This window comes from Rutilus rutilus (genome assembly GCF_951802725.1).
Source record: "Rutilus rutilus genome assembly, chromosome: 18".
Classification (NCBI taxonomy): Eukaryota; Metazoa; Chordata; class Actinopteri; order Cypriniformes; family Leuciscidae; genus Rutilus; species Rutilus rutilus.
This window is the reverse complement of record NC_140231.1, coordinates 28,795,361-28,861,080: the sequence shown is the minus strand read 5'-3', so window position 1 is coordinate 28,861,080 and position 65,720 is coordinate 28,795,361. Positions and strand designations below refer to the sequence as shown.

Sequence of the window (65,720 nt, the reverse complement as noted above, 5' to 3'; positions counted from 1 at the left end):
TACGCAGCACGTTTGAGTTTCTGTAAGAACCAATGAGGTTCATTCTCGCGTTACGCAGCACGTTTGAGTTTCTGTAAGAACCAATGAGGTTCATTCTCGCGTTACGCAACACGTTTGAGTTTCTGTAAGAACCAATGAGGTTCATTCTCGTGTTACGCAGCACGTTTGAGTTTCTGTAAGAACCAATGAGGTTCATTCTCGCGTTACGCAGCACGTTCGAGTTTCTGTAAGAACCAATGAGGTTCATTCTCGCGTTACGCAGCACGTTCGAGTTTCTGTAAGAACCAATGAGGTTCATTCTCGCGTTACGCAGCACGTTCGAGTTTCTGTAAGAACCAATGAGGTTCATTCTCGCGTTACGCAGCACGTTCGAGTTTCTGTAAGAACCAATGAGGTTCATTCTCACGTTACGCAGCACGTTCGAGTTTCTGTAAGAACCAATGAGGTTCATTCTCGCGTTACGCAGCAAGTTTGAGTTTCTGTAAGAACCAATGAGGTTCATTCTCGCGTTACGCAGCACGTTTGAGTTTCTGTAAGAACCAATGAGGTTCATTCTCGCGTTACGCAGCACGTTTGAGTTTCTGTAAGAACCAATGAGGTTCATTCTCGCGTTACGCAGCACGTTTGAGTTTCTGTAAGAACCAATGAGGTTCATTCTCGCGTTACGCAGCACGTTTGAGTTTCTGTAAGAACCAATGAGGTTCATTCTCGCGTTACGCAACACGTTTGAGTTTCTGTAAGAACCAATGAGGTTCATTCTCACGTTACGCAGCACGTTTGAGTTTCTGTAAGAACCAATGAGGTTCATTCTCGCGTTACGCAGCACGTTTGAGTTTCTGTAAGAACCAATGAGGTTCATTCTCACGTTACGCAGCACGTTTGAGTTTCTGTAAGAACCAATGAGGTTCATTCTCATGTTACGCAGCACGTTTGAGTTTCTGTAAGAACCAATGAGGTTCATTCTCATGTTACGCAGCACGTTTGAGTTTCTGTAAGAACCAATGAGGTTAATTCTCGTGTTACGCAGCACGTTTGAGTTTCTGTAAGAACCAATGAGGTTAATTCTCGTGTTACGCAGCACGTTTGAGTTTCTGTAAGAACCAATGAGGTTCATTCTCGTGTTATGCAGCATGTTTGAGCTTTCTCTAGAGATTTGTTCTCGTGCGTCAAGCAGGTTTGGTTGAGCTTCTGTTTATGTTCGTTGATCAATGTTTATATATGAATAAATGCCTAAATTCAATCTGTTCATTGTATAAAGCGTTCAAGTCTCTTCGGAAAATTTGGACTAAACCGCTCAATTCATGTAGATTAGCTTTATGATCTCTTTATGAACATTTTGAAGAGTTAAAGTGGTAGTTGCATAGCTGTCAAAGGAGGGAAAGAAATCGCTCAGATTCCATTAAAATTATCTTCATTTGTGTTCCGAAGACTGAACGAAAGTCTTACGGGTTTGGAACAACATGAGGGATAACTGATGACAGAAAATTAAATTTTTTGGGTGTACTATCCCTTTAACCACTGGTCTTGCACATCCCCCATGATTGTCGTTTTTTTTTAAACTTTTTATCTGTGTTTGTAAATCTAATCGCAATGGGTTGTGGGCAATATTAGCTGTTAAAGTGAATGGATCTGCAATTCAAATTCTATACAGAATTTATATTACATAATATATATACAGAGCACATTAATATATATATATATATATATATATATATATATATATATATATATATATATATATGTATATATGAACCACAACTCCCCACAGTATTTCTAATGCCACTAAAGAATCCTGTGGCAGCTGTGATGTGTCCGTCAGAGAGAGCGGCTCTGTCTCTCTATAGCCCCTTTCACACAGCGCATTGAACCCGGGAAATTGCCGGCAAATTGCCGGAACGCCTTCTGTGTGAACGCAAACATGACCCGGGTTTAATGCCGGGATCGATGCCGGGTTGGGGACCTAGTAACATTGCCGTGTTCAGTCCCGGAACGCGCGCTGTGTGAACAAAAGCCGTAATAATGCCGTGTCGTAGTGATGACGCTGAAGCCGGGATCGTTCGCCAGCTGTGAAACGGTACGAAATGCGCAATTTTATGATCGAATCAGAGAAATAAATGCACAAGCGTGGTTTCGCAGCTCATAAGCAAACTGAAGACGCTGCTGATACATTACAAGTCACATCGATGTCACGTGTCTTTCCGGGACATACACGGGTTGTGTGTGAACGCGCTCTCTGATTCCGGAAAATCACTGGCAGTGTGAATGAACCAAAATCAAATGAACCCGGGTCAAATCCCGGGTCACTTTATCCGTGTATTTTCCGGAATCTCTGTGTGAAAGGGGCTTATAGCGCCTTTCACACAGCGCATTGAACCCGGGAAATTGCCGGCAAATTGCCGGAACGCCTTCTGTGTGAACGCAAACATGACCCGGGTTTAATGCCGGGATCGATGCCGGGTTGGGGACCTAGTAACATTGCCGTGTTCAGTCCCGGGACGCGCGCTGTGTGAACAAAAGCCGTAATAATGCCGTGTCGTAGTGATGACGCTGAAGCTGGGATCGGTCGCCAGCTGTGAAACGGTACGTAATGCGCAAGTTTATGATCGAATCAGAGAAAAAAATGCACAAGTGTGGTTTCTCGAGAGAGAGAGAAATCGCAGCTCATAAGCAAACTTAAGACACTGCTGAGACATTAACGTCACATCAGGGCCGTGCAGAGACCTCAAAGGGCACTTTGGGCACCAAGGGGCAAAGGGGCAGGTGCTCGAGCACCCAACGCCCCCCCCCCCCCTCTGCACGTGCCTGCGTCACATCGATGTCACGTGTCTTTACGGGATTTTTACGGGTTGTGTGTGAACGCACTCTCTGATTCCGGAAAATCACTGGCAGTGTGAATGAACCAAAATCAAACGAACCCGGGTCAAATCCCGTGTCTTTTTATCCATGTATTTTCCGGAATCTCTGTGTGAAAGGTTCATTAAGATCTCACGCAGAGTTTTGCTATTCAATTTACAGCCATAGTCTCATAACCCACTGGAAAAAAATCACCTCTCATACTGACTAGCAAGAAGGGAAAGTTACACAAACATCTCCGGGGAACAAATTAGTAGCTTGAGTCAAAGTATATCAACTGTAAGAGTTAAAAAAACAGGAGAGACCTCACAAAACACATGTACAGATTGTGATCAATAACACCAGTATGGCTAAAGGAGGGGAAAAGAGAAAGGGGACATGATGGAAGAGAGAATGAGAGCGTTTTATTTCACGCTGTTCCCGTCGTGTCGTCGTGTAGCTCATGGGAGACGTTGACAACAGAAATTTTGCAGCAGCAGCAAGTGTTCTCTCATTCTTCGCTCGGTTTATTTTTAAACTCTTGTTTGTCTCCCTCTTTTCTGTCTCTTTCTGCTGCTAATTTACCTACTTTCTCAGATTCATACGCACAACGCTCCAGTTGTAATAAACAGCGTAGCCTACACAAGTGCGTGACTTTGTTAATATGGTCACATTGCTTCCTTGATGGCTTTTTTGATCATTATGAGATTTTAAAGTTTTTAATGTTGCATGCTTGCAATATAGACACTTTCATTGTTTTTAACATGGACATTCTAGTTTTGCAGTTATGCATGGCATGCTTGCAGTGTAAGCAGATTTATTGATTATCACAAGAGTATTTATAGTTTTTGTTTAGTTTTCTTGCATTTCACTTACACACATTGTTTGTAAAGGAAGTGCTCTAATTTTGTTTGCTCACTTGCAAAGTGGACAGTTTTGTTCATTATAATGGGAAAATTAGTGTTGATGGATTTCATGCTTGCAGTGTAGACAGCTTTAACAGTTAGGAGAATATTTAAAGACCCCCTGTGGTGAAAATCAAGTTTTTAATATTGTTTTTATGTCTATGTGGTGTTTTTAATATGCTTTAAGACAAACCATGTGTAAAGTCATAAGTCAACACCATTGCTGAGAATTTTCTCCTTAAAGGGGTCATGAACTGCAATGTTTTATTGTTTCATAATGTTTCCTGGGGTGCACTTATAATGTTAGTATGATTTCTACTTCAAAACTTGTCATAATTTAGAAATAAAAGGCATTTTTCCTAGCCTGATTTTAGCCCTCTGATTTGATCGCTCTGTTTGAAGGGGCGTGTCTGAGTGAGACTTCATTGTAAACGCCTACTGCTGTGATTGGCTAACAGCTTTGCATATGAAATAGCTAGTATTACATGTGGAACTCTCTTGAAAACTGTTAGCATGTTTTTACTTTTACAGTTCTCAATGTTAACTACTCGTGAAAATTGATAATTACAGACATCCCAAGTCTCCCGGAAGTTCCGGGAGTCTCCCGCATGTTGATAGTGGCTCCCTGATGCCCGCAAATTAGTTACAATCTCCCGGAATCTAGAGCGAGCGAGCAAGAGCGCGCATGCGTAGCGCGCGCACGGCAGAGAGAGGGAGCGAGAGACCTTGCGTGTGTGTGCGCCTCACGAAGCGCATGTAAGGACCCAATCAATTGTCAGTGCGGGCGGGCTTTTATCTATACTCCCGAACCGAATTAATCAGAATTAATTTTTGAAAATAAATAACCACATTCCCAGCATTATGATTCTTTGGAAGGTAATGTTACTTTTAGTCCAGTGAGTGACCCTGTGCTCTTCCTCATCTCACTAACGCCAGTGGGCGGGGCCAGAGTTGATTTTCTTCTGCAGAGGCGGAAGAATTTCACTACCTTATTACGTCATAAAGAGACATATTCCAGAATGAGTCGTTCGCTGGGCCTGGTAACAATAAAAGCTGATTTTGGACTAACAAGAAAGTTTTCAGCTCTGAAACTTTCAGGATATTATTATAATATGATGAGCTATTATATATCAAAACCTCACGGAAAATTTGATTTGTCAGTTCATGACCCCTTTAAAACTGCAGAAGAGGACCGAGACCCATCTTTTCAGCGTCTCGGTCCGCTTGTTTGGTGCGCACCAGGGTTCGGATGGCAGCGTTCACACTTTATTCAAATGAACCGCACTAACAGAGTAATCGCACCAGGGTTTGAACCAAACCTGCCAAGTGTGAACACCTAAGGGCCCTTTCAAACCTACCTTGTTTGGGATTTTAGGACTTTTCAGTTTGATCCGAATCAAAATCACAGGAGTAAAACCTTCCTCGGACCACGGTCCGGACCAAACAGACGAAATTTGGTCAGACAAAAAGAGGTAGTCTCAGTCCGGATCAAACTGAACAAAGGTTTGTTTCGTTTCTAGTGTGAAAGCATTTTCCGTATGGTTCGGACTTTCAGACCATTTACAGGAAGTTCCGGTGGTTCCCGCGTAGCCTAAACAACTGAGAAAAGAAGACAGAAGATAGCAGGAAAAATCAGCATTGCTTGCAGTCTTCTCCTCCTTTCTTGCCGGCGTCGATAAAATGTTCGCACAACGAGGACGTTCATTTGGCGAATTTGAACTAGCCTTGAGCATAGTTGGTGCTGCAGGTAGTAATGCCTTAATAATAACAGTATAGTGGCAACGATATGCATCTGTTCATTCATTCTTGTCAAAGTTACCCGCCGAATTGACAACACGTTGACGTCAGATGCACGTCCGTTTACAAACCAATCAATGTCAAGATGCAGCCCACATAGATGATGATGACAGGACGCAAGTATGTCATGTAAAGTTCTTTAGTGTGCTCGCATAATTGCAATGTGAAACCAAACCAAAACTAACCAAATGTATAAAATGTATCAAAACATGAACTTTGGTTCGGACTTTCAAGTGTGAAAGCGCCCTAAGTCTTCTAAACTGTAAGGCATTCAAAGCTTTGTTCATTTTTTAACAGGAGCCATTTTGTTTCCTTGCAGTACAGACTCCATGCCAGACGTTTTTACGGTCTTTCTTTTTCTCAGAAGACATATCTATGGGTTTAGAGCTCATTTGTGAAGAGATGTTGAAAGGGGTCGAGACTCAGAGATCCCCTGTGAATTTGAATAAAGGGAGAAACAGACAAATAAGGCTGAAGGAGAGATGTTTATATACAGTTGTGATAATGTTCGTTGGCAGGAAGAAGACAAGGAATCGGCTGACTCAGTAGACTCTTTACTGACTTCAGTCTAAGCGCAAAGTAAAGGGCGAGGGTTTAAACGCACCAAAAATAAACATAAAACTCGAGTCGTCGGTTTTGTCATGCAGTTCCTCTCTGCGTCCCAGCGTGTGCATCTCTCTCTCCCTGTCACTGCTTCCCGCTGGCTTATATCCTGTCCCTCCACCCAATTAATGAAACAAGAGACAGGTGTTATCACTTGAACTTGACCCACTTACGCCCTCCCGCTCTCTCTCCCGTCACAGACTTCGCTAAACCACGCCCCCCTTGCCAAAACAGTACTTTAGGGATCCAATAATGATTATCCAACAGTTAGTTCAACAGATAAATCCGTTCTGATTGCCAAAGTGATGTTCCGTCGTAACATGTGTTATTGTGTAAAATACAACCATATTCCTCCCAAACTTTCGCCAGGAACGCTCATAAGATGGACCATTACTAATAGTACAATTTGTCACTCTCATTGTTCATCATTTCCATTCTTTTATATTTTGTGCATTCGCCTTTAGAGCGAAATATTATGTCCTTTGTCCTCTAAGGATCTTTTATATCGGCTATTTAAAAGGGGACACACACACACACAAAGAACGCATTTATATAAACCACCTGCAATTTGTCTTAGTCTCTTTCTCTTAGGTTTTTTTTTCTTCCCTGTATAAGGTGGCATGCGGTTCTCTTGTTCTCTTTTATTCTCTCTATTCTCTTTTTCCCCTGACAGGCTGGAGAAGCCAATTAAAGACTGCAGGGCACAGCAGAGCAGGCGTTTAGTTCTGCTCTCTCTCTCTCTCACACACACACACACACACACACACACACACAGCACAGGATGGAGTGAGTGTGATGGTATGAGATTGTGTGTGTGTGGCAGAGAGACGAAAGGTCTGTATAATTGCTCTGACATTCATTGCTAAGAAGGTGTTTTCTCTCCACCTCTTTTGTTGACAATGACTTTTTCATCCTCATTTAATCATTAGGATGTTTATATATAGATGCAAAATGTTCTGAACAGTTGCTGTAGAATGATAAATCGAATGGTATAATACATCTAAGGTGGTTTTAAGTGTATTTAAAGGTGAAGTGTATAATTGCAGTACGACTAGCCCCAGCAAAACGGTTTAATGATAACTTCAGACAGAGTATAACCTGTATTTATTATAATGCTTTAAAGACCTCCTGTGTGGTGTTTTTAATATGCTTTAAGACAAGCCATGTGAAAATTCTTTAGTCAACACCATTGATGAGTATTTTCTTTTTAAACCGGCAGTGTATTAAAGACAGTCTCAAAAACACAGTGTGCAGCAGCCTGTTTCCTGCCGTCACAAACATGTAACCAAATTTACCAAAATTGGGTACATATAGCAATATAGTGGGTGAATTATGTATATTACGATGTTATGATGAACAATTCTCTGATTTTTAGAAGGCAGCTGTCTGACTCTGAGATGGTGAACGGGAACATGGTTTGTGTAACATTACAAACACATTAATAGCTGTTTGTGTAGTCAAGCAAAAGGCTAATCATTTGAATTATCGTTATGTGTCTGACATTGTAAGAGCGATACATAAAACACATTACCATTTTAATACATCGACTTGTAGACGAGCCTGTATAATTCACTCTTCCTCTTCTTCTGAATCAGTTTCTGGTTCAAACATACAGTATATGGCTGAATTAAACCAATACTTCTACTTGACATAGTGTTTACTACAGTTGAGCGAGTGGATCAGGAAGTCCGAGCTGGTGTGAGTGAGTGGAGGCGGGGCTAATTTACATATGCATGGGTCCACGTATATTAAATAAAGCAAGGGTGTTGTAGAGCTACATTCAAGCTATTTTAAAATTAAAACTGTTTATAAGGAATAAACTATAATTTATTGTTGCTTTTATTTATAGATCGTTCTGTGTATTGTCTCAGATACATACATATTTTAAATATAAAATATATCATATTAAAATATTAAATTATTAAAATCTATAATCAAAAATATGAATATTTTAAAAAACATATACCATTAATAATCAAACCATTTCAGTATTTATTGTGTGAAATATAATTTTTTTTATATAAATTTGTATTCAAATTATGACTGTCCCACAGTGTAGCTACAGAAAAATTGAAATATTTCTTGTCAACAGAATTTTTTGTACATCATTTTCAATTAAGCTGTAATTTTGTCAAATTACGCAAAAAGTGTGACTATTATTTAACCTTTTTAGTATTATTTATATTCATAACATGCTAAATGAGCTTTTGCAAGACAAAGGAGTCAGCAATTTTATTCTGAAAATGTTTAAATGTTTCATTTCCACCACATACATAATATGAAATGCGGTGATTCAAGAGAGTTTATATTCTGAAAGTCCGCAGGGACAAAAGTAGCCATGTTTTAAAAAATAAAACCTGTATATAATGCATGAAAATGCCACAAGCGCTGAGTTGTTCCAATATTTTATTCGTGTCTATCGTTCTGTTCACTGGTCTCATTCCAGCTCTCTGCTGGACGCTCCTGGAGCCGCTCTGAGCCAGAAACCCTCCAGCCTGACATCCCAGAATACCCTGGGGGAGATTCTGGAACGCATGTTAAAACACTGGAACACACTGTGAAACGGCCATAAGATACACCACAAGAAATGCTGAATTCTTATCAAATGAACATTATCATGACTATTTATAAATGTATCATTTTGTTTATGTAATGTTTGTTTTATTCGCTCTTTGTATGTTTTGTGATAACATGCAGTATTTTATAAGTGCAATCTGTGTTAAACACTTCATTTTTTTAATCAACAACTTTTAAATTCTGGCGTAGCTATGAAAAAGATAATTAAATATTAACCATTAATATCAAAGCCTAACACATCCAAATAAAATTCCCTCTGAATATTCTCTTGTTATGTAACCTGTATAGTGCAAATAATACTGCACAAAAATAAATTATATCAAGGAATTCCAGAAATAAAAACAGAATTCAGCATAAACCTCATTTATGTTAATTGGTCGAAGTGGAGCTTTAGATATTTCGCTTCCTACAGCTCTCCAGGTATCACACACACACACACACACACACACTTTTAACTGGGTCAGCTTGTGATGTCTGCTGGGAGAGTTAAACGAATCCGCTGTTGTTTTCTTTTCACTTTAAAGTGAAAATGGGGCGAAATGACTGAGTGTGAGTGTGAGTGTGTGTGTTTCAGGTATTCCCTACATTATGGGGACCAGAAATCTTTAACATTTTTGGTCCCCATTAGGAAAAATCATACAGAATAATTATTTTTGAAAACGTAAAGATGTTTTCTGTAATAGGTTTAGGGTTAGGGGATATAATATACAGTTTTTACTGTTTAAAATCATTGTCTATGGAAACTCCCCATAAAACATGGAAACCGGAAATGTGCTTGTGTGTGTTTTGTGATACTAGTTGGCTTAACTGCTGTATTGCAGGACTTCAAGAGCAAGAGATGGAATGATATAACAATATATCTGATCCATATTGTTATATGAATATATTATATATCAATATCATATGCATATGCATATACATGATTTCATGCAGCACCCATTGGCATGCAAGAGATTGCATGTCATTAGGGTGTGGTTGTACTTGGACCTTCTAGCTCAACCCATTATGCCCAAATTACATTCTTGGACTTCACGCTTTACCCATGGTTCTGCAGCAAGCAGCCTCATACCCGCGAGGCTGCTTGCTGCAGAACCATGGGTAAAGCGTGAAGTCCAAGAATGTAATTTGGGCATAATGGGTTGAGCTAGAAGGTCCAAGTACAACCACACCCTAACTCTACACATGACTCTATTTCTTCACCCATTAAATCCACAGACGTGGAGCTGGACTAGATCAAGCTCATCCCATGACGTCCAGAGAGGTGGAGCTGGACTAGGTCAAGCTCAACCCATGACGTCCAGAGAGGTGGAGCTGGACTAGGTCAAGCTCAACCCATGACGTCCAGAGAGGTGGAGCTCAACCCATGACGTCCAGAGAGGTGGAGCTGGACTAGGTCAAGCTCAACCCATGACGTCCAGAGAGGTGGAGCTGGACTAGGTCAAGCTCAACCCATGACGTCCAGAGAGGTGGAGCTGGACTAGGTCAAGCTCAACCCATGACGTCCAGAGAGGTGGAGCTCAACCCATGACGTCCAGAGAGGTGGAGCTGGACTAGGTCAAGCTCAACCCATGACGTCCAGAGAGGTGGAGCTGGATGTCATTTGGCTCAGTCTGCAGCCAGTGAGCACCACTTGCTTTTGCATACCTGACTTCCATTTGCACTTATGCTTCCTCATCATTTCATCTGTTCCATCTAGTTATGAGCTGTATGGACACACTGATATGCACAAACTGGTCAATTTAAAAGCCATGCAAGTATTTTAATTAAAATATTTTAGAAAGAGCACCTACTTATTTCTCTCTCTCTCTCTCTCTCTCTCTCTCTCTCTGAATGCTCATTAAGGTGAAGAGGCACTTCCTGGGGGACAGGAAGTCAGCAGCAGGTGGCATGAAATAACAGTGAGTTGTCAAGCCATAGTATGATGAGAACACACACACACACACACACACACACACACACAGCTGCCACATCTAAGACAGCGTCTGTGTCTGTCGGTCTCTCCAGCTCGCTATTTCTCTGTCTAGAAGAAGCCACAGATAAAGAGAGAGAGACTTATGTATAATTCATGCTCCTGGAGACTCATTTGCTATGGAGACAGAAAGGCACATGAACTTGTGAGTGAGTGTGTGGAGGGACGAGCACGTGTGTGTGTGTGTGTGTGTGTGTGTGTGTGTGTGTGTGTGTGTGTGTGTGTGATGAACAGCCCTGCAGCGCTGGTGTCAGAGCTCACAGGAGCATTAGCACATTCTTTAGACACCAACATTTGGTAATGATTATAACTTAAGTTTTCTGAAAATAATACCTGCTTTGGTTATAAATCAAACATTACAACTGCTTTGAGCCATTTCTCAGCCTCTAGTGGCATCAAACGGAATTCCAAAAATAATGAGTGGTTTCAAATGCGTTTCCTGGACGTGCTTCAAGGCTGCGATTAGATTTGTTTTTAATTTGTTTTATTGTAGCAGTTTGAGTTGATCATTTCAGCATACTGTACTATTGGCTAGCATCACACGCATCACACGCATGACCAGCGTCGGCCAATAGTGTGCCTACGTTCTGACTACAACCCAGAAGCGCTGCACTGTTACACTAAGTGAACTCACTCAGAGGCCCAGACAGAAGAAAATGAATAGTTGAATAAAGTCGTTATTTTTGTTTTGTTTTTGACAACAAAAAGTATTCTCGTCGCTTGATAAACTTAAGGTTGAGCCACTGTAGTCACTTGGACTATTTTAATGATGTCTTTACTAACTTTCCAGGGCTGGCAGATATCGATTACATTGAAGCCTGTGGAGGAGTGAGACAGCTCTTTGATTTAATCAAAAATATCTTAATTTGTGTTCCGAAGATGAAAGAAAGTCTTACGGGGTTGGAACAACATGAGGGTGAGTAATTACTGACAGAATTTTTATTTTTGGATGAACTAACCCTTTAAAATTCAGAAAATATTATTATTAATAATGAAATAAATATTGCAATATAAATATATATTATTTTGTTATCTTTTTATTTCTGTTATTTTTATCCTTTTTTTTATCTGTAGAATATCTGTTTGAATGGGCATCATGCCTCTGTCAGTCAGGCACAGGCAGCGGCTGAATTTATAAAGAGATGTGTGTTCACATTGTTTATGATAAACTGCGTGACTGTCAAAGCAGCTAAAGTTCAAAACACAACCTGACACTCAATGTCATTGTGTCCCCTCAGCATCAGAGGAAAAGAAAGACGTGAAAAGAAATTGGAAGAAAGAGACTTTTTGCTCTCAAAACATCACTTCAAAGCCATTCACATGATGCTGTATTCTGTTATTTTGCTCCAGTGTTTCCCTCTTGAGCTTTTTCAGTTTCGCCCGTTCTGTTGACACATAAATGCACACACACTGACACACACAGAGACATTTTCAATATGATATGTCCTAAGGGATTTCTACTGTTTTTATATAAAGCTAATTATAACAGACAGGGGCAATTTTAGGATTTCAATATATGGGGGGCTCAGCCGCCAATGAGGGTATGATTTAAAAAAACTAAATTATATATTGCTTGTATACTAGGGTAGGCGTGAACAATACTTAGGTTCTACACTCTCCAGTCAATCCCTGCATATTGATTTAATTTCTAATCATTTAAAAATAATCAGCTAATATTCATTAAGAATACAGCCAAACCTTATATTACAGTAATTGTCTAGATTGGCAGTATGTGGGTTTATGTTTTAAACACTATTATTATTATTTTTAACTCTACATTTTGTGCATACAATTTTACTTTAAAGAAGATCTACATTTCTCATTTTCATTCATGGAGATAACATGGAGAATGTGCCATGCTCTAATGAAGAATTGCTGTCAGCTGGTGGAAAACAAACACCTTTAAAGGGGTCATAATGGTACATGCACTTTTACGCGTCGGTGAGGAAATTTCGGCCTGACTGTCGACGTGGTCTGACTGTCGCACTGCGGCGGGCCCCAAAGACAGACAGTTTGGATTTAACTCTTCGTATGGCCCTGATTAATGTCAGATCACTGGCCAACAAAACTTTTGTGCTAAATGATTTTTTCACATCTTATAAATTGGACTTCATGCTGCTGACTGAGACTTGGCTTCATGTTGGTGAGTCCGCTTCCTTTTCTGAACTTCTCCCTCCAAACTGTACATTTTTTAGCTCTCCTCGGACCACTGGTAAAGGTGGAGGACTTGCCACTGTGTTTAAATCCACCTTCCAGTGTCGGCTGTCTGCATCTGTCAACTATTCGAGCTTTGAGCTGCAGCTATTCGAACTAAACGCCTCTTCTCCGACGTTGTGTGCAGTTGTGTATCGTCCACCGAAATTTAACAAAGATTTTATGCAAGACTTTGCTGATTTTATAGCAGGTCTAAGGTTAAACTATGATCATTTTATAATTTGAGGTGATTTTAACTTACATGTATGCTGTGAAAACAAACCTATGGTTAAAGACTTCTTAAATCTTCTAAACACTTTTAATCTCACTCAGTCGGTGTCTGGCCCAACACATGAAAAGGGACACACATTAGATCTTGTGCTGTCTCATGGCTTGTGTGTTCATGTAAATGAAATATGTAACGTATGTATTTAACATTGTATTCGCCGTGTAATTAACAGTCAAACCCCGGCACAGTTCTCTGCTGCTTTCAAAGACTCTGTGCTCTATAACTCGGATGGAGGTGATGTTACTGATGCTGATGGACTTATAACTCTTTTTAATTCAACTTGCACAAACATCTTGGACTCTGTAGCTCCTTTGAGGATGAAACGCACTAAAGCGCTTTCAGAGCCTTGACTAAATTACACCACCCGAGCCATCAGACGTGCATGTCGGCAAGCTGAGAGAAGGTGGAAGAAAGATAAACTCAGTGTCATATGAAATTCTACAGCAATATTTATCTGACTATCAGAGAGCTGTAAAATGTGCAAAATCTGATTTTATTTCTAAACTGGTCGCAAACAACTGTCACAGGCCACAGGTTCTTTTTAACATGATTACAAATCCTCGCAACTCTGTTCCTATTACACCTACATTGGATCTCTGTAACTCTTTTCTAGAATTTTTTGTTGAGAAAATTTTTGCTCTTCGATCTTCTGTAACCACATCTTGCGACCATGATCCCTCTGTTCCTCCTATATGCCTTGCGGTACTAGACCAGTTTGAGCCCATATCAATCTTCTCCCTAGCTGAGGTGGCCCACAAATTGTCCCTCAGACAGCATTCCCTCTCGTTTGATTAGAGAAGTCTTTGATACCGTTGGACCATGTATTTTATCATTGATAAATACTTGTCTTGTTTCTGGTCATGTTCCGTCCGCCTTTAAACATGCTGTTGTACAACCCCTGCTAAAAAAGGAAAATCTCAACCCCTCTGTTCTCTCCAACTTCAGGCCCATCTCTAAACTGTCTTTCTTATCTAAAGTCTTGGAGAAAGTAGTTTCTATGCAGCTGCAAACTTTTTTAATCAATAACAATGTTTATGAAAAGTTCCAGTCCGGCTTTAAATCCCGTCATAGCACTGACACTGCACTTTTAAGAGTTTTTAATGATCTGATTTTAACTGTTGACTAAGGAGTCTCTGCTGTTCTAGTACTTTTAGACCTCTCTGCAGCCTTAGACACTGTGGACCACTCAATCCTCTTGTCACGGTTGGAAAATTGTGTGGGAATCAAAGGTACTGCACTAAGGTGGTTTCAATCCTATCTAACTGACAGGAGCTTCTCTGTCCACCTCGGTGATTATTCCTCTGAAACGGCCCCATTTGCCTGCGGTGTCCCTCAAGGTTCAGTCTTAGGCCCCATCCTATTTTCTTTGTATATGCTGCCCCTGGCTTCCATCTTTGAGAGGTACGATGTCTCTTTCCACTGTTTTGCAGATGATATTCAAATTTATTTGCCCCTAAACATAAAAAAAAGGACCCACTGCAGCCCCTCTTTGATTGTATGAAGGACATTAAAACATGGATGAATCTAAATTTGCTCAACTTAAATGGAGACAAGACAGAGATCATAGTGTTTGGACACCCTGAACTGCTTGATGTAGACTATCTCGGCCCTTTAACTTCAAACAGCCGCTCAACTGTGAGGAGTCTTGGTGTTGTGTTGGATGGTGCATTTAAGCTTGATAAACAGATATCCGCCACTGTTAGATCGTGTTTTTTCCAGTTGAGAACTATAGCCAAGGTAAAGGCTTATCTCCCTCCTAAAGATTTGGAGAGAGTGATAAATGCCTTTATAACTTCTCGCCTTGACTATTGTAACTCCTTATATGTGGGCTTAGATAAGTCATTGATTCAGCGTCTGCAGTTAGTCCAGAATGCTGCTGCCCGCCTCCTGACAGGAAAGAGGAAGAGGGACCACATTACACCTGTGTTGCGTTACCTCCACTGGCTTCCTGTTCATTACAGGATTGATTTAAAAAATTTATTTTTAACTTTTAAATGCTTAAATGGATTGGCTCCGTTATACTTAACGGAGCTTCTTCATGTTCATATTCCAGTTAGAGCGCTGAGATCTGCCAATCTCTTCCTCCTGGATGTACCTAGAAGCAGACTAAAAACCAGAGGTGATCAAGCCTTTAGTGTAGCTGCCCCTAACCTGTGGAATAACCTGCCAGTCCATATTAGAACCTGCCAAACTCTTGAATGTTTTAAATCATTGTTAAAAACTCATCTTTTTTCTTTGGCATTTCCTTCGAGTTAAGTCTGTTGTTTTATTGTTGTACTTTTCTTGTGTGAGTAGTGACCTGTTGTTGTATTTAACCTGTGAAGCACCTTGGTTGTTTTAAGTGTGCTATATATAAATAAAATTGATTGATTGATTGATTGACAAGTTGATTGTACTGAAATGTGTGTTGGCAGTGCCTGTACACAACCATCATAAAATGATAAAAATCCATCCAGTGTTTTTTTTTTTTTAATCTTCTTATATGTTTTCCCCCATCTCAAATCAAGCCGTTCGATTTTGTGACGTCACAAAATCGACGCCCCTCCCACGATTGTTGATTGACAGCAGCATTTCAACACACACCCGCCCTCGCTCGTGAGCGAGCTGTCAATCATAGTCTGCGCAGACCGGCGCGGTCATTGTTGATACGCTGGAGCACTGTCTATGAGCAGAATGGCGTCTAAGCGATTGTGGTGTTCTGTTCTTGGGTGTAATAAGGCACACAGCAGTCATTTTGATGTTCCTAAATCCGAACCGCTGAAGACGCAGTGGCTGAGTTTTGTTTTCGAAGGGAATATTCCCCACGATCAACGTCAATGCTTTCATGTATGCGCAAATCATTTCACACACCAGACTGCTTTACAAACGAGGTCAATATAAAGCTGGTTTTGCTAAGAAGCTGCTCCTGAAAAAAGGATCGGTACCAACTATTCGTGTTCCTGCTGCACCTCCAGAAGAAGTGAGTGTAACGTTTTATTAACCTTTACATTAATATTTATATTAATCTTTGCAAATCGCTTGCTGCACGCTTCACGATGAATGCGGCTGTTTACACTCAGGGTACATTACGGCATGTTTTCTATGTACGACGTTCTCAATATAATTTATAATCCCACGTTTATAATGAACAACGCGTTATGGTTATTGTGTTATTGTGTTACAAACGGTGTACGCACAGAACAGAGGGGCGGGGTGAGCAAAGCTCATTATCATTTAAAGACACATGCACTAAACGGCGTGCTGAAAACAGAGCTGTTTTTGACCAGGTAAAATGAGTTTTCTTACAATACTAATGAGAATTTTTAATTAAAGTATGTTACAAACTTTTAATTTAGACCCTAAAGAATCATATTAGCTTGTACAAAAATGGCATTATATGACCCCTTTAACATAAAAATGACATGAAATTAACACTATAACCAGTAGATGGCTGCAGAGGACCACACATTTGCCATTTCCACTCTCTTTTATAGTTCTTTTCACATGTTTTGCTTTTGGATTTATTATAAAATGAATATTATGACATATTTTAGCAATTTTATTGTATTGAAGTATGAAGTTTAGCAAGAGTAGTAAAAGCCACGAAGTCTTATGCCATTTAGATGAAAGGAACAAAAGTGAATGGGAAACCGTCTTTTATTGCTCCCACATCATATTATGTAAATTGCATTTATGACAAAGAACTACACAGATGCAGATATAGCAATTTACCAATAAATGCACACACCTTGTCCTCTACTTCTGACACTGCGCCGCTACGGATTGGAGAACGCGCTGAATAATGGAGACTAATATATGGGGATGAGCCGAAGCCTGCCGCCGGTTTCATATTTTAAAGGGGACTGAGGCGATCACGAATTAGTGTACAATACATAATACAAAGTTAACAGCAAAATCTTAGGGGGGCTGCCTGGAATATTTAATAATATGACTAATTTGAGCACTTTTGTTCTCTAGTCTATCTGTACGCAGCATGCATTGCAGGTGGAGTGTTTACTCGAGACAGTTTTACTGTGACCTTTTGCTTTGTTTTCAACACCCTGTTGCAACGTTTCATTACAAAGATAAACAGAATCACATCCGAGCAGACTAATGCACAGTGCAAACAGCTCCTCTGTGAAATTACTCCACACACACTTTTCTCTCTGTCTCTCCACAAAACGATTTATTTCTCTTGCTGTTTCCAAATTACATGTGTTTTGTACCTCATAGTTTTCTACTCTGTTTTCTATTTCATATTGGAAATTGGAAAACCTTTTTTCATCAGGTTACTGGTTACATGCAGTTCTACCACACATTGCAATTTGTCTCAGTAAAGACAGATCTGAATGTCACTATGTCTTCCTTCAGGTCCTTTAAACTAAGTGTTATCCCAGCTGATTCTTTCTGCCCCTGTCTCTCTGCGGTCATAATTTGACTGTTGTAAAAGAAATATTCTGGGTTATTGTCTTAAGACTGTATCTGTATAGCTTTTCTTTAGATTCACACAGACAATAATAGGTATATTCTGTTGACAAATACAGGAAACAATAGACTGCAATACCCGGGTTCCAGAAGAAAATAATTTCATAGGGAAATAGATTTTTAACGATAACATAAACTTTTAAAGACAGCCCTACTGTAAGTCTATCGCTTTGCACTCTCAAAATACTTAAATATTTGATTTTATATGCATATTTTGCAATAAAATATATTGATTTATACATATAATCAACATTTTTTATACAAGTAGTTTGACATTTCTTCATCATTTTTAATTCGATTATGGTGTTCGCTAAGCTTCATGGGATTGTAGTTCTTTCTCTCACTAAGCAGTTGCACACAGTCTTGCACCTTTGTATTTTTGTATGATTTTCAAATACTTTTTTGCTTCAAATTCAAAGTTTGTAATGCCATAATCGTAGTATAATCATCTCACCTCAGCTGGTTGGTTTGATAATGCTTTAACAAAGTTTTAAAATCCCTAAAAGAAAAAATACTTCTGTAACCAATGCCGCTGAACCAATGCACCCAAAAACTGGAATTTAAGTTAATATAAAGCTATTTTGCTTTATTGTTTATTTAATTTTTTGGCTAGTTATTTTGATAATGTCTGTTCTGCTCTTTTACTTACTGTACAATGAAAGTGGATGGGGACTGACCAAAAAAAGCACCAAAAGTAGTCCATATGACTATATTTCAAGTCTTATGAAGACATCAATGACATCAAACGTAATTGGTTTCTTCTGTGTCTTGTAATCGTTCATCAGTAATGTCTAACATGATGAACATATGCAAATACAAAACAATTTTAAGAGCTATGAGGAGGGGGAACATTATTAGTAAACAACGATGTACATTTTAATTTGTTCATCATTGTATGGCTTCAGAAGGCTTATAATGTACAAGTCATATGGAGTACATTTACGGTGCTTTAAGAAAAATAAAAAAATAAAAATAAAGCCCCAGTCCCCATCCACTTTCATTGGAATAAGAACAGCAATGATATTCAGCAAAATAACTTTTTTGTGTTCAAGTCATATAAATCGACATTATGACGAGTAAACAATGACAAAATTATGAATTTTGGGAAAACTATTCCTTTTTTTTTTTTTTTTTTAAATACCACTGTTAACATTTAAAATGCCAAACACACATCTGCAAGTCATCCATCCACAGTATAACATTTTGCCTGTGAAATGAAAGGGGTATTGGGCCACATGCACTCTCTCTGAACGCCCAGGTGGAGGGGTGAATGAATAGATGCTGAACTCAACGAGTGGTTTGGGGTTTCCTGTCTGACTCTTTCTCTTCCGCCCTGTATCTTTACCACAGTTTCAATCCACTCCATCAAGCGGCCCCAGAGCGCCACAGTCCGATGCCTTGAGAATCTCTCCCGCCGGCCTGCAGACAGTTCACATGACATAAATGCCACAAGAAGCTAATTGGAGATAAACAAAACCGGGGTAAAGGGCAGAATGTTGTGTGTGAATTACCAAAGGTGTTAATATATTCAGAGCGAGACTTTGAAGAGTTCTGCGTTTGCTCGAGGCACATGAAAACATCAAACTCGTGACCTTTGCAACAGGAAGTGAGCATGTTGGCTGTTCACTCGGGTTTAGGGGCAGTAGAAATCAGAGATGGGAAGTAACAAAGTACAAATACTTCGTTACTCCAGTAGATTTTTCAGATATTTTTACCTTATTTTACTATTTATTTTTGTGCCGACTTTTTACTTTTACGTTTTACTCCTTACATTTTTAACAGGAATATCTGTACTTTCCACTCCTTACTTTTTACAAAATTGGTTGTAACTTTAGTTTCAAATAATTTTAGTGGAGTTACCGTTATTATTTTTCACATCATCAATACTGAATTCAATCTAATTGGATGGGAATAGGTTGCACTTGACGCACCACTACAAGATGACTCGACAGATTCGGCGGCATTCATTCGTGGCAAATCATTGCGGCTTGATGGCGGTAACGTTAGCGCATAGTAATATGGACGGCGACATTATTGAAAATTAAGAAAACGGAGATCCCAGAGATTCGGCAGACAAGCAGCAAGACATTCCCAATCATCCTTGGCCTTATCTGAGAGAGATGTTTGAGATAGTAGGCATCAAAAATGACTGCCTTACTTCGCTAGCATTTAGTTAAGTAACCCAAGTCTGTCTGAAGTTTAAAATCATTGGTTACCCGTAAGCCAATCACATAACGTTTGGTTATGGCGTTTGTTATGCGCAGGCTCAGCCGCATCTAACTTCCACTGTAAACACATGTATGATGCGAAAACAAAACCATCGAGCGAAAAACACCGAACTGAACATGGCTGTGAACGACTTTTGCAGATTATGTGAAGTAAATCTACGCATCCACGGTACAATCAGCGTCTACGTCACAGCTCTCAGCCCGCCCTCTGTTCGTTGATTGGCCGGCTGTTTTGAGGCCGGAGGAAAACGGGGAGAAAGGTTGCTATCTCAGACTGAGTACAGAAGCGAACTGAAATTGAGCAGAAGTACGAAGTCTGACGTAGTCAGGCTAGCGCTGGAGAGCACTATTCGTTTGAATGCAAAATACAATTTCACCACTAGATGGGAGAAATTCCTACACAATGTCCCTTTAAGTTTCTCAGCTTGCACTCTAGTAACATTTGTGTGGTCCAGGTAGCTTTGCATAAAAAATGGTTGTCATTCGCAAGGCTACTTTTACTTTTATACTTTAAAGCAACACCAAGGAACTTTTCCTCTGCGGTCGTCCTACAGGTTGGAAGCGGAATTGTCCATTATCACTGTCGTAAATAATTTAGCCTACCGCAGCCTACTGTCGCACGCATGCTCGCTGTTTATCCAGCACCGGCTTTGGAATGAACGATGTCCACAGACAAGGTAGAGTATGTTGCATGATTTCATGAAAGTATGATGTATTGCAACATCAGAAACGAAGAAAAACTAAATAATGATGACTATTGTAACGCTTAACGTAAAGCAAGCCACTTTTTGTTTTTCTTATGTCTCATTAAAACTACAGAAACGCGACCCGATCTGGCAATCTTACATAGTGTGGTTATAGCAGATAAAGGTCCGCAAAGCGGAGGCAGAAGTGCCTTTCACACTGTTACGACTTGATGAACCACTGAAACAATTTTGGAAACATTATTTTAAGGTAAAAAATCGTATTTAGTGTTGCTTTAAGTAAATTTCCTTTAAGTAAAGTCCCTTAAGTTGCTTTAAGTAAATCAGTATTTTTTAACACAAGTATCTGTACTTCTACTTGAGAATGGGAAGTGAGTACTTTTGCCATCTCTGGTAGAAATGCATCAACCTAGACTGGGTAAACCCAGTCCGATCTGCCGGCGATTTGATTTCGCCCTGCAGCTCAGGCTGGAAACCTGTACATTCTTCTATCCTGCTTCCGTTACAAATTTGCAGGGACCAATCACAAACTGGCTTGTCCACCTGCCGCGCTATTGGTGGGTTTAATCCTATCCAATTCCTTTTAACCTTTCGACGATGCTCAATGACTTCTTTAGTTTAGCAAACAAATCGCTCGAGTGGGTGTAAATACCACTCACTTTCATGTTGTTGTTTTTTTGCACAACCTTCAAAAATCACTCAATGCCATTGCTGCTTCTGCAAACCGCTGATCAATGCTCCAAACCAACACGTTTGTTGACACGTTTCCTGTCTGGAGTTTTCGCTGCAAAGTACGTCACCTGGATCGTTGGTCTGATTGGTTGAAGGACTATCCAATTGCGTAGTGTCATTTGAACTGATTTGAACTGTCATTGATCACGCCTCTTGTGCAGTAGAAAATACAGAGCAGACTCCCCAGACTAATGTTCAGTCTTAAAAGATTGAGCTTGGTCTGGTGATATCCAGACTAGCATCAACCACATTCATAACAGGTTTTTGTTTATTACATAACCACTTGAAACTAACGTGCTCAGAAAAAGTCAATGATACACAACAAGGGCCACAGACCTAGTTTTAATTGTCTAACTCTTCTAAATGCAAGTAATACCGCTTATTATTTAAATAAATGGGTTTTTAAAGGGGTATACACTACCGGTCAAAAGTTTTAATAATGGTTTGTATTATTATCAATGCTGAAAACTTGGAAATCTTTTGAAACGTTATAAATGTCTTTACTGCAAAAGTGGCAGCAAATACATTTGTAATGTGACAGAATATTTCTATTTCCTAGTCTTCGACATAATAAGAACCATTATTAATAACGGAGCACCAATAATAATTGATAGCAACTGAGCAGCAAATCATCACATTAGACTGACTTCTGAAGGATCATGTGACTCTGAAGACTGATGCTGAAAATTCAGCTTTGATCACAGGAAGAAATTACATTTTTAAATATATTCAAATAAAACTCTAAATGCCGCTTAAACCCCGAGAACATTGAGCTCAAAGAGGAAACCAGGCCGACATACAGCGTATGGAGCCGCATCAGAGAGAAAAAAAGGTTGTAGCTGGTAGCAAGTGAGGTTGAAGATGAGATGAATGGAAAGAGAAATATACTCTGACATCCCATTTGTGAGAGCCTGTGTGCATGAGAGAGAGATCTCATTCTGTACTTAATGAGGACGGCGGTAATAAGGGAAGGAGAGATAGACCAATGCGGTGTAATTTCAGCCAATTCAGACGGAAAGTATCTCTTTAGCAGACTATCAGGACGCTGCGTTCCTGCCAGAACTCCCACAAACGGCAGCGGTGCGGGTGAACACAACCATCGTCTGTGAGCAATGTGACCACTTACATGCTCACCCATTTCCTTGTTTTACCACTACTGTTGATGGTGCTGTACAAACGGTCACGTTAATATTATGACTGGCAGCTGAGGTGTCGCTATGCATTTAGAGGAGACCGGGGCTAGTTGTCACGTCATGGAAATATTTCAGTAGAAAAAGAAAATGCAGTGATTTTTGCATGTTGGTTTAAAACATTTTGTTACATTTTTGCTGTTTACGGCCTGATGATGCGCATATATTATTGTCTATATATATATATATATATATATATATACACACATATAAAATCTATGGATAATTTTTCCAATTAAGAGAGCATATCCCTAAAGTTTTTTTTTTTTTTGTCAAACTGAGTTTACTTCTGGGTACAAATTAATCTCTGAAGTATAGCTCACCCACCCACCCACACACACACACACACACACACACACACACACACACACACACTACCAGAGGTGTCTGAGTTCGCATCTGCCACTATGACACACTGATATTAATTATCATTGTGTTGATCTGACAGCCGAGAGCAGGGGTTTCCAGCCTTTAGCTGTGCAAAAGAACGATACAAGCAAATCCACATTTGATATGACAGCTTGGGAAAAACATTAAAAGGATCATAAATTTATGACTTTCCTGTAGCTCAAACAGTAGAGTGTTGGCGCTTTCAACGCCAAGGTCATGGGTTTGATTCCCAGGGAAAGCAAGAACTGATAAGAATGTAATTATGCACCTTGAAATGCAATGTAAGTCCAAAGCGTCTGCCAAATGCATAAATGTAAATATAAAGAAATAGAAAACAACACCATTTTGGACACATTTGACTGGTTCTAAAACCTTTTGATCTGAAGGTTTATTAAATGCTTGAAATTAATTCTGTAGAAATATATAAAGTGTGCCTATAAGAATTTATTAACATAACAAGCTATTTAAATTTAAATTTAAAATATAGACCTAAGACAATTTTAAATTGATAGATTGATTTAATAAATTAATTAATAAGTTATTAAATAAATAGAAAAACGTTTATGATCACAAGTTATAATCCCCAAAATTCCATTTGTTATAGTTTGTTGTAAAACGTATTCAGAGAGTGTCTGTTATTGTAAAACGTCAAACGAAATGAAACGAAACGTTCAAACTTTTGACTGATATTTATACTTAATGTATTTTTATGTGTTTGTGTACAGAGAAACTTTGTAATAAAACTCAGGCAAATATAATTCAGCTCAATATTACAATACACAAACACATCTGTCATATAGGCATAGAGGTGTTTATTGAGTGAGCCTGTTATTGGACTTGAGTTTCTATTAGTCTGAATGACAAATGCAAGACTGAGGGAGACATTTATTATTAAACCCCGTGATGACAGACAATCAATATGCAGGTGTTTGCCAGTGTCCCAGACGCAGGTGACGACTAAATTATTGACTTACATGCAGTTTTTGTTGTGTGATAATCCAGTTACAGCCTCCTGCAGTCTGTCAGGTGAAATGAAATGGCGGCGCTCAGAGGAAGTTTGTGTGTCGCGTGCGTTGAGAACAGGAGACGAGATTAGCGTGAAAACATGCAGCTTTAAAGTTTGAGTTTTTTATCTAGTTAAAAGCTTGAAACAGAAGTTGCGATAGTCTTCTTCTTCTTCTGCTTCTTCTTCTTCTGGTGTTTTATGGCAGATTGGCAAAGTTACAATAGTCTTTTCTTCCCTATTGTGACATAGGCCTATACCCGAGTGAAACACTTGCCTTCTCGAACAACAAAAAATGTAGGGCGGGACTTGATTTTGTCCATTGGGAATTGATTCGTTGAGATATTGGTCGATCTCTATTAGATATTGGTGACAGGTTGTTATGGAAGCTTGTTTCATGCCTCAGAATAAAACATTTTAAAGATAATTGCGATTTTTTTTATCTTAAAATTGTGAGTTTACATCTGAATTTATTTCTCAGAACTCTGTGATATAAAGTTGCAATTGCGTGTTATAAAAGTCAGAATTTCGAGATTTAAACTCACAATTGCGAGAAATAAACTCACAATTGCGAGAAATAAACTCGCAACTCTTTTTTTTTTTTTTTGCAATTCTGACTTTATATCTCCCAATTGCATATTATAAAGTCAGAATTGCAAGATATAAAAATGAAATTCTGAGAAAAATAAACGTTTTATATCTCACAATTCTGACTTTAAAGCTACATTATGTAATTATTTTTGCGCTAGGGGTCGCTAACCTCTTACAATAACAAAGGCGTAGGTTGATGACGCATAAGCGGAATTATGGAACTTGTCGTCATGCCGAAGGATCTAATAATGTTTATGGATGAGTGAATACATTGATGTTTTTAACATAACTGTGGTATGAAGCAGGGCACGATTGCTAATGAGAGACACATATCTGCGCCACACGCGAGTCCCGCGGATATAAAGGAATAAGGACATTTCATTCTACCGAACTACCCGCAAGTGCTGGATTAATATTCACACAGGTCGGTTTATTAGACGAATGAAACTTGTGAGGTTACGCAGCGCTGTTTCACTTGGTCTACACTATCACACTAAACTGAATTTGAGTGTGTTGAAAGTTATAATGTTATTCTATGTGTTAGTTTGTCTGTATGAGACTAGCAGTAAGCTAGATCAACATTAGAATAACATACTGATCATATTCTAACATTTCATCATGTTGAGATATATAACATTGATTAGTTTTATGCACATTTTCTCACCTCTAACGTTACATTTGCGCGTCTCTGTCAAGTCGAAGTTTGTCACGGACGAGGAGCTCTCGGCATCTCGAAAACACCACGGTGATATTGATCCTCGTTTTAGTTCTCCTTTTGTCCCAAAGTCTGCTTGCCATGGTCCATAATGTTTGAACGAAACAACAACAGCGTGAGCGTGCCGCTAGACGTAGGCTAACGCAGTTGTCCACGTCTGTCGCCATGGTTACTATGGCAGTAAGAGCGGAAACCAGGGATAATGCGGATATTACGTCATTGACAGGCGACAAGTGAACATGGACGAGCCATTATTTAAAATTGGAATTTCTCTGAAATTAAAAATCTTTGGGAACTTTTGGGATATTGTAACTGCAGCAAATATATCACACCGTGCAAGTGATTTTTGGATATTTACAAAATTCTTACATATTGTATCTTTAACATGTAATTGCGACTTTATATGACACAATTCTGACTTTATAACACAATTGCGACTTTATATCATGCAATTCTGAGATTAAAAGTCAGAATTGAGAGATGCAAACTCGCAAATGTGAGAAAAAAAGTCAGAATTGTGAGATTAAAAAGTCGCAATTACCCTTTTTATTTTTTATTCTGTGGCAGAAACAAGCTTCCATAGTTTGTCCCTCCCTTGCGCCAGTAAACACGATTTAAAATAATGATGTACACGGATAAATCATTTATAATAAATACTCCAATATTCCATAAAAAACTGTCAATTTTGATTTCATGGTGACTAAGCTGACATACCGTCCGTGACATAGCTTATCGATCTTCACGAAATGTGAAACTTCTTCAAATGAGCTTAAATTCCCAGTCTCTCGCATTTGCATGCATATAAATGGAAAGAAAAGTGTATTTTGAATGTGTGTGCTAACCGAAACGCTGCGATTCATAGTGGTTTCCCTCCTCAATGTTCAACTATACAGACCATGACCTTTAATTAGCTAATGATGACACACATAAACCTGCAGTCTTCATGTCAACTGTAAACAAACAATTGCTGAGGTCAGAGGATTCTGTAAGGACTGAAAGTTGAAAACTTTAGCTTAACTGCACTGTAAAAAAAAAACCCGTAAAAAAACGGAAATTTTCTGGCAGCTGGGGCGCCAGAAAATTCCTGTTAAAAAACGGAAAAATACTGTAAAAAAATGGTCTTTCTTCCCATTGTTTTTACGGAAAAAAACTGTATATTTAACATTGGATTTCGGTAATATGATATAATGTTAATTTACCATCCTATTGAAGTATTAATATCTGTTTTTTACACTGATAACCACCAATCACAGCAGTGATGAGAGTCACATGATCAATCAAAGCTCAACATAAGCAGTTCTTCCACAAGAGAGTTAATACTAATATATATAGAAGCTGCACAGTGTCATTCACACAAACATTAAACACCATCATGGTAATACATGAAATTTTAAAAATGCAATAAACATTAATTTAACAACATTAAATGTAACATAAACCCCTAATGTACATAACTGATTAGAAAAAACGAAGAAAACTATGAAGAAACAAACAGTTATTTCAACAAAAATACATCAAATGTGAAGTGTCACAGGGAATTGTGGGAATGTCAATTTACGTTTTTTCACTGTAAATGATACAATGAGTTGTTTTTTCACTTTCAAAAACTGTAAATTTAACGGTATGTTACAGTAAAATTACATTAAATGTACCGTTAGATCTATCACAGTTATTTACCGTATATAGTACGGAAACTTTCTGTTAACCAATTAACAGTTTTTCACTGTAGCATTTTTACAGTCTTTTACCGTTAAAATTACAATAATTTTTTACAGTGTGGCTATATGTGTTTTAATGAGCAACGCTAATGCCACTGGACATGTTCACTGCACAAAGTGAAAAGTTAAAGTGTTCCCTTACTTGTGCTCGAACTTTGCTGTCTCAGTTGTTTTCGTCAAAGAACGTTTACCATTATGTCGCCTGATAATTACTGTTATACACTTGCCCGGCTGTTTGGATTTAAATAGGCAAATGCTTAAGAGTCTATGATTGAATCATTATTGCTGTGATTAATATGTTTCTAGCATGTTATATGACCTTCTAACCCTAATTGATGGAGTGTGTAGCTTATCATTTCTTAAACATCCATGTAGGAAGATACATTATGACCATATGACAATGTCAAGATTCATCAGACTCAAACTGTGAAAGAATGGTTGTGAGGAACATGAAGAATCATTTTCACACATGAATCGGCTCCTCTGAGTTCAGATCTTAAACTCATTGAAAGTCTTTGGGATGTGCTGGAGGAGACTTTACAGAGTGCTAGACTCTTGCATTGCCGATACAAGATCTTGACCCAAAATGTATGCACTTCTTGATGGAAATAACATCACAACATTTATTTCCATCAAGAGGCGCATCAATTTTTGGTCAAGAATTTTTTGGCTTTGTCATATGATGTGTCTTCCAATCATAGACTCTTAAACGTTTGCCTATTTAAATCCTAACAGCGACTTTTGTTTTTTGGCCAGGCAGTGTATGTCTATAAGAATAGGATTTTTTTTCTGATTCTCTTTCCTTTCATAAAAAAAAAAAAAAATTGGCTATTTGGTGTAGCAAATCTACTAAATCAGTCTAAAGATCCATTCACACCAAAATGGACCAGCACAAGAATGTTTGCAAACCTGAGTGGAAGAGAAACACATTCTGGTCATCAATGTGTTTTTTTGAAAACAGATAATGTGTGAGAGAAAAACTCAATCTAGGTCATGTGGTTGTGCAAGGCGAGGACCAGTTCACTTTATGGAGCTTTTCTCTCTCTAAATGCAGCCAGAATCTGAACATATTTAGTGACATAGGCCTAATCAGTTATATTTTCTTATATAAGAAATAACCTGGTGTATTTATTCTGCTTGATTTCTTAACCTGTTTTATTTGTTTGGTCAACAGAAGTGCACGCAAGTGCATCACGTTGAAAACAAGGTCGAAGGAAACCAGATGCACTGCACTTTCCATTTCCTGCCACTGACCCGTCAATACCACCAGAGTTTCCACCCTGAAACTCGACGTCTACCTCCCTCTCCTTTCTTTCTCGCACGTAATGACACCAGTATCACAGTCAATGGTTTTCACACACCTTTATTTGAAATGGCAAAAGAAACCACATTATGAAAGTGTCAATCAAATCTTAGAAACATTTCTAAGAAGGCTGAGAGGCGTAGCCGACACCTGTACAGCATAAAACTCAAACTTCTACACGGTTAGACACAGTGTGTACTAATATATACATCTTTGAATTGCATCAGTTTGGGCATGAACGTATCAAAGTAGTTTTCCATGTCAGATTGCAACATCTTTTTCAGGGAACCAAAAAGACAAAGAACTAAAACTAAGAACAAAACAATCTATCAGTGGAGCTGCTACAAACAGAGATTAACATCTGATACCGTGATCAAGAGCTCAAAGGGTTTCCACTGTATCTGAAGATTAAAAAAGTTTCTGCTATTTACAAAGACATTCTCACGAAAGGAAGAAAACTGCAAAATACAGTCCAATGAACATCACGTTTGTCTTTCCTTTCTGGTGGTCACTTGTTTTCTTCTGCACCCCTCTGTAGATCAAAGTAAGACCAGTAAACTGGTACTTGATACTGTAAAGAGAGAAAGAACATGAAACAAACATTAGTGTCACTTGAAATATGGATGGAATGGTTTCATCAGAACCCTGTAGACTTTAAAGAGCTGATAAAAGAGCAGATTTGGCACAGAACGAGGCTCAGATGCACACGAGTGAGATCTCGCCGCACGCTCTCGGAGAACTCAGTGGAATTGCAGATATTGCTCAGAGATTGTACATTATGACATCATACAGAAATGTGAGAAGCAAAACAATCCTGAGTAAAAGCATCTTTTAATATATTCTTATTCAAGAGATAAACATGTTTTAAGATCTAGCTGGAGACCAGTATCTGCACATCACAGATATTGAATGTATTGTGCTCTGTATTGCAATGTGTTATTGTTGATTTGGGTCAAGTGTCCTTTCTAGGGGGAATGTTTGGAATTTGCACTATGCAATTGTCTGTGTGCATATTACCCGAATTACCTGCATTTGCCAAAACGATGCATTACACACAGAACACACTCCCAGATGACGTTTCAACATTTCTTTACGGGTTGAATCATTGTTGAATTTTGTTTCGATTTTGCCATTCGAATTAACACTAATATTGCGACATTGTTTCAATGTCTTTTAAACAGGTGAATGAATTTCAGACATTATTTCAGACATTGTAAGCGCTGAAGGTCAGTCAAGTGCCGATTGGGACTGTGTGGGATCTGTATCCCACAATACATTGCACTTCAGTGCAGTGTGACAGATGAACTAAGCAACCCAAACAGCAACATAGTGTCGGCCCACATCCGGTACACATGGATTTCACACGGCCCGGATCTGGGCCAACACTATGTTGATGTCTGGGAAGATACATAACAAAGACGTTGAAGAGTGAAGAGATTGGAATAAAATAAATTGGGAAAAAATGCATAATAACCCTATTTATTTGATGAGACGTTAATCATCTAAATAAAGACCTTACAAAATTTTAATTTTTTAATAAAATTTTTTAAAAAAATAATCTGCTTTGAAACAATGTCCATTGTGAATAAAATGAACTTTAGTGGACATGCAGCATCATGAGGTCATGTGACTCCAATGTACATGTAGCATGCTAAAGATTGACTGTAGCACTGTGTTTTTACAAAATAATACACAGTACATACTTTGCAGTATGTATTACGCTAGTAATCCATTCCGAACAGAGCCAAAGTCCTACATATTCTCATGACTATTCACTACTTTTTTTCACCTTTTATAGTTGTTTTTTTTTCCTTTTTTTCTGTAATGTTTAGGCTTTATAGAAATAACTTACAGTAGGTTATGGTTGTATGTCTTTACGTGACTCAACATATACAATTATGCCATCTTGCATGTATTATTACGACTTCTCATGAGGCCGGATCTCACTTACCCATTGGAGAGATCCTCGAGAGGAGCCTGTGCTGCCGTCCTCCTCTTCCATGTGCTCATGCTCCTCGCCCTCACTTTGTGGCGTCTGGCGAATCACCACTCGGTCTGAGGGAAGATATCCTGAATTAGATTTTCTATTTAGAATTTTACATTTTCAGTTAAAGTTTTAGTAATTTTGTGGTTTGTTTTTGTCATTTCTTTTATGGTAGTTAGTGTTTTTTTTTTGTTTTTTTTTTTTTTTCAGGTTTCATTTAAAGGGATAGTTCACCCAATACCCAATAATAGGAATAGTTTTTTTTTAGTACATCAAGTTAAACTAAATGAAAATGAGAAAATTTGCTGTGGAAACTAGCTGAAATAAAATGTAAAATAAAGTTTTTTTTATATCTTTATTAACAATTTTTCGTGGTTTTAGTTTTAGTTAACTATAATAACCATGTTTCACACTCAAATGAGCTTTTTATGATTATAATTTTTTTTATATTAATTCTGTGTTTGTGCATGTCAAACTTAGTTCCAGACAGATCTAATCTCCATTACTGATTTTTTTTTACATTATTTATCAGAAGTAATAAGTAACAGATATACCATACAAACTTCCCCAAATAAGTAATGCTTTTTTATTTTTATTTTATTTACTGACACATATGACTATAAACCTCTCCTTTCCAAATTGCTCACATAAGTCTATGCAGAGGATATGACAACATGTTTGCACTGCAAGCAAGCAATGTTACCCAACAATAAATACACTATTCCCATTATAAATCAACAAAGTTGTCTATACTGCAAGTGGCATTGCATATATATATGTGTGTGTGTGTGTGGGTGTTAAAGTCGTTGCATGCAAACTTTGTCCATGATGACAAAAAAAACTCTACAAAAAAAAACTGTATGCCAAACACAGCACAACTGAGAGAGAGCCACAACTCAAATACTAATGCGACTATTGAGTACTTGAGTAAAGTGGTCCTGCTTCAGGGACCGGGTTTTACATTGGATCTTGTAGAAAAGTAAACAGAAATGTCCTTACAATCAAATATGTTAATATTAATTATATTAATATGAACTGCACAGGCCCAATGATATAAAAATGAATAATATGACATTAGCTGGATAGGAAAATTGTACCAATATTTTGTAAATGCATAAACATCCAACTATCAGCCAAACACATGGAACAAACACTGATGCTAAATACTGAAATAATATCATCCATACAACCAACCAAATGATATAGAATTGAGTATGATCATTATTATTATCATTATTATTTTGTTGCTTACATCATTATTTTCCTTGCTGTTTGGGGGTTGCAACTCACCATTTGAGAACAATGTAACATTTATTTTTATATATATAAAAAAAAAGTGTGTGTTAAGTGTGTGTTTGAGTAAGCTCAACAGTTGCTCTTCCTGTGCGGAGGGGCCGCACCGTTACAAACTCTGATAAGCTTTGACACAAAAGACCTGCTCACACAGCAACTTTCTGACATAGGCTACATTACTTTTCATATTACATGCACTTGCATCATACACTGCTCAGTTAGTCAGTAAGAGTGTCTGGATTTTTGCATGACAGCGTGCTGTTGTTTAGTCAGCTGAAGAAAATGTCCAATCCTTCCTTTAAATCAATAATATATGGACACTGGTTGTGAGTTCAGCAGTGGACTGAGTATAAGTGGTGTCAAAAAACTATTAATGAACATTTAATATCTCAGCTTTGCAGGAAAAACAGAAGTACAGTCAATGCGCAGCAGACGATAAAGGAATGCAGCGCACATGCCTTCAACATACATACAAACACGCCAGTACACTCTTCAAAAAATCTTCAGTGGGTTCTATCAAGAACCCGATGGTTCATGACTTAATCCCTTTATGCCAAAAGGAGAAATGTCTTAAATGATTGCATTATACTTTATTGTTTATTTAAGGGTTATTTCCATTTCTTCTAGTGAAGAAATTAAATGTAATCAAAGTAATTAAAAATAAATAATTAAAACTAAATTCACAAAATGATCCCTAAATATGAAGCGCCTGACTGATTCCTTCAAGGTTCTACTGTATATAGAGCCTTTTCTTCCAAGAGTGTAATGAGTCTCAGTATTTAAATGAAGTGTACCTGATTTTTTACAGGAGTTCCTCATCTTGCACAGACTGAAGGTCACGCAGAGGGTCACCAGGACGATGGCAGCGGCCAGGGACAGCGGCAGGATGGGACCTGATGAGATGGATTCTGCTGTTGTGGTTGTAAGCTCTATAGTCCAGGTTGTTTGAGGCGAGGGAGGATCTTCAACAGAAGAAATAGACTGAATTAGATCAAATATTGAATGAGTTTAATAATGGTGGTCTTCTAGTCTTTGACTGTATTGAATGTGTTGAAAAAAATTATATTGTGATGGTAAAATCTTACCAGTCGTTGTATTCTGTAGTTGTCTGACCCTGACAGATAGATCTGTTCCAGTTCCGTTTACCCGAAGCAGGACTGGAATGTCTTGAGTCACTTCACAAACATAACGACCTGTATGATTCTTAAGTATGTTTGTGAGGTGGAGAGTTGAACAGTTCTGTGTTTGATGCTCTTGGAGTTCATCCTTTACTCCTGAAAGTTTGGTCTCGTTGATGTACCAAGCAACTTTATGTCCGGGTATTTTCATCCAGCAGCAGGTGATATGAGCAGAATCTCCCTCAGTCACAGTGATGTTAGATGGGCTCTGATTCACAGTCAGCTCCTCACTTGAACCTGTGACTGAGAAACAACAGCAAACGAGAAAGACATGAATGTTTCTGGCTGTTGTTCTTGATGTAGTTTGTATCTTTAGGGACTTCTCCATTACTCAGACTTGAATCTGTTAGCAATAAATAATCTTAACCTTATAAAACAGGAACCATAAAAAAGTGTAACTTCATATCTAAAAATGTAAAATAATAATAATAATAATAATAATAATAAAAAATGTAAATAGAATATTTTTCCAGGATGCAATCCTGTCCGTCATGTAGAATTTTATTTTGCTAAATTGGATTTGAAGACCAGTGGAAACACGTCTTTAATTAGACAAAACATTTTTTTAAAAGATGATAATGGTGTAAAGCCACTGATAAAAAAAAAAAAGTGGAAAAGAGAAAAGAACATATACAACATATACAATATTTTTTATTTTAATTAATGTCTTGCATAATGTTTGATAGTTATGAAACAACTAATTAAAAGTCTCTACTCGTCCAATGCTTTTTGCGAACATTGACAAATCCTTAAAGACATTTCCAAGAAACTTGCTTATGTTTCTTTTTCTGTTGTGTGTTGTAAAGTTTTACATTTTGCTAAAGTTTTAGCATAAGTACCATTATGTGCTATATATAGATGATAATATATGACACATAATTACTTTATGTAGGCGATTCATCAATAAACATAAAACAAACCCATACAACTCATTTCGGTCTAAATATATCAGCTCATATCTGCCATATTTTCCATATATTGTAATCATTATGATCGCAACATGTAATCTTTGCAATTTTTTTTTCTGGTTAAATGAATACGTGATGTTAGCTAACTTCATGATTTGTGTTATCTTAGAACTGTACATTTCTACAATATGGACATTTCTTTGACAGTCACATGATAACGGATTACTCTTAATTGTAACCAGGTATGTAACTGATTATTTGTAATCTGGATTACGTAATCAGATTCTAAAATTGAATTACTTGTAATTAGATTATATTACATTTTAAAATACTCATAATCAGAATTTGCTACTTTATTGACATTATTACTTAATATTCACAAAATGGCAATTAATTATTCAGAATTCTTCCTTTTTTATTTTTAAAATGTTCTTTTCTCAGAGGTTTTGTGGAATTGCACACACAGACCGGCCATTAGTCAAGTGACTATAATTATATAGAAAATTTATATTATACTTATATTCATTCCCAAACCCTGGCGTACTGTAATGTTTAATGCGCTCCATTTTGTTGATAATAAAAATGGAATAAATTTTCTTTCTCTTGTATTTTTTTATCAATATGGTACAAGATTATACCATTCAAATCAATGTTGTAAACACATTGTATCAAAAGTAATCTAAGAGTAATCAAAAACTAGTCCGATTATATTACCCAAAATGCGTAATGTAATGGATTATGTTACTAACTACAATTATTATGTAGTTTGCATTCAGTAATGGACTACAATTTGTAAGTAATCTACCCAGCACTGACTGTAACGTGGAAACATGCATTTTCTGTAAAGCTGCGTTGAAACGACGCTTTGTGAAAAGTTATACTTGATACAAATACATTGTGAATTGAACTGTAAATATCCAAACATGGACTGCTTGTTGTTTATAACGCCTGCAAATGTTACTGAGCGACTTAGTAAGTTTTAAAAATGTCTTACTGCAATTTAAATGTATAAATATTCCTCCTTCCTCACGCCTATACAGCTCTACCTCTTAAAAAGTACATTTAAAATCAACATAAAAAATATGCACGTTAATTTGTAAATATCAAAGGCATATAACAAATCAGATAAAAAGTTACACAAAGGATTATTCTATACAGAGCTACAATGTGACATCAATACATGATAAATAAGTGTTTATTAAATTGTAAGCGTTTATTAAAATAGTGCAATATATCCACAAAATAAATCTCCAGCTGAATGCAGGATGGCAGCATTATCTCACAGCTCTACAAACATTTGATTAACTTTATTTTGCACTAATGTCGAATAGTATCCTTGAAAGTCTGTGCTGGTTTTCCATTCAGGAAGGTGTTTTGAGCGGCACTTACCTCTGAAACAAAGGCATGACATGAGGAACCCACACAGGAGTCTGGAGGAACACTTCATTTCTGAGCATCTGCTGAGAATCTGAACTCTGCTTTACTCCCACATCATAACCGTTCACACGCATGAGATACTCAAGCTCTCAGATTTTCTCTGAACATCCCCCAGAGAACCCCCCCCAAACGACCACGCATCTAATTTTTGTCAAACCACAACACTGATCTCACACTCGTTCTCTCCTGGACACACAACCATATACACAACCCCACAACAAACACAGAAAGATTCATGCATGAAGTTGAACAAGACATTTTTATATATATATATATTTCAAATGAGTTTCGATAAAATCTACTGTCAGAATTCAGTCACAGTCATTGCAAACCATTAGAAGTCAGCAAACAAGCTATGATACAGGAAGTGACATCATTGACCTGAACAACACACCCATATCTCCATTTCCTGTCTGTCTCACAGAGCTGAAACAATGCCATCTACCACAGAAACGGTCACATCTTCAACATCAGCCATTAGATTAGTCTTTTCTGAGGTGTCCTGAACAGAAACGGTCTTGTTTTCATTGCCATGCATTGCAGATAAACCTTGTTCAACGTCCACAACTACAACAGTCTCTTTTTCTTCATTCTTTTCTTCTTCTGTTGCAGCAGCAGTGACTTCAGGTTTCTCTGAGTTGTCCCTCCCTTTCTCCTGTTCAGAAAGTTCAGTTTGATTTATCTGTGTCTCTCCGGCCTTCAGGTCTTCATCCAGTCCTTCTTCTGATTCTACAGATTTGGATTGAAATATGAATATACATATGAAAATCAGTAAGAACTCAGCAACATCTAAGGGTATAAACTTACTTTAACTACTTTAACTGTGGTACCAAACCTATTACTTAAATTTGCTTCCCACACTTTGTCATAACAAAGAACAAAAGAAGTGCATTGGTGCTCAACTCAAACAGTGTGAGATGTTGTAAGAGACTGGCTATATTCAAATGAACCCAGTAACCACAAGTTCATACATCACTGCTGCGGCTTTAAAATTGGAATATTACGTCAAGGGTTTTGTTGTCTTAACAAAAGTAAATAACAAAATAAAACTTGGCTGGCTATGTGGTAGAAAGGTGGGAAAAAATTATATTGGTGCTACCTGACAAGAGAAAACAGAGAAAGGGCTGTTGTCTTTTCTCTTTTGCTTCAAACTTCAACACCCATAATGCACTGGGCATGTGGCCATCCAAGGCCACGCCAAAGACTATAGAAAAACCCAAGATGTGTCATTCATATTAAGCTTGTTTGATCACCGGTGATCGGTTCTGCGCAGATTTTGCTCATCTCAAACAAGCCTATTGTTTTGAATGGGGAAAAGCGTAATGCTCAATATGGCAGAATAAGTCCCGCCTAAGAGCCAATCGCAGGTTGATAAAGTCATCGCGTCACTGCAGCTGCCGTTAGAAGCTCCGGTTCCTATAGAAACAGTCAGATGCGTGCTTCCACTGAGCATGCGCATTAGCTTGGTCCAGCTGAAAAATTACGTTTCTGTCATGATTAGTTGATTTAGTTGATTAGTTCTATTAGTTGATGATTCAGTTTAGAAACAAAATTTATGAGTCAGTTGTTGTCAGATTTCATTGGTGATTGCAAGTATGGAATTTAATCGTAAGCTTGGCGAACAGTTTTCAAGAATTTGATGTTTCCCCATTCAAAGAGATAGGAGCTGCACTTGCATGCCCGAGAGGCGTTTCAGAGATGGCCGCTGAGTGAAATGACTTGTCTTAAAGGGTAACTAAACCCCTGGTCATAGCCTGACTCCACCCACTGGCAATATTTGAAAAATGCTGGAAAAGTGGGCAGACCCCAGCGGAGATAGAGGGGACGAACCGAGGGCGGGGCTGAGTTGGGGGCGTGCACCTGAGACCCGCAGTTACGGATTAATTGACAGCTCCTGTCAGACTCGCAAAGATGGAGAGTGACTGGAGTGACGCAAGTAGCTTTGCAACAGAGCTGTCGTCTGAAGTCGAGGACTTTTCTCCCCCACCTTCACCTGAGGTGGAGGAGGGTGAATTGTCTGTGGACACAGGGCCAGACGCCAGAGCCATATCAATTCGAGCCGCTGGCTCAAACTGCGGTCTTAAAGGTGCTCTAAGCGATGTCACGCATTTTTTAAGGCCCAACATTTTTTTGTCACGTACAGCAAACATCTCCTCACTATCCGCTAGCCGCCTGTCCCCTGAACACACTGTAAAAAACGCGGTCTCTGTAGACAGCCCAGGCTCCACAAACGGCAACAAAAACAAACTGGGCTAACCCGCGCCAAGAAACATAACAAACTGTTCCAGCCAATAACCGACAAGAAGGATTTGGGGGTGTGGTTTGGGGGGTTAGTGCGAAGATGAGGAGGAGGGAGGGTCTGGCTAGCCTCCGTTTTGCTTGATAACTTCGAACGTCAACAAGAAGTGACGTCACTCAACATCACTTAGAGCACCTTTAACATCCGCCGATGCTAGTGAAGCAGCCGCGCAAGGGAGAATGCGCAAGGAACAGTGTCTGAGTGGTAAAACATTAGCATTATGGCTAAATTAGGCTAATGCTCATAGCAAATGCTAACAAACTATCAAAAATTAAAAAAACAAGCATTTAGGTTAATTTTGGTATGATTTAGTGTTAATAATTAAGCGAAAAACAGAGATTTCAAGTCTCCCTCTACAATTACAAATCATTCTGTCTCAACAGGTGCACCTGTGGGCACTGCAGCTCACTGTCAGGGAGATACCCAAGGTATAGCTATGAAATATGACAAGACCAGAGTGTTAAGTCCAGTTAATTAATTTAATAAGTACTGTACACAAAACCAGGGTTCATACAGATAAGGTAAATAGGTAAACAAAAATAAACAAATTAAACAAAAGGTACAAAATAAAGTGCAGCAGATGCAATGACTGTGGAAACTTTAACCGTTGAAAGGTTAATATGACAAAGATATCGCATTCAAACAGATTTTCCACCTCATGAATATGATTGACCTGAAGAATTAAAGCTGTATCATATACTTGGATATTTATGAACAATATCACACTCATAGCCATGCAAAATGGCTCTAAAGCTTCAGCCTATCTGATAAAAGATATAAATTTATGTGAAAAGATTGCTTTATCAATCAAATTAAACACTAATTTCACATATATTGTCTTTCAATAATTTAAGTTCCATTTCATAAATCATAAATTTCAAGTCAAATTCAAGTACTTCAAACATTTTAAGCACCTTGTACGAACCCTGAAAAAACACACAATCTCCACAAAAGAGAAGAACGGCTAAATTTTATATAAAAAAAAAAAAAAAAAAAAAAAAAAAATTTTTTACCCTCCACTTCAACATACATGTGCACCACCTCTCTTTCAGCACTTATAGACACCTTGCATATCGCAATGTCGTTAGGTGGTGTTGGGGGTGCCTTGGCCAATACGTTCGGGTGGTCATACCTTCATACGCTGTGACATGGATCAGGGAAGAGTTTCCTGAAGAAGGACCATACAGAGGTTTCCTTCCCCCACTGCATTTTTGAATATATATATATTTTTTATAATATAAAAATAAAATAAAAATGAATTATAAAGAAGCATTTTTAACTGGAGTTAAACACTACACAATTAAAAAACAAATCAGCTACAAAACTCCACGGAGAAGTGTCCCAATGGTTGTTTGTGAAACAGCCAAACTCCGGGTGCAGACAGGGCATCTTCTAAAAAGATCCAGCAGTTTATCTTCATAAATAATGTACTTAGTCACTTTGTGGGGTAATACTTCATTGGAGACTCTATGTAAAAGAAAAAAAAAAAAGTTAAAACTAATTTATAAAAGCATAAATAATCATAATATGGTTATGTAATGTGTATGTATCAGAAATACCTTAATGACAATCAATCAAAAGTATTTAAAAACAAGTAATAGCTCAATTAGAACAGCCAAATATAGCCTAACTGAAAAACATAACGGGCCTAAACGCATTACCTTGTACAGTTCATGGTGCTCTCACTTCCATCTTGATGGTAGCTGGAGTCATCAGTGGACACCTCACATCTTTTCCTCTTTATTGGTGTAGTAGAGATAGCCCCGGGACACTCTGTGAAAGGCTCCATCAGTGTGCCAGTGTCACACGACACACTCCTGTTAGGCATTCTGGCCTGATAAAAAAAAAAAGAAAAATTGTGTTATGGTTTACAATTACAGTCTTATATTAAGTCATTTTAGATATTTTAAAATCTATGCTAACTTGAAGCTATCCTAACTGATGCAATATGCTACTAACTAACTATGCTTCTAACAATACTACACTAACTATGCTAATTACCTACCTAGACTACACGAAATAATCTAAATAACTATATAAATGCTATGCTAAATAGATGCTAAAATACGCTATCCTGATCGTTTTCAATACTCGCAATTCCGACTCCTGACTCGCTACAGTGGTTTTGACGAAACAAGATGTTTTTATACTGCCAAGGGCGGGCGTGGTGAGCTGGAACCTACTTACGTCACACAGTACCGCAACATCCAATAGGAAAATTCAACTGCAGTAGCCACCGTTCAACCTGAAGAGGGCAGCACTCAGACGTTTTTACCATTGACAGTAAAAGAAATGGACACAGAGACCCCATAGACTTCAACGGAGACAAGTGAAGTCAATTAGAAGCACTCACTTCCTGATGGCTGAGCGTACCGTGCAACCTCAAACTGAGCTTGACGACGTAGATGTGACGTGAGCAACCTGTCTGTCTTCTAGTAGCTGTGCCAAGAGAAATCTGAATCATTCCCTTCTGAATCTTGCAGAGACGGAGAGCGTGAGTAGGAGCTGTCCATGAGCTAGGAGCAGGAGCAACTTTATGACTCTCTATGGGCTTCTCCCTTGACTTAATCGGACTTTATGCCTCCACGTCCCCCCGATTGCCTGCAAGCTTCTCCTCCTGTCTATACGGTAATTTCTCTACTGTGCGACTGAGAGTCGCGTGGTTATGACGCAATCGTTAGCCTCTTTTTACAAAAACGGCTTAGATACAAGGTGGAGCCTTTTATACATTGTCGTGTTTCTTTAGAAATAAACAATGGACAAATGGAGTCTTTAAACATCTCAGATGTAAAGTTATTCGCTGTCAAAGTGACGCCAAAATGAATGGGAGGCAATGAATGGCTAACAGCAGGTGATGGCTTGTTAGCCAATGGATGCCCCCATAGAAGGTTTGCTTTCCGGGTGCTGGATTACCCCCTTGGTTTTTACACCATATATTGTAGAATTAAAACACTTTATACCCAAATGTCCAAAAAAATTCCTCGAATCAATGAACAGCACTAATAAAGCCCCAGTCTTACAGATCATTAACTAAAAAAAGTTGGTTTAGGGTTTAGTTACTCTTTAAAGGGACTTTGGTCATGCCCAGTCTTCAACTTTTAATCATAATGGTGTCTACTTGATTTGTTCATGGGTGCAAAAATAAAAGAGTAAATGTTTAGCAGGAATGAGATACTGTATTTTTGGTTTCCAGTGAAGGATCCAGAGTTTTGTACGCAGTGGATAAAGGACACAGTGTTTAAGGTCAAACGGGGGGGGGGGGGGGGGACACGGAAAGAAACTGCCATTCCATCAGTTCATTTGGAAGAAGAGGAACAGGGAGCACCTTCTGCTCAACCTCCAGAAGTAAAACACCATAGTGTTCAGGTAATAAGCTGTTGCCATAGTGTTCTATTTTTACCATAATTCTGTTTAAAGAGTAGAAAAAGTACGATATTTTACGATAATTTTCAGTGATAAACCTACTCTTACAATAACTGTTCTAGTAATAACCCTCTGCCGAACAGACTGTCCGTGGGTGGGGATACAAAAATGCGGAAGTACAATCTGAAATTTTTACAAAAGCCCTGGAGCTCTCAATACTCAGCAGAATGATGCATTTTGGAGGACTTTTGCATTTTATTTACATATATCGTTATTATAACAATACAAAACAGGTTGAAAATAGCAATTCTATTTGCTTGCCATAAGCAGAGTCACTGTCATGGAGTGTAAAAGAGTTTTTAAATGTAATCAAATAATTTATTTTTAATCTTTTGTGCATTATTCTTGCATAATCTGGGAATATTTGTATCCTTGAAACTGTAGATAATGGCGAAACCAGCAATGCAAGTTTGAGAGGTGGCGTCCCGACAAATCTCGCGAGAATCAAGACTTGCTTTACGGCACGACGTCACATACATCAACAACATATGAAGCAGACTCTATGGAAGACACTAGCACGCATTTCAGATGTGAATCATGGCAGAGTCGGCGAAGAAAAACGAAGAAAGCGCGGTCGGAAGAGTCAAGGAAAATAAAACCAGAAACGTATTTACGACAGTAACGTTAAATACAAGTACTCCACAGCGACTCTGGGTGTTGCTGTTTGACAAAAACGGAAACTGCATAGTGTGCCTTTAACAGAGGATCTTTTGAGGGGATTCTACAAAACTACAACTACATAAGAAAAGTTAGTAAACCTGAAAATAAAAAATAAATTCATTAAAAAAAAAATCTTCAATAAATAAATCAGGTATTTTTTTTTCATATTCATATTCTTGTAAACATATGCATAATAAAACAACTGTAGCCTATATTTATAATTCATGTCTAACATATCTTTTTTAAAATCAGTAGGCCTATTCATATAACACTTTACCCTTTATTCTGATAGGATCTAAAATTGTAGTTCTCATCTTTTGGATTTATTTCCAAAATATTTCTTCAGTTATAAAATATGAATAATGATAATTAATTCTGACACTTGACATTTAGTCATCTAATTTAAGAATTTATAAATGTAAAAAATATTATTAATTTATTATTTATTTTCTTTATTAGACAGAGACAACACCGTTTACACCTGTATTTAGCGTCGTCCATTTGTGATCCGAGAGACCAAAATGCATCTGTAACCCCCGTCAGGCGATTTAGGGGTTAAATCACAGTAAAAGGGACAATAGCTCGAACTAGAATTTAGATTATTTGTATTTGAACACTGTAGACCAGATTAATACCAATCAGAAGACACAAGAAATTTGTAAGAGGCAAGGGCACACACACACACACACACATAGATTATTTAAAAGCACTTATTTATGTAAGGTAGAACAGTTTGTTGGGATTTAACACAATACACAAATTGAGTGTATGAATGACACTGTAGAAGCAAAAACAAACAAAATAAATAAAATAAGGTATAAATCAAGTTTAAATTGGACTTTTAACCAAATAAAATAACCAAAATGAATTTGAATTGTATTTGACTCAAATGTTCAGTTGATTCCCCCTTTCTTTCTTTTTATATGATGACCTTATGTCAATATTATTTCAATTTTAGCACTTTATAGCAAACTTATAAAAAACTCAGATAAGTATACTCAAGGTAAACAAATATAAAACAATAAACCCAAAATTTCAGTAACTCTTAGAAACTCAAAGTTGAAATATAATGCACAGTTCAATAATGTCAGTCCTAATAATAACAAACAGTATTTTCTTTCCCCAGTTCCTTATAAAGAAAGATCCAGTAGGCCTACTCAAAAAGTAAATAGAGAACCCAATGTAAATATTTCTTTGAGAGCGATGCAAGGCAGATGTCCACGAAGACAAAAAACAAGCGTCTCTGATCGTCTTCCTCGCCATTCTCAACGGTGTACATCTGAAGTGTTCATGCTGCAGTCCACGAATAGAAGGATCCAGAATCTAGATTTTGAGATAACAAAACTGGCCTGCGCACACACACAGAACGACATTCTCAATCAAACCACACTTATATATTGTGCTTAACTTGCATACATCTTTACAGCTCTGTACATATTTTATAACAGTACATTTACTTATCACATTTACATTTACATTTAGGCTACATGTAAAATGGAAAAAATGTTCCCTTCAAAACACATCAATTCACCATTGAATCACCACATTTCAACATGTAGCCTATACTAAATTAGACATTTTAACTCGGATTCCCTTGTGTGGTTGCAACCTAATGATATTTCTTAATCTCTTTCAAGGTTTCACCGGATGACACAACGATGGCAGCCTACTCCATTGGATTTCAGCACGACGACGGTCACACAGTTCAACGGGATAAAGGTAAGACCTTTTCCGAAAACTAGCCTACACAACTTTGTTTCTAAACAAAATATCTTCAAAACATACGGGGTTTGTTCCTCGTAAATATGTCTCTCAGTAAAATCTAATAACAAGATTTAGGGTGCGGAGTCCGCTTGACCTATACACGCGATTGGCTGCTCACAGATCAAGAGCTCAAAGATGGAACAAAGTTTCTGCAGTTATTTACGTTGCCTTATATTGTAAATAAACCATGTCTAACATGAAACATATTTTGTATTTCATCTTTTATCTTATTATTTATTATTTCCTTTACATTCCTTGGTTATTTAGTCTACTGTATTCCTAAAATTGACTCAGACTACAAATGGTTTTGAGCCTGGGTAACACATCCGTCCTTAAATCTGATATTGCTTAATTGACGCAGCAGGAAGAAATGCATGTCTTCCAAAATGGTGGTCTTTAACTGCAATGGTATTGTAACTTGGTTGAAATTTGTGTGATACAATCTCAGTTGTTGAATGAATTTGAATCATGATTTATTCCAATGAATAGTATTGCATTTCCTGAATCACTTTTTATACATAATTACATTCATTATTTTTATTTGGGATTTTTTAGAATAGATCAGTTGTAAAAGGCTCTTTTGTGCTGAAATTCTTTCCAGGCTTTTATTAGCAGCAGGTGATTTGAATGATAATGAATACTGTTGTACTCAAAAGATTACACCCCCCTTGCAGATTCTGTGAAAATGTTAATAATTTTAACTAAATAAAAGGGATCATAAAAATTGCATGTTATTTTTAATTTAGTACTGCCCTCCAGAAGCTACAGAAGATACTTGCATGTTACATGTATGTAAACTTTTTTTGAACAGGGTAATTCTTTTAATTCAGCTATTATTTTGTCTTGTGGACCCGGACCGTGTTTAAACATCTGTTATGTGAAATAGCTTATTCAGAACAGTTAAAAAAACACAACATGCCATTTTTATGATCCCTCTTATTTTATTAAAATTATTAACATTTTCGCAGATTCTGCAAAGTGTATGTAAACTTTTATGCACCAGTGTAACTGTGTTCTATGGTCTTGTAATAGTATTGGAATTTGTTGGACAAATAATATTGTGACAGAAGAATCTTACCAGTCGTTCTCTCTACAGTCTGGGTTGTCTCTACATTTACATTTTACATTTACATTTAGTCATTTAGCAGACGCTTTTATCCAAAGCGACTTACAAATTAGGACTAAATAAAGCGAGTCATCATGAAGAGGCAAAAACAACAACAACGCAAGAAGTGCTCAGAATACAAAGTTCAGGCATTATTCAGAGTAGCATAAGTCTGATAAGTGATGTTTCAAAGGATTTTTTTTTTTTTTTTTTTTTTTTTATGAGGTTAAGTGCTCACGGAAGAGATGGGTTTTCAGCTGTTTTTTGAATGTTGCCAGTGATTCTGCATTCCGGATGAGGCCGGGGAGAGCGTTCCACCAGCATGGAGCTGTGAATGAGAATGTTCTGGAAAGTGATTTTGTGGCTCTCTGTGATGGAACCACGAGACGTCGCTCGTTGATCGATCGTAGGCGTCTGGTAGGGATGTAGACTCGTAGGAGTGAGTGAAAATAGTAGGGAGCTGAGCCTGTGATAGATCTGTAAGCAAGCGTCAATGCCTTGAATTTAATGCGAGCAGCGAGAGGTAGCCAGTGCAGAGAGATGAACAGAGGAGTGACGTGGGCCCTCTTGGGCTCGTTGAAGACAAGACGAGCTGCAGCATTTTGGATCATCTGTAGAGGTTTTGTTGCACATGCTGGAAGTCCGGCCAAAAGAGCATTACAGTAGTCAAGCCTAGAAATGACCAGGGCCTGGACCAGAAGTTGTGTTGCATGCTCAGTTAGGAAAGGCCTGATCTTCCTGATGTTGTGCAGTGCAAACCTGCATGATCGAGCTGTCTTTGAAATGTGATCTGTGAAGGACAGCTGGTCATCAAGCGTTACTCCGAGATTTCTGACCGACCTTGATGGGGTGATTGATGATGACTCTAGCTCAGGGGTGGGCAAACTACGGCCCGCGGGCCACATACGGCCCGTTAGGCAGTTTAATCCGGCCCGTCGAGTGTTTAAAAAATTGTCTAAAGATCGCATTCATTTTGCCTCTTTCTTGCAATACTTTGCGTTTTATATATATATATATATATATATATATATATATATATATATATATATATATTGCGTTGCAAATATTTGACAATCGGAATATCAGATATTTCATGCCATAGCTAACAAATGTAAAAAAGGAAAAATGACATAAAAGCAGATCATCATTCATTCAGCGCTGTTGTGGCTGCGGTGTGTCACGTAAGCTAGACGCGTCACCATGGAAACCAAACAGACAGCAACTTAAGCGCATAGATTTGGTGCACATTAATGTTTTTTTCTTTTTTTGAAAACTCACAGAGAAAGAAATGTTTGGTAACCGCTTGCACACATGTTTAGTTTTTCCTTTGATTTGTCTGCTATTTAGTTTTGCTACTCTGTATTTGTGGATGTATCCTCCTTTATCGCCCGGCTTTCGACTAACGTTACGCTCCCCTGTCTGCCATGTACAGAACCCGGTTTTGTTCATTAAATGTTCTGATCTGCCTTTGCTTTTTATGTTTTATTTTATTATACTTGAAATAAACGATTATACAAATTTATTTATTTTTTTTTTCCCCACAAATGTATGTCTTTTGGAAGTGCAAATTGATTGCCATGCAGTTTTAATAAAGTTGAATTAACGTAACCTTCTGTCATTTTTACTCTTCTAAGTGTACACTTAGGTGTTTTGTTTCTAATTTACGGTTAGGCCCATTAAATAATAATAAGGATAAACAATATTTAAAAAGTATAGGCTATAATTATCAAACATCTGACTAATTAAAAATTAACCTCAAAACATAACATGCTAAATGGGGGATATCTAGCATGAAAAAATGTATTGTCAGAATGTCCTCTCAGTTGTTGAATTTCGCGCAGACGTTGCGACAACGTAAATGTGTTTGCTCAGCCCGATGTCATGAAAGTGCAAATACCACGAATTGTATTTGTAGTTCTTATGAAACGCAGTTTTCGCGTGCATTATGATACGCACTTAAAGGGATAGTTCGCCCAAAAATTAAAATTCGGTCATCATTTACTCACCCTCAAGTTGTTTCAAACCTGTATGAATTTCTTTTTTTCTGCTGAACACAAAAGAATATATTTTGAAAAATGTCGGTAACCAAACAGTTGATGGACCCCATTGACTTCCATAGTATTTTTTTTTTTCCTATTATGGAAGTCAATGGGGTCCATTAACTGTTTGGTTACCGACATTTTTCAAAATATCTTTCAAATTATTTCAAATATTTTTCAAAAATTGCACTCCGCACCCCTAATCCTAACCAAGGGGTTTACAGTGCACAGCATATGCACAAAAAAATATATATATTTTTGGCGTATAAATGGCACGAGAAATGAAATTCGTGGAATAGATACGCACTTTCATGAGATCGTGTTTCATAATCTGCTACTGGGCCGGCCCTCTGTCAAATTTTAAAACCCAGTGTGGCCCTTGAGCCAAAAAGTTTGCCCACCCCTGCTCTAGCTGGATGGTGAAGTCGTGTTGTATAGACGGATTGGCAGGGAGGATGAGAAGCTCAGTCTTTGCCAGGTTGAGCTGCAGGTGATGTTCCTTCATCCATGTGGAGATGTCCGCCAGACAGCTTGAGACCCGTGCAGCTACTGTGGGATCATCTGGTTGAAACGAGAGGAAGAGCTGTGTGTCATCAGCATAGCAGTGGTAGGAGAAGCCGTGTGCCTGTATGATGTGTCCCAGTGATGTAGTGTAGATGGAGAAGAGGAGGGGACCAAGAACTGAACCCTGGGGAACCCCTGTGGTCAGTTGATGTGCTCTGGATACCTCACCTCTCCATGCGACCTTGAAGGACCTACCTGTGAGATAGGACTCAAACCAGTGGAGTGAAGTTCCTGTGATGCCCAGTGATGAGAGGCTGGACATAAGGATCTGATGATTCACAGTGTCGAAGGCAGCAGACAGATCCAGGAGAATGAGGACTGAGGACTTGGAAGCAGCTTTAGCGATCCGTAGGGCTTCTGTGACTGACAGTAATGCAGTTTCTGTTGAATGCCCTTTCTTGAAGCCAGATTGGTTGACATCCAGCTGGTTGTTTAGAGACAAAAAGGATGTTATTTGGTTGAAAACAGCTCTTTCAAGTGTCTTCGCAATGAATGGTAGGAGGGAGATAGGTCTGTAATTCTCTACAGATGATGTGTTTAGTGTTGGTTTTTTAAGCAGTGGAGTGACCCGAGCCTGCTTGAATGCTGTAGGGAAGGTGCCAGTATGGAGGGATGAGTTGATTATGTGTGTGAGTGATGGTAGAAGTGTCGGAGAGATGGCTTGTAGAAGGTGTGAGGGGATGGGGTCTAGAGGGCAGGTGGTAGGATGACTGGAGAGGAGAAGTGTAGATACTTCTTCCTCGGTTAGCGAGGAGAAGGAGAACAGTGGGATATTGGCTGTGGAAGCGGTCAGTCTGGGTTCCTGTGTGTGTGGAGCTGAAAACTGACTGCTGATAGATGTTGTTTTGTTGGTGAAGAAGTTCGCAAAATCGTCAGCAGTTAAGGAGGAGGAGGGTGGTGGTGGAGGTGGGCAGAGGAGAGAGTTGAATGTCTTGAAGAGTGAACGTGTGTTGGAGGAGCTGTTGATCTTGTTGTGGAAGTATGAAGATTTTGCAGCATGAACATCCACAGAAAAGGAAGAGAGGAGAGATTGATACATACTCAGGTCAGATGCGTCTTTTGATTTGTGCCATTTCCTCTCCGCTGCCCTAAGTTCAGTCCGGTGTTCCCGAAGAACCTCAGATAACCAGGGGTTAGGGGGAGTAGCACGTGCTGGCCTGGAGGAGAGAGGGCAGATAATGTCTAGAGAAGAGGTTAGAGTGGAGCATAAGGTGTCCGTTGCTGTGTTCACATCCAGAGATGAGAATTGTGAGGGTGGGGGAAGAGAAGATGACACGGCAGAGGAAAGATGGGAGGGAGAAAGTGAGCGCAGGTTTCGCCTGAAAGTGACTGGTGGGGGTGTTGGTGGTGAAGGGGTAGAGAGATGTAGACTGAAAGTAATGAGGAAATGATCTGAAACATGGAGAGGTCTCACCAGGATGTTGTCTGTGATGCAATTGCGTGTGTAAACCAGGTCCAGTTGGTTGCCTGATTTGTGAGTACCTGTGGTGATGAGTCGTTTGAGATCGAAAGAGGCTAGGAGAGAGGTGAAGTCTGTTGCATGCGGCTTTTCGAGATGGATGTTGAAGTCACCAAAGACTAGAAGTGGGGTGCCGTCCTCAGGGAAAGTGGACAGCAGCACATCCAGCTCATCTACAAAGTTTCCCAGCTGACCAGGGGGACGATAAATGACTACAATATGGATCTTAATGGGAGTTGTAAGTGTAATAGCATGATATTCAAATGAGTTGTTGTTGCATAGAGAAGAGAGTGCGGAGTATTTGAAATTGTTAGAAACGAGGAGCCCTGTTCCCCCACCTCTCCCAGACTGGCGAGGGGAGTGAGAGAAGGAGAAATTGCTAGAGAGAGCAGCAGGGGTTGCTGAGTTTTCTGGACGAATCCAGGTCTCAGTCAAGCCCAAGATACTAAGAGTAGAATGAGATGCGAAGGCTGGAATGAAGTCAGCTTTATTGACTGCTGACTGACAATTCCATAGACCCACGGAAAGAGAGAGTGGAGTGTGTGAGGATGAGAGAATTGGACGCAGATTGGCAGTATTGCGTTGTCTTTTGCGCGCGATGAAGGGGCGTTGGCGAGAGATCACAGTAATGTGTTGAAAGCACATGTTGATTAATGTCAACAATAAGATAAGAGAGGGAAGGAGAGGGGAAAAGGAGATACGTAAGTGCCTTTCTAGTGTCCTTGCTCGGTGGAGTCGCGCAGGTAGAGTCGCTGGTCTTTACCCGAGTCGGTCTGAACACGAGGAGGCTGAGCACGAGAGCTGAACGCTTCCGCTGACGCTTCCGCGACAGCGCGCAAATTACATAGTTATACAGATAATGCTTCACCGCTTGAGTGAGTACAGCTGTTTCGCTCGGGCAATTAAGTCAAATAACGTGACAATGTGCCGAATCGAAACTGCTGAGAGCAAATAAGGCTTAAGTGCAAATTAGACTGCAATATTAATTTTCACTCGCGGCTTTTGTTTAATGTAGTCAGCGCGTCTACTCAAATACAGAATTATGTGAAGTTTAAAAATTGAAAATAAGCAGAGAATCGAAAATGGCCTTACCTTGACTAAAACACAACACTTAAATGACAGGAAAACTGAGTAGTCCAGAAAAACACTTGCATGCGCGTTCGTTGGGGTGCCTCTTATGCTGAACGCTGGTCCTGACGAATGACCTTAAGTTCCTCTATTTATAACTGTTCCTACAGATGCTGTTTCGCTCGGGCAATTAAGTCAAATAACGTGACAATGTGCCGAATCGAAACTGCTGAGAGCAAATAACTGTCTCTACAGTTGTTTGAGGCGAGGGAGGATCTTCAACAGAAGAAATAGACTGAATTAGATCAAATATTGTATGAGTTTAATAATGGTGGTCTTCTAGTCTTTGACTGTATTGGAATGTGTAGAAAAAATTATATTGTGATGGTAAAATCTTACCAGTCGTTGTCTTTTGTAGTTGTTTGACACTGACAGATAGATCTGTTCCAGCTCCGTTTACCTCAATCAGGAATGGAATGTCTTGAGTCACTTTACAAACATAACGACCTGTATAATTCTTAAGTATGTTTGTGAGGTGGAGAGTTGAACAGTTCTGTGTTTGATGCTCTTGGAGTTCATCCTTTACTCCTGAAAGTTTGGTCTTGTTGATGTACCAAGCAATGTTAACTTTATGCTTGTGTGTTTTCCTCCAGCAGCAACTGATATGAGCAGAATCTCCCTCATTCACAGTGATGTTAGATGGGCTCTGATTCACAGTCAGCTTCTCACCTGAACCTGTGACTGAGAAACAACAGCAAACGAGAAATACATGAATGTTTCTGGCTGTTGTTCTTGATGTTGTAGTTTGTATCTTTAGGGACTTCTCCATTACTCAGACTTGAATCTGTTAGCAATAAATCATTTTAACCTTATAAAACAGGAACCATAAAAAAGTGTAACTTCATATAAAAAAAAAAAAAATGTAAATAGATTATTTTTCCAGGATGCAATCCTGTCCGTCATGTAGAATTTTATTTAGCTAATTTGGATTTGAAGACCAGTGGAAACACGTCTTTAATTAGACAAATTTAAAAAAAAAGAAGATGATAATGGTGTAAAGCTACTGATAAAAAAAGGTGGAAAAGAGAAAAGAACATATACAACATATACAATATTTTTTTATTTTAATTAATGTCTTACATAATGTTTGATAGTTATGAAACAACTAAATAAAAGTCTCTACTCGTCCAATGCTTTTTGCGAACATTGACAAATCCTTAAAGACATTTCCAAGGAACTTGCTTATGTTTCTTTTTCTGTTGTGTGTTGTAAAGTTTTACATTTTGCTAAAGTTTTAGCATAAGTACCATTATGTGCTATATAGATGATAATATATGACACATAATTACTTTATGTAGGTGATTCATCAATAAACATATAAAACAAACCCATACATGAACATTTCGGTCTAAATATATCAGCTCATAACTGCCATATTTTCCAACATGTAATCATTGCTAATTTTTTCTGGTTAAATGAATACATGATGTTAGCTAACTTCATGATTTGTGTTATCTTAGAACTGTACATTTCTACAATATGGACATTTCTTTGACACAGTCACATGATAACGGATTACTCTTAATTGTAACCAGGTATGTAACTGATTATTTGTAATCTGGATTACGTAATCAGATTCTAAAATTTAATTACTTGTAATTAGATTATATAACATTAGAATTAGTCCATTAGTCAAGTGACTATAATTACATAGAACATTTTTTATTTAACGTTTTTTATGATTTAATTAGCTTTTTTACTTTATGAACCCCCTTCTATTCCTTCCCAAACCCTGGCGTACTGTAATGTTTAATGCGCTTCATTTTGTTGATAACAAAAATGGAATACATTTTATTGATCTTTGTATTTTTTAATCAATATGGTACAAGATTATACCATTCAAATCAATGTTGTGAACACATTGTATCAAAAGTAATCTAAGAGTAATCAAAAACTAGTCCGATTATATTACCCAAAATGCGTAATGTAATGGATTATGTTACTAACTACAATTATTATGTAGTTTGCATTCAGTAATGGACTACAATTTGTAAGTAATCTACCCAGCACTGACTGTAACGTAGAAACATGCATTTTCTGTAAAGCTGCGTTGAAACGACGCTTTGTGAAAAGTTATACTTGATACAAATACATGTGAATTGAACTGTAAATATCCAAACATGGACTGCTTGTTGTTTATAACGCCTGCAAATGTTACTGAGCGACTTAGTAAGTTTTAAAAATGTCTTACTGCAATTTGAATGTATAAATATTCCTCCTTCCTCACGCCTATACAGCTCTACCTCTTAAAAAGTACATTTAAAATCAACATAAAAAATATGCACGTTAATTTGTAAATATCAAAGGCATATAACAAATCAGATAAAAAGTTACACAAAGGATTATTCTATACAGAGCGACAATGTGACATCAATACATGATAAATAAGTGTTTATTAAATTGTAAGCGTTTATTAAAATAGTGCAATATATCCACAAAATAAATCTCCAGCTGAATGCAGGATGGCAGCATTATCTCACAGCTCTACAAACATTTAATTAACTTTATTTTGCACTAATGTCGAATAGTATCCTTGAAAGTCTGTGCTGGTTTTCCATTCAGGAAGGTGTTTTGAGCGGCACTTACCTCTGAAACAAAGGCATGACATGAGGAACCCACACAGGAGTCTGGAGGAACACTTCATTTCTGAGCATCTGCTGAGAATCTGAACTCTGCTTTACTCCCACAACATAACCGTTGACACGCATGAGATACTCAAGCTATCAGATTTTCTCTGAACATCCCCCAGAGAACCCCCCCCAAACGACCACGTATCTAATTTTTGTCAAACCACAACACTGATCTCACACTCGTTCTCTCCTGGACACACAACCATATACACAACCCCACAACAAACACAGAAAGATTCATGCATGAAGTTGAACAAGACATTTTTTATATATATATATTTCAAATCAGTTTTGATAAAATCTACTGTCAGAATTCAGTCACAGTCATTGCAAACCATTAGAAGTCAGCAAACAAGCTATGATACAGGAAGTGACATCATTGACCTGAACAACACACCCATATCTCCATTTCCTGTCTGTCTCACAGAGCTGAAACAATGCCATCTACCACAGAAACGGTCACATCTTCAACATCAGCCATTAGATTAGTCTTTTCTGAGGTGTCCTGAACAGAAACGGTCTTGTTTTCATTGCCATGCATTGCAGATAAACCTTGTTCAACGTCCACAACTACAACAGTCTCTTTTTCTTCATTCTTTTCTTCTTCTGTTGCAGCAGCAGTGACTTCAGGTTTCTCTGAGTTGTCCCTCCCTTTCTCCTGTTCAGAAAGTTCAGTTTGATTTATCTGTGTCTCTCCGGCCTTCAGGTCTTCATCCAGTCCTTCTTCTGATTCTACAGATTTGGATTGAAATATGAATATACATATGAAAATCAGTAAGAACTCAGCAACATCTAAGGGTATAAACTTACTTTAACTTCTTTAACTGTGGTACCAAACCTATTATTTAAATTTGCTTCCCACACTTTGTCATAACAAAGAACAAAAGAAGTGCATTGGTGCTCAACTCAAACGGTGTGAGATGTTGTAAGAGACTGGCTATATTCAAATGAACCCAGTAACCACAAGTTCATACATCACTGCTGCGGCTTTAAAATTGGAATATTACGTCAAGGGTTTAGTGGTCTTAACAAAAGTAAATAACAAAATAAAACTTGGCTGGCTATGTGGTAGAAAGGTGGAAAAAAAAATATATTGGTGCTACCTGACAAGAGAAAACAGAGAAAGGGCTGTTGTCTTTTCTCTTTTGCCAATAGGAAAACTTCAACACCCATAATGCACTGGGCATGTGGCCATCCAAGGCCACGCCAAAGACTATAGAAAAACCCAAGATGCGTCAGTTGTATTGTTTTAAATGAGGAAAAGTGTAACGCTCAATATGGCAGAATAAGTCCCGCCTTCTAAATAAGAGCCAATCGCAGGTTGATAAAGTCATTGTGTCTCTGCAGCTGCCATTTTATGTCATGATTCGAGAGTTTCTAAACACAATTTATGAGTCAGTTGTTGTCAGATTTCATTGGTGATTTCAAATATGGTATTTAATCGTAAGCTTGGCGAACAGTTTTCGAGAATTTGATGTTTCCCCATTCAAAAAGATAGGAGCTGCACTTGCATGCCCGAGAGGCGTTTCAAAGATGGCCGCTGAGTGAAATGACTTGTCTTAAAGGGACTTTGGCCACGCCCAGTCTAGTATGGATATGCTTGACCAGAGTCAAATACTGCCTAGCTTTAGTAGGAAATACTTCTTAACCAACTTTTAATCATATTGGTGTCAACTTGAATTGTTCATGAGTGCAAAAATAAAAGAGTAAGGGCGCTATCTTGCACCCAGCGCAATTGACTTTGTACACCGACGCATGTATCATTCCTATTTTGCACCCGACGCACAGCTGACTTTTCCCTCAACAGACGCACGTCGGTAAATTAGGGAATGAACTTGCGCTCCCGAGGGCGGTTCAGCGAAAAGAGGAGGCGTGTTGCGACGCAAACGTTCCCTGGTGCTATTTTGCAGTTTCAGAAAACAATTCCGCCACAGACCAGGAAAAACCTAGTCTAAAGTCAGTGGCGCGTTTTCAGTGGCGCGTTCAGATGCTATTTTAAGGGCGCATGCTTGGCCATAATGTAGCGTGTGCACAACGCGCATACACTTTGCTTCTCTCATCTACACACAGATGCAGCAGTTTCCATTTTTGCAAACCATACATAATTACAAGGAAAAATATTCCACATGAGGGAAATCATTGTGGTGTCCATAATGATGTGAAAAAATAGGCATAAATCTAGCTTACACATTTACCAAAATTATTATACGCCTGTTTAACCGAAGCTAATTTGGGAGGGTTTCTCCCATCCCCACACAATGTCACTTCTCTGTCTTTTACGGCCCTGACGGGAACGCCGGTCTCCTCGGCTGTGAACCGCGCCTGGCAAATCCGGCGTTATAATAGCAATCCGCCATGAAACAAGCGTGCCTGCTCTTAAAGGGAATGCGAGATGACGCTCTGATTGGTTTATTTCACGTTACGCCCAAACCACACCTATGAGTAAAGTAGATACTTCAGACCAACCCATTTTAGATTTGCGTTGGACGCAAGAGTAATTTATCCTGCTGGTATAATAGCAACAGCTACTATCGAGATCCGCCCACAAAGTTACTTGCGTTGTGCGTTTGATACTTGTGTTTCAGATCGTTAAAATAGGGCCCTAAATGTTTAGCAGGAATGAGATACTGTATTTTTGGTTTCCAGTGAAGGATCCAGAATTTTGTACGCAGTGGATAAAGGACACAGTGTTTAAGGTCAAACGGGGGAAAAAACAGGAAAGAAACTGCCATTCCATCAGTTAATTTGGAAGAAGAGGAACAGGGAGCACCTACTGCTCAACCTCCAGAAGTAAAACACCACAGTGTACAGGTAATAAGCTGTTGCCATAGTGTTCTATTTTTACCATAATTCTGTTTAAAGTAGAAAAAGTACGATACAATTTTCAGTGATAAACCTACTCTTACAATAACTGTTCTGTTAATAACCCTCTGCCAATCAGACTGTCCGTGGGTGGGGATACAAAAATGCGGAAGTACAATCTGAAGTTTTTACAAAAGCCCTGGAGCTCTCAATACTCAGCAGAATGATGCATTTTGGAGGACTTTTGCTGATGAATAAACAGGAATTTTATTCACACATATGTGACCCTGGACCACAAAACCAGTCACATGGGTAATTTTTTTTGAAATTGAGATTTATACATCACATGAAAGCTGAATATAAGCTTTCCGTTGATGTATGGTTTGTTAGGATAGGAAAACATTTGGCCGAGATATGACTATTTGAAGATCTGGAATCTGAGGGTGCATAAATTCGAAACATTGAGAAAATCTCCTTTAAAGTTCTCCATTTATGTTCGTGATTGTGCTGCATTCACTCACAAAAATAAATGTTTTATATATTTAAGGTAGGAAATTTACCAAATATTTTCATGGAACATGATTTTTACTTAATATCCTAATGATTTTTGGCATAAAAGAAAAATCGATAACTTTGACCCATACAATGTATTGTTGGCTATTGCCACAAATATACCCGTGCGACTGGTTTTGTGATCCAGGGTCACATATCGTTATTATAACAATACAAAACAGGTTAAAAATAGCAATTCTATTTGCTTGCCATAAGTAGAGTCTTGAGTCTTGAGATTGATTTTGCTTATTTTTAATGTTAGTTTTTAAATGTAATCAAATCATTTATTTTTAATCTTTTGTGCATTATTCTTGCATCATCTGGGAATATTTTTTATCCTTGAAACTGTAGATAATGCATTTTACAATTCTGGGATTTTATCTTTTTTTTTTTTATCTACAGTAAATCTAAATGTTAAGCATATAGTCTATTTCCAGTTTTGAAATACATATCTGACTCAAATCAAATGTTTCAATGTTGTGATTCTTCATCTCTGGTTTGTTTGGTTAAAGGCTAAACAAACAACTAAACTACATTGTGAATTTTGTGCTGATATGTTGAACAGTTACCTGGTTTTGACACTGTTGCTTGTTTGACGTCCCTGTTCAGGTAAAAGAATGCCATCAGCAGACAGATGAAGGGCAGACTTCTGAATATGTATATTATCACAATATTACCACCTGTGAGAAACAATTGATCTTTTTAACAGAGGATCGTTTGAGGGAATTCTACAAAACTACAACTATAAGAAAAGTTAGTAAACCTGAAAAAAAAAATTCATTAAAAAAAAAAATCTTCAATAAATAAATCATTTTTTTTCCATTTTTGTAAACATATACATAATAAAATAACTGTATATTTATAATTTATGTCTAACATATTTTTTTTTTTATCAGTATTCATATAACATCTTACCCTTTATTCTGATAGGATCCAAAATTATAGTTCTCATCTTTTGGATTTATTTTCAAAATCTTTCTTCAGTTATAAAATATTAATAATGATAATTAATTCTGACACTTGACATTTAGCCTTCTAATTTAAGAATTTATTATAAAAAATATTATTCTTTATTTTCTTTATTAGACTAAGACAACACGTTTACAATTGTATTTAGCGTCGTCCATTTGTGATTCGAGAGACCAAAACGCATCTTAATACCAGGTGTACACAGGACCAGAGAGTGACAGGAGCCCATTGAGACGAAACCAGATCAGCCATGTGATCCATGACTCAACACATCCAGACAACATTTGCTGCACCACAGAAAAAGAATGGTGTTTTTGCACGCTGTAAGTAGCTACTCACTGTCTGCTGGGGTTGTGGTTATAAGCTCTATAGTCTGGGTTGTCTCTATAGTCCAGGTTGTTTGAGGCGAGGGAGGATCTTCAACAGAAGAAATAGACTGAATTAGATCAAATATTGAATGAGTTTAATAATGGTGGTCTTCTAGTCTTTTAACTGTATTGGAATGTGTAGAAAAAATAATATTGTGATGGTAAAATCTTACCAGTCTGTAGTTGTCTGACACTGACAGATAGATCTGTTCCAGCTCCGTTTACCCGAAGCAGGATTGGAATGTCTTGAGTCACTACACAAACATAACGACCTGTATGATTTTTAAGTATGTTTGTGAGGTGGAATGTTGAACAGATCTGTGTTTGATGCTCTTGGAGTTCATCCTTTACTCCTGAAAGTTTGGTCTCGTTGATGTACAAAGCAACTTTAACTTTATGCTCGTGTGTTTTCTTCCAGCAGCAGGTGATATGAGCAGAATCTCCCTCAGTCACAGTGATGCTAGATGGGCTCTGATTCACAGTCAGCTCCTCACTTGAACCTGTGACTAAAACAGGCCATTAACATTTGCATTTTCTCATTTAGCAGACACTTTTATTCAAAGCAGCTGACAAATGAGGAAATATTTATGTGTTCGGACAATCTTTGTCAATATACTGTACATTTGATATGTAGAAAACATTTGCGCTGTACATGGACATTTAGAGAAGCATATAATGAGATGTGTCCGCATCTTCAAATGTCCTTAACCCCAAGATAACAAAAATAAGACACAAGTATTTGAATAACTGGTATTTTGAGCAGATGTTTAGGCTGGATGAGGCTCTTACCTGTGAAACAAATGCAGGAAAACATGAGACCACAGATGAGAGGGCAGGAAAACTTCATTTCTAAGCATTTGATTACAAATGCAAACTAACAAAAGCGCTGACACACCCGCTCACATTAAAACACACCAGGGGCCCTATCTTGCACCCAGCGCAATTGACTTTGTACACTGACGCATGTATCATTCCTATTTTGCACCCGCGCAAAGCGGACTTTTCCCTCCACAGATGCACGTCGGTTAACTAAGAAATACACTTGCGCCCCCCAGGGCGGTTCAGCGCAAAGAGGAGGCGTGTTCCGGCGCAAACGTTCCCTCATGCTATTTTACAGGTTTAGAAAACAATTCCGCCACTGACCGAAAAAAAAAAACAGTTTAATGTCAGTGGCGCGTTGCGCATGTTATTCATATGCTATTTTAAGGGCGCATGCTTGGCCTTAATCAATGTAGCGTGTGCACAATGCGCATACACTTTGATTCTCTCATCTACACACAGACGCAGCAGTTATTTTTGCAAATCATACATTATTACGATAGATAGATAGATAGATAGATAGATAGATAGATAGATAGATAGATAGATAGATAGATAGATAGATAGATAGATAGATAGATAGATAGATAGATAGATAGATAGATAGATAGATAGATAGATAGACATTTTATTATAAAAGCATACATCTAGCTTACACATTTACCCAAATTATCATACGCCTGTTTAACCGAAGTTAATTTGGGTGTGTTTCTCCATCCCCAACGTCCCTGACGAGAACGTCGGTCTCCTCGGCCTTGAACCGCTCCTGTCGTGTGCCTGGCAAATCCGCCGTTATAATAGGAATCCGCTTTAGAACAAGCGCGCCTGCTCTTAAAGGGAATGTGAGATGTCGCTCTGATTGGTTTATTTCACGTTATGCCCAAACCACACCTATGAATAATGAAGCTAGATTTGCGCCGGGCGCAAGAGTCATTTATCCCGCCGGGAAAATAGCAACAGCGCCAAGACCCGCCCACAAAGTTACTTGCGCTTTGGCTTTGACACTTGCGTTTCAGATCGTTAAAATAGGGCCCCAACAGTCATAACTTCCTGGACTTGTATCTGTGTGCCCTGTGTGCCCTGTGTGCCCCCCCCCCCTCCCCCCCCTCCCCCCTCCCCCCCCTGTAAGTAGCTACTCACTGGCTGCTGGGAGTCTGGTGGGAACCTGGCTTAGTTGGTGGGTTGAAAACATTGTCTGTAAATCTGATATTGCTTAATTGACGCAGCAGAAAGAAATGCATGTCTTCCAAAATGGTGGTCTTTAACTGCAATGGTATTGTAACTTGGTTGAAATTTGTGTGATACAATCTCAGTTGTTGAATGAATTTGAATCATGATTTATTCCAATGAATAGTATTGCATTTCCTGAATCACTTTTTATACATAATTACATACATTATTTTTATTTGGGATTTTTTAGAATAGATCAGTTGTAAAAGGCTCTTTTGTGCTGAAATTCTTTCCAGGCTAGTTTTATTAGCAGCAGGTGATTTGAATTATAATGAATAGTGTTGTGCTCAAAAGTTTACGCCCCCCTTGCAGAATCTGTGATTATGTTAATAATTTTAACAAAATAATATTAGATAATATACATATTTTTAATTTAGTTCTGCCCTCCAGAAGCTACAGAAGATACTTGCATGTTACATGTGTGTAAACTTTTTTTAACAGGGTAATTCTTTTAATTCAGCTATTTTTATTTATTTATTTATTTTTGTCTTGTGGACTGTGTGTAAACATACATTATGTGAAATAGCTTATCCAGAACAGTTAAAAAAACACAACATGCCATTTTTATGATCCCTCTTATTTTATTAAAATAATTAACATTTTCGCAGATTCTGCAAAGTGTATGTAAACTTTTATGCACCAGTGTAGCTGTGTTCTATAGTCTTGTAATAGTATTGGAATTTGTTGGACAAATAATAATTTGTGACAGAAGAATCTTACCAGTCGTTCTCTCTACAGTCTGGGTTGTCTCTACAGTCTGGGTTGTTTGAGACGAGGGAGGATCTTCAAAAGAAGAAATAGACTAAATTAGATCAAATATTGAATGAGTTTAATAATGGTGGTCTTCTAGTCTTTATTGGAATGTGTAGAAAAAAAAATATTGTGATGGTAAAATCTTACCAGTTGTTGTCTTTTGTAGTTGTCTGACACTGACAGATAGATCTGTTCCAGCTGACAAATGAGGAAATATTTATGTGTTCGGACAATCTTTGTCAATATACTGTACATTTGATATGTAGAAAACATTTGCGCTGTACATGGACATTTAGAGAAGCATATAATGAGATGTGTCCGCATCTTCAAATGTCCTTAACCCCAAGATAACAAAAATAAGACACAAGTATTTGAATAACTGGTATTTTGAGCAGATGTTTAGGCTGGATGAGGCTCTTACCTGTGAAGCAAATGCAGGAAAACATGAGACCACAGATGAGAGGGCAGGAAAACTTCATTTCTAAGCATTTGATCACAAATGCAAACTAACAATAGCGCTGACACACCCGCTCACATTAAAACACACCAACAGTCATAACTTCCTGGACTTGTATCTGTGTGCCCCAAGATGTGATCTCTCCCCTACTCTGCTCTGATTGGTCAGATGGTTCAGTCAGTTATGATTGGTCTACTCTGCTCTGATTGGTCATATTCTCCAGTCTGTTATGATTGGTCTACTCTGCTCTGATTGGTCAGATGGTTCAGTCTGTTATGATTGGTCTACTCTGCTCTGATTGGTCAGATGGTTCAGTCTGTTGTGATTGGTCTACTCTGCTCTGATTGGTCAGATACTCCAGTCTGTTGTGATTGGTCTACTCTGCTCTGATTGGTCAGATGGTTCAGTCTGTTGTGATTGGTCTACTCTGCTCTGATTGGTTTTAACAAATACCATCTGAGTCCTCATCCTTTGGAAGTGCATGCAAAGTGGATTCACTTCCACAGCGCAGAAAACAGTGTCTTTTCGACATAATTCGTCCACAACACAAACCAAACTCTTCCAGGCGTCATCAGCTACAACTACTTTGTTTGAGGGCGTACCAAAGTAGACGTTGTTCGCTGGCAGCCAGTGAACAGCATAGGCTGGCATTATGCAAATTTGTTACAAACCTACATAAGTTCAAACAGGAAGTAAAACTGGAATTACTAAAGACTCATTTCAGGCAGTTCTGAATTGGTTATTTCTTTTGTGAGTCCTTTTTCATTCACAGACAGCTATATTAGTCACTATATGAAAGGCAAAAAGCAAGAGGCACCTTAATGTTGACCTTTTCAATGACTTTCGAACATCTAGATGCATGCTGGGCATTTCATTAAAGACATTCTGTTCTCCTGTCTCTTTGCTAACATTCTCCTGCTGACTTTGCGTGTTAATTAAGTGAGCTTCTGTGGTTGGCTTGAGCCCTCAGCGCTGCTGTCTTCTCTGATGCACCTGTGATGCAGAATGATTGATTTCCGCTGGTTTGACCACTGCTGTACTTCTTAAAAGAAACAGCAGATGCAATGATGTCCTGAATGATATGAGCCAGTCATTAGCCACAGAGATAAAGATACTGTGGACCATTAAAGCTGCAGTCAGCATTTAAACAACTTCTTCTACAAATCAAATCTGTACATCAGCTTTACACATTTGTGCATGAATTGAATGCATTCCAGTATTTTTTCCTCAAACTGACACACCTCAAAATCTTAAAGATCTGAGCTCATAATGAACTTTACAAAATATTCACAAATCATTTTAAAGATGGACTACACCTAAGCTTCATCCATTTGATCTCACAGGGCATCTTCGCACAGAGTGTATTGGCAGGAAGTGGTTACAACAACGTCTTGATAAACAGGACATCCACAAAGGCCTATGAAGAGAAAAGGGTCCACAGTGAGTGAACATCAGAGCTGGGTGGGCTTGTGGTTATCTGTTAGATGTCTTTTAAAATGTTTCAAACTAGCCTGTTAAAGCTTTGTGCCATTGTTTTCTCTTGGTTTTAGTTGGGTTGATTTACTGTGTTGTTTGCTTTTTCTGTTATTAGGTCAGATTAAGTATGTTGAAATCCTCCCATGAAGTTCTGTTGTTTTTTCCCCATTTATAAAAAAATATAATTTGGTTAAAAATTTAACTCTTGTTCTTGAAGTGCATTTAGGAACCATTTTTCCTCAACTGGTTGGATGGAGAGATGTATGATTTTACACACCTGTACCTTAACATGTGTGAAGGTTCATTTTATTTCCTTCATGTCAAATGTGTTCATGCAGATGGATCATATCACACAGTAAGTCAGGAACAGCAAGTCAAATCAGAGTGACTATAAACAGTACAACATTTTTTTTTTTGTCAATTTTAAAGTTCGGGGTCAAACAGTTTTGGTAATGTTTTTAATATAAGTATTTTATGCGCAGTAAAACCGTAAAATTGTGAAATATTTTTTTCTATTTAAATATATATATATTTTTATTTCAAAAGCTGCATTTTCAGCAAAAAAAAAAAAAAAAAAACCTGAAAAACACATTTCTTATTATTACCAGTGTTGAAAAGAGTTGTGCTGCTTAATATTTTTGTGGAAACAGAGATACATTTCCTTTCATGATTCTTTAATGAATAGAAAGTTCAAAAGAACAGCATTTATTTAAAATAAGTGCATCCTTGCTAACAGTTTTCATTTCTACCAAAGAAATATATCCTCCTGAGCCCAGACATTAGAGCAGTAATATATATATATATATATATATATATATGTTATACTATAAATTAATGAATAAAAAACACACACACAATTCACCATTTAAAATGTGTCACAGTATTTCCTTGAAGTACATTCTAAACCATGTTATATGAATATGAGACAGCACTCTATGTACAGTATATAAGCATTAAGTTATTCCTCTCATACTATATGCCTCATTTCATTGTATGATTATTATACCTTTCTATGTTTTTTAAATCCATGGGCAACAGCATCTTCACATGAAATCATCAATGCAGCACCACACAGCGGTTTAACTTTTGATTTCTGACAGCACCAGATCAGGAGACTCCGAGAAAAGGATGATGATCTCATCTTCAAGTCAAGAACCTTCATAAAGCCGTATGCACCTGCTCTTCCACTGTCTCCTAGCAACCAGAGAGAGAGAGAGAGAGAGAGAGAGAGAGAGAGAGATTGATTCTTGAGCCGCTTTACGGGCATTGGGTGTCTGATCATGGCAGTTAAATGGTGGCTAATTGAATTGTGTTTTTTAGCTGAGCACTTTCAAGGGCGACGCCACATTTGCGCTCGCGTCTCACAGCTTGAGCGTTCCCAAAAACATCCTCACAAGCACTTAAGCCAAAACCGTTTAATTCAATTCAGCTCCATTCTGAGAGGCCTTATCGACATGACAAATGATCATGTGTCACCGTAATACTCACAGACTTTCATTCAACAGAATGATGTAGCTGATTAGAGTTACAAAGCATTCATAATATTTATGAATATAAAGTGACCAAGTTAAAGAAATAAAACACACATAAATAAAACAGAACATTCCAGTAAACTGTTTTAGACATTCATGTCCTTAAAGGGGAAATATTATGCCCCTTTTTAGAAGATGTAATATAAGTCTCAGGTGTCCCCAGAATGTGTCCACACAATCATACCACACAGATCATTTATTATACAGTGTTGTATACCATTTTTGAGTGGAAAGAAAAACATGCTGTTTTCGTGCATGTGTCTTTAAATGCAAATGAGCTGCTACTCCCCACCACCACGCTTTCCAGAAGAGGGCGGAGCCTGTACAGCTCGTGACTCTGATATTCTGGCAAAAACTAAAACATCTTTTTGGTTTTGATTATCATCTTTACCATTGCTGTTCTTCATCATCATGAAAGTTTATTATTTGCATGCGTTTTAAAGGGATACCCCACTTTTAGGCTCATTTTACAACTCCCCCAGAGTTAAACAGTTGAGTTTTACCGTTTTCGAATCCATTCAGCCGAACTCCGGGTCTGGCGGTACCACTTTTAGCATAGCTTAGCATAGATCATTGAATCGGACAAGACCATTAGCATCTCTCTCAAAAAAAGGACCAAAGAGTTTCGATATTTTTCCTATTTAAAACTTGACTCTTCTGTAGTTACATCGTGTACTAAGACCGACGGAAAATTTGCGATTTTCTAGGCTGATATGGCTAGGAACTATACTCTCATTCCTGCGTAATAATCAAGAAACTTTGCTGCCGTACCATGAGTCCAGCAGGTGTAATGATGTGACGCAGTGCCTGAAAATAGTCCCCAGCTCAGTAACTTCCAATGTGACCGGGACTAAGTTTGTCTAACATATTAGACCTATTTTCAGGCGCTGCGTCATATCATTACGCCTGCTGGACTCATGGTACGGCAGCAAAGTTTCTTGATTATTACGCAGGAATGAGAGTATAGTTCCTAGCCATATCAGCCTAGAAAATCGCAACTTTACATTTTCCGTCGGTCTTAGTACACGATGTTACTACAGAAGAGTCAAGTTTTAAATAGGAAAACATTTTTTGAGAGAGATGCTAATGGTCATGTCCGATTCAATGATCTATGCTAAGCTATGCTAAAAGTGGTACCGCCAGACCCGGAGTTCGGCTGAATGGATTCGAAAACGGTAAAACTCAACTGTTTAACTCTGGGGGAGATGTAAAATGAGCCTATTTCCCCCCAAAAAAGTGGAGTATCCCTTTAAAGCTATATCAGTCTAAACTGTTATATGGTTTTCTGAGCGCACACACCCGAAGCACACACGCAGAAAGCTGGCTGTCAGACGGAGCGTCCCGTGAGTATTAAACTAAGTTCTCTTTCACGTCTTATTGCACTTAAACTGTCAAGTACAAACAAGGTTATTTCAAAAACCCACCAAGTTCACACAGTCGGTTATGTCTGTGAATCTAAACAGCAAATAAAGATATCGCATGTGTATATTAGATCTGTGTATTAAAGTGAAAGCAGCGCAATACAGTAGGCTACTGCTAAATATGCTGTTAATATGAATCAAACAACAAAAGAAAAATAGAAAATCACTCACTGCTCTTGACTCTATGGGCCCTATTTTAACGTTCTAAGCGCATGGTCTAAAGCGCACGGCGGAAGTGCACTTAGGGTGTGTCTGAATCCACTTTTGCTAGTTTAACCACAGGAAAAATGGTGCGCCAGCCGCATGGTCCAAAAGGGTTGTCCCTATTTTCTTAAAGAGTAATGGGTGTGTTTTGGGCTTTACGTGCAATAAACCAATCCGAGTCTCATCTCCCATTCCCTTTAAAAGCCAGTTGTGTTCGCGCCATGGCGGATTCGCTATTTACATGGGGGAATTTGCAAGCAGGATGAGTGAACGTGTCTCCAGAGAGGAAACGGATCTGCTCCTGCGAGAGGTTAAAGTGCACAAGCAGACCATCTACGGGACAAACCGGATTCCACCATATCTTTATGTACACAATAATAACCTTTTACATTGTAATCCTTTTATTTTTCATATTTAAAAATGTTTGTGTGCTGCTGCACATCCCTGTGTGTTTAATAAGCAGAGTGTACGCGCGTTGTGGACCCGCCTATAGGCTCATATTACTAACATGCTCTTTAAATAACCAAAAATAATAATATTGCGCCATTGACTTTAGACCAGGGGCCGGTTGCATCAACCTCTAAGACTAGTCTTACAAGTTAGACATCATTTTATTTTCTTTAAGACGGTTCATAGCTTTTTTAAATCAGTTACATAAAAACGTAGATAAGCCTACTTTGATACCGAAAACTAAGACTGACTGCCCCTGACTAACTGCTAGTAGGTCATACTAGAACTTAAGACACTGTCTTAACATTATGGCTATGTTTATACAACCGGCCGCCGGTTTCAGTTGGTCAATGGGGCAGTCTATTTCAGTTGCCTCAAAATAGCAACACGCCAACAATGTGCCCAAACACACCTCGTTTTCAGACCATGGGCGCACAAATAGGCGCGAATGCATTTGCTATTTAAACAACGTGGTGCAGGATGTGAAAATGATAATTGTGTCGGGCTGAAACTAGCAAAAAACACTTGCATCGCGCTTGGCGCTACATTGCGCCGGGTTTATGCTCTAGCACTGAGATAAACATTACGGACTGTGTACAGCTCACTGAGGGCG

General features: G+C 38.2%; 2 protein-coding genes across 6 annotated transcripts in view; both read right to left on the bottom strand.

Moving 5' to 3' along the window:
- Positions 1 to 28,247: 28,247 nt before the first annotated feature.
- On the bottom strand, positions 28,248 to 35,870 carry LOC311277585 (uncharacterized protein). The gene is made up of 5 exons (XM_084387963.1): positions 34,956 to 35,870; positions 32,566 to 32,901; positions 32,275 to 32,442; positions 30,155 to 30,258; positions 28,248 to 28,774 (listed from the first exon to the last, which is right to left on the bottom strand). Exons 1-5 carry the CDS (start codon positions 35,011 to 35,013, stop codon positions 28,712 to 28,714), a joined length of 729 nt encoding a protein of 242 aa, XP_084244089.1. The 5' UTR covers positions 35,014 to 35,870; the 3' UTR covers positions 28,248 to 28,711.
- Positions 35,871 to 52,318: 16,448 nt separating this feature from the next.
- LOC311277582 (uncharacterized protein) overlaps positions 52,319 to 65,720 on the bottom strand; it is a 35,663-nt gene continuing 22,261 nt past the window's right edge. For 3 of the 5 annotated variants that reach the window (XM_084387949.1, XM_084387951.1, XM_084387950.1), the window contains 8 exons: positions 62,507 to 62,694; positions 59,989 to 61,441; positions 59,715 to 59,765; positions 59,535 to 59,597; positions 56,939 to 57,271; positions 56,737 to 56,814; positions 55,998 to 56,108; positions 52,319 to 52,806 (listed from right to left, as the gene is read on the bottom strand). In XM_084387949.1, coding sequence (XP_084244075.1) covers positions 52,496 to 52,806; positions 55,998 to 56,108; positions 56,737 to 56,814; positions 56,939 to 57,271; positions 59,535 to 59,597; positions 59,715 to 59,765; positions 59,989 to 60,046 — 1,005 coding nt within the window. In that variant the 5' untranslated portion in view covers positions 60,047 to 61,441; positions 62,507 to 62,694 and the 3' untranslated portion in view covers positions 52,319 to 52,495. Of the gene's footprint in view, positions 52,807 to 55,997; positions 56,109 to 56,736; positions 56,815 to 56,938; positions 57,272 to 57,554; positions 57,865 to 59,534; positions 59,598 to 59,714; positions 59,766 to 59,988; positions 61,442 to 62,506; positions 62,695 to 65,720 lie in introns of those variants that run through there. The other 2 variants (XM_084387952.1, XM_084387953.1) reach the window with 2 other exon arrangements.

What these genes read in the sequence shown, in the direction of transcription:
- LOC311277585 (XM_084387963.1), bottom strand. Translation starts at nt 35,013, where the DNA reads ATGAAGTGTTCCTCCAGACTCCTGTGTGGGTTCCTCATGTCATGCCTT. An exon ending in ACTACAGAATACAACGACTG is followed by an intron (nt 32,443 to 32,565) that starts GTAAGATTTTAC and finishes CTTCTGTTGAAG; the next exon opens with ATCCTCCCTCGCCTCAAACA. An exon ending in GAACTCCTGTAAAAAATCAG is followed by an intron (nt 30,259 to 32,274) that starts GTACACTTCATT and finishes ATCTTCCCTCAG; the next exon opens with ACCGAGTGGTGATTCGCCAG.